General features: G+C 43.7%; 2 protein-coding genes across 2 annotated transcripts; both read right to left on the bottom strand.

The window, feature by feature from the left end:
- Window positions 1–3,834: 3,834 nt before the first annotated feature.
- Window positions 3,835–26,111, bottom strand: IBSP (integrin binding sialoprotein). The gene is made up of 7 exons (XM_079991149.1): window positions 26,043–26,111; window positions 21,989–22,054; window positions 19,768–19,818; window positions 19,596–19,667; window positions 14,755–14,832; window positions 7,031–7,150; window positions 3,835–4,808 (listed from the first exon to the last, which is right to left on the bottom strand). Exons 2-7 carry the CDS (start codon window positions 22,040–22,042, stop codon window positions 4,248–4,250), a joined length of 936 nt encoding a protein of 311 aa, XP_079847275.1. The 5' UTR covers window positions 22,043–22,054; window positions 26,043–26,111; the 3' UTR covers window positions 3,835–4,247.
- A 15,851-nt stretch (window positions 26,112–41,962) lies between these two features.
- LOC307224290 (uncharacterized protein) lies at window positions 41,963–51,932 on the bottom strand. Its single transcript, XM_079991038.1, has 3 exons — window positions 51,872–51,932; window positions 47,397–47,465; window positions 41,963–45,541 (listed from the first exon to the last, which is right to left on the bottom strand). The coding sequence occupies exons 2-3, from the start codon at window positions 47,448–47,450 to the stop codon at window positions 43,937–43,939; spliced, it is 1,659 nt and encodes a 552-aa protein (XP_079847164.1). The 5' UTR covers window positions 47,451–47,465; window positions 51,872–51,932; the 3' UTR covers window positions 41,963–43,936.
- Window positions 51,933–55,365: the final 3,433 nt, after the last annotated feature.

Here is a 55,365-nt window from a genome sequence, read left to right as displayed (position 1 = left end):
AACATTCTCCTTTCCCTTCCTCCCCCCACAACAAACACTCTGTGAGGTGAGTGGGGCTGAGAGACTTCAGAGAAGTGTAACTGGCCCAAGGTCACCCAGCAGCTGCATGTGGAGGAGCGGGGAAGCGAACCCAGTTCACCAGATTATGAGTCTACCACTCTTAACCACTACACTGCACTCTGGCCGGTATACAATGCAGTGCGCCCCCATAGGCGGCTTGCCCCACCCACATGGGCGGCTCGCCCCGCCCCCAGCTGCAGGACACGCATGCCACACTTGGAATCCGATGGCTAGCTACGCTGCATAACAGCTAGTTCAACTTTCCTTGCATAATTATGATGTAAGCTGCCATATCTGAACTCCTACTTCACATCAACTGCCTCTGGCCAGGGGCAGAGTAGACACATTGTCGCAACATCAGCACATGGAATAAGTTGATATTACAGAGGGGATGGAGGAACCTGGCATTGAGCCACCATTTTTATTGGAAGCTGTTCTATGTGATGCCAGGATGGGAGATCTGCAGCCTTGTAGATGATGTTGCTGGACCTCAACTCCCATCATCCACTGCTGGCTGGGGCTGATGGGAGTTAAAAGTACAGCAGTATCTGGAGGGATGTGTACGTCCCTGTTGTATGGCACAGTTCCAAACTCAGTGTGGTTTTGTAGGTTCCTTTCCATCTTATTTACCATCATGGGTGTTGAACTGAAAGCGATAAAGTTAAAAAGGAGGGCTACATCGAGTGAGTCAGAGCAATTATGTTCTGCTTTTTTGAGTACCGGGAATGCATTTTTGCCTAATTGGTTGTAATTGCAGCTTCTATTAAGTATACAAAAAAAAAATAGTTGCTGTGGAAAGTTTAGGGAGTAATTGGTCTATTTTGCTTGAGTATCTGTAGGCAGCAAGTCTCCTTAGCCAGATGCATCAAACAAATTTGAAGCATGGTAAGGAAATATACCTGTGGGCTGAGGTAAGTTAAAGGGTAAGGCAGCTCACAGGGTGAAGAAAGAGTAGGCAGGGAATAAAATAGCAAACACAGCTTGATTGCCAGACCAGTACCGTGCCAAGTCAGTACCCGTGAAAGCTTAAATATTTGCTGTGGTATTAAAATAAATGCAGAGCATGGGCAAATGGTAGATAAAATAGGGAGCTAATTGCTCATAATCCCCATTTAGATTTATTAATAGGTTCTGGTTTTCCAGTCTGTTGCTTTTATTAAAATAACGGCCATAATGCACAGTTGTTTTATTGGCATAAATCATTGCTATGGCAACAGCTAAGGAGTGAAATATTGTGGTTGTGATTGATGAGTAATTTCAAGTAACCTCCTCTGGATTAATCTATGTTAGAAAACCCCAGCTGGTGTACAGTGGTGCCCCACAAGACAAATGCCTCGCAAGACGAAAAACCTGCTAGACGAAAGGGTTTTCCGTTTTGGAAAAGTTTTTCCAACTTTTTTTTCCTTTCCCCCCTTTTTCTAAGCTGCTAAGCCGCTTATCTTCTTATCCGCTAAGCTGATAAGCCACTAAAAGCCACTAAAAGCCGCTAAGCCGCTAATAGCGCTAATCCGCTAAGCCATCAATGGGCTTGCTTCACAAGACGAAAAAAACGCTAGACGAAGAGAATCGCGGAATGGATTCTTTTCGTCTTGCGAGGCACCACTGAAGGTCCTGGGCTGGCTGGACAACAGGACCTCCCTCATGTGGGTCCAAAGGAAAGCAGAGCGATATGTTTGGCACCAACTTGGCTGCAGGAGTTGCTGGAAGGAGGTGCCATCCAACCATCTTTAAAGCCCTATGCGGCCTATGACCCTCGTACTTATGGGACCGCCTCTCCTGGTATGTCCCGCAGAGGACCCTAAGGTCCATGAATAATAATAGCTTAAAGGTCCCGGGCCCTAAGGAAGCCAGACTATCCTCCACCAGGGCCAGGGCTTTTTCAGTGACGGCTCCAAGCTGGTGGAATGCTCTGTCCCACGAGACTAGGGCCCTGCAGGACTTGATTTCCTTCTGTGGGGCCTGTAAGACAGAGCTATTCCACCTGACCTTCACTTTGAATTAGCCTGATCCTCTATTCTCTTTTCCCTTTCCTCTTCTATGAAGAAACCCTTTCTGGGACCCCACATTTAAATTCTTCCCTGGTCTCCTTGCTGGCCCTAGTAGGACCAACTTGGCCAGTTAGTCCTGGTGTTCATTTGATGTCTACTGACTGGGTTTTTTTCTTCTTCCTCAAAATGACCCCTGAATTTTTGAATTTTATTGATATTGATGCTGCATTTTATGTTGTATTTTATGCTGTTTCGAAGTCACATTTTAATCATTAGCCTCCCTGAGCCTGAGTTTTAAACTGGGAAGGCCGGGGTATGTATGTATGTATGTATGTATGTATGTATAAATAAATTATTATTATTATTATTATTATTATTATTATTATTATTATTATTATTATATCTTAGGGACTCCACACCAGATTTGTGGGTGTTTTCTCCCTAGCCTTTTCTTCTCCTGAAGATATCCCATGGGGCAGTGGAGGTTTAGGTTCAGAGTTTTCCTTCTCCTAGATGGGCTAATAACCAGAGTGTAGTTGTTGATAGAGTTTCCTTTCCTCTTCAGAGAAGGGGAACCTGTGGTCCTCCAGATGATGCTGAACTACAATTCCCATCATTCCTGACCACTGAACATGCTGCCTGGGACTGATGGGAGTCCAACAGCATCTAGTAGGCGACCGGTTCCCCATTCCTTCTCTGTCTGCTTACTGCTAAAGTATTATGGTGTGTGAGCATCAGCTCATACGTAATGTTAGTCAGGTAGAAAATACTGCATGCATGATGGTGAGACTTGTGTGCTGTTTACTTGGTTGAAGGGAAGTTATAATGTGGAAGAGGAAGCAGTCATCAAAGCTAGTTTACATTTTTACACATACATGACATACATGAATAGAAATTCACAAGGGAATGCGGAAGTTCTACTTTGTTTTGGTGGCTGTAACTTGAAAACTTATCTGCAGTGTTATCTGTGTTCAAACATGAAAAAAGTGTGTCAAGAGAAGTTTCTGGTTCCCATATATTTGTCAGGATTAGGAGTGCAGGAGAAATTCATTTAAAGCCTAATTATCAAATTTGCACCTTCTGAAACACTGTATGTGAACCAAAACACAGCAGTTCTTCAGAATTCGCACTTCTCTGAATTTTGCAATGTTGTTCTCCAACCAAATGTGTTTACAAAAATGCATATATCTGAGGAATGTGTGCATGAAAACGATGCTATTAGTGAAGATGACACAAGAAAAATGCATTGCTGTGGGAAACTGCTTGCAAAAATGTGTACATTAGTTAAAAAGTGCATATAAAATGTGTTTATTAGGAGAAATTTGCACTGAAATTCTGATTAATTTCCATCAGGATTCCCCCCCCCCATAAAAAATATTGCAAATTGCTGCAAGATGTGTGAACTGAACCTTACAGGTCCTTTCATTCCTAGTCAGGATCTGGATGTGAACGTTTTGCGGTTATGCCACATAATGTTGACAACAGTACTCGAATTATAAGGGGTCGTGGGGGCTCAGCCTTGTTACCTTTTATGATAAATCCCATAGTTCTTATTTTCAGAAGGCTATTGGGGACATAGTCTGGCTAAAGTTAGGGGATTCAGTAGATGGGATATGTATATTTCATAACAGAGTTACCTTTCTCTCATCCTATGTCTTCACCCATAATTGGAGTACTGGGTTTTACACTGTTCAAGCTAAGCAGATTTCAGCCTGGCTGGATAGGATGCCCCATGAAAACTGCTCTGCGCTTCCCAAAGGCAACGTGGAAAGAAATGAAAATGGCCTGACAATTTCATCATTCTTTATCTTTACTTAGAGCAAATCCAGCCTGCAGAATGTTTCAAAACTCATCTTGACTTTAACAGAAACACAAGGGCAGAGCATGTACAGCATACGACACACTTCAGTTTGACAAGAACTCCATTTGACACACTTCCGAACCATTCTAAAAAACAAAACTGCAAAAAGTCCACAACGGGTACATGAATACTGGTCAAAAGCGCAACAAAAACAGTTATTTAAAAAAAACAAACCAGACAAAAAGAATACATTTTCATAGTTAGCAGTAAAAACAGACAGCAACCTCCACTCTCACTTAAAAGGCACCATGTTATATTGTGATACATCTTCCTGAGTAGGCATTTGCAAAGAACTGCCATGCAAAACATTAAGCAGGCCAAGAGATGGCATCTTTTCTTCATTGGTTGTAGTAGTATTCTTGGCCATAGACATCGTACCCATGGCCTTTGTAGTAGCTATACTCGTCCTCATAGGCTCTGAAAGTATCCCCTCGGGGCTGCCCATTCTCACTCGCGTAGTATTCTGTTTGAACCTCATAGCCATTCTCATAACCGGTGGTGGTGGTATCGTACGGCCACGGCTCTTCAGAGGGCGTGTCATAGTGCCACTGGTCCTCTGTGGTGGTTTCGTATTGGTCCTGATACTCCGTGGTGGGGAGGACTGTGGGGAGCAGGGTGGTGGGAATGGCAGTGGTCGCTTCGTTTTCTTCCCCTTCTTCCTCTTCCTCTTCTCCATTGCCACCGTTTCCGTTCTCTTCCGCGGTGCTGTTGGTGCTTGTGCCGTTGACGCCGCTTCCGTTCTCGTCCACCGTCTCTGCTTCTTCCTCCTCTTCGTTTTCTTCTTCTTCGTCACTGTCTTCCTCTCCCTTCCCTCCTTTTTCGGGAGCTTTGTCCTTTTCACCCTTTTTAGCTGCTCCTCCATTTCCAGGTTTCTCCAGGGGCTCTTCCTTTATGGGGCCCTGCATGGACACAAAAATATTGGGGGAGGCAGGAAGGGGGAGAAAACCCAGAGTTAGAAAGGAGGTAGGGTGATCCAAGGCAATCAATCCAAAATATGAAAACTAGGAACATAGTATAACAACTTTTCCCACTCATCAACATACCATGTCCGCATGTGATCCCAAATAGCAGTGAATAGCAGTTGTCTAACCCTCTACATGATACAACTTTGACCGTGTATCTATTAGCAGCAGCGTTCGAAATTCACCAGGCGCATTTTGCACCTGGCTATTGGCCACTTAAGGGACGCGGGTGGCGTTGTGGGTTAAACCACAGAGCCTAGGGCTTGCTGATCAGAAGGTCGGTGGTTCGAATCCCCGCAACGGGGTGAGCTCCCGTTGCTCGGTCCCCACTCCTGCCAACCTAGCAGTTCGAAAGCACGTCAAAGTGCAAGTAGATAAATAGGTACCGCTCTGGCGGGAAGGTAAACGGCATTTTCGTGCGCTGCTCTGGTTCGCCAGAAGTGGCTTAGTCATGCTGGCCACATGACCTGGAAGCTGTACTCCGGCTCCCTCGGCCAGTAAAGCAAGATGAGCGCTGCAACCCCAGAGTCGGTCACGACTGGACCTAATGGTCAGGGGTCCCTTTACCTTTTACTATTGGCCACTTGCAACCAAGTGAAGATGCCTGGGTGCCAGGATGGTGCCTGACGTCTCCTCCATATGGAGGTGCATGCCTGGGGAATTCTTGCATCTTGACTGCTTTCACACATTAGCAACACACCCTGTAGAATTCTATCTGCTATATTCCATCTGTATTGTACAATAGGAATGAATTACAGGAACCAAAAAGTCATACTGAAAAATACGACTTTCGAACTATCTGCCCCTAAAATGGTAGCTAGGCATTCCGTTTTGGTGACCGTAACCCTGGTTTAAGGAGCCATTTGGAGCCTAGCATATATATCTGAGTTTCTAACTCTGATTAGTGCAGGCATAGGTAAACCCGGCCCTCCAGATGTTTTGAGACTACAATTTCCATCATCCCTGACCACTGGTCCTGTTAGCTAGGGATGATGGGAGTTGTAGTCCCAAAACATCTGGAGGGCCGAGTTTGCCTATGCCTGGATTAGCGGCTTAAAATGCAGCGAGGTTGTTTTTGCACCACTGTGTTTCATGTTGCATTTGCCCCATTGCTGTACATACTAGAGAGGGGCTGAGGATGCCTTTACCTGGTGCCCTTTACCTGTTTGGTTTCCCCGTACCTGCAACCCCTCCCAGACATCTATTGATGAAGCTGTCATGTGCACATACACTGTCATCTGTGCATGTGCCACAGCCTTCTCAAATGTACTCTTGGCTTCACTGCCAAGTGAGTGCAACTACCATTTTCATATTGGATGGAAGGTGATTTGGAGGAAAACGCAGAAAGCAGCAGCATTCCTCAAGAAGCTACAGAATAGATATGGACTGTGGCTAATGTCACATGTTCTGGGCAGCCTTCCAGAGGCCAGAAGCTACAGTGGGTGGAGAAATGAATATGAATTTTACTTTTATACAGGAGGTTAGCTTCTACACACGCCTCTCTCTATCCTCCTTGCGAGCAAGCAAGAGCCATTATTAGAGTTCAAGGGACACATTCCAGACAATCAGAATTAAGGTTGCCATATCTTGAAGAGCAAAAAAAGAGGACTCTCATTTTAAATATTTCTACTATATGTAGGCAATAAGAAGCTGTGATATATTGCTGAGGGTGGAAGGAGAAGAGAAGAGGGAAGCAAGTCTTCAGCCAACCGTTACATCTACGTCTCATCCAGAAAGTATAGCCAGAGACATTTTGGGGGCTGCACTTGCCATAGCACTCTATTTATGTTAGCTGTTTTAGGGTGCAAACCCATGTCCACATTCCACCTGCTGAAGGGCCATACGATGTGGTGAAAGTCCGGCTGTGTCCATAGAGGACCAGATTTGCTGCTGCCATGACAGATATGCCTCTGTCTGAGTTGGATGAGGACCATGGCATGGGAGAGGGTAGGAAACTTCAACCCTTTGCCCCCCACAGCAGTCCTGATCTGAATCATCTCCCCTCCACCTCACTATTTGCAATGGGAGGGGAACTTGCCTTAATGCTATTAAGAAGAAAGCACCCCATTATATGGGATGGTTTGAGGCAACAGGCTGGCAGTAGCAACCTGTACAGCTTTTCATTTATTGCAGGGGTATTAAAGGTCCACCAATCTTACCTGCTTAGGAGGTGTGGCTTTGCTAGTGCCCTTTTTATCTGCAGTCACTGCTGCAGTAGGAGCCTCTGTCGCCTCTTCATTCTCCTTTCCACCTTCATTGTTTTCTTCATTTGACTGTCCCTGGAGATGTATCAAAAACCAGGAATATCAGAATTAATTTCAACTTCAGTAGATGCAGTAAACACTGCCCTTCTGCGTTTATAGAATGGGCAACTCCCCTTCTCCTTCCATTTCTTATGTTTGCAATAACCATATATCTGTTTAGCTTCCCTGTTTAGGGAAGCTTTTAATGTTTAATAGGTTATTGTATTTTAGTGTTTTGTTGGAAGCCGCCCAGAGTGGCTGGGGAAACCCAGCCAGATGGTCAGGGTATAAATAAATTATTATTATTATTATTATTATTATTATTATTATTACATCAGATTATGACTGGTGCATAGAGAAGACATTAAACAGCTCTTTATGCACTATATGAAGAAGACCTTTGTGATGCTCAAAAGCCTTCATTGTCATCAGACAGTGACATAAATTATAGCACCTGTCTACCTCCCACTTTGAAATCGTCCCAGCTCAACAGAGTCCATGGTGTGTGTAAGAGAGATTGAGACAGAGGACTCAGCTATACAGCTGCAAATAAAACGTTTTGAATGTGTTTTAAAGTGTAACACAAGATGGCGGTTGTGAGCTATAACGAATTCAAAGCATTTTTCTTTTTTCTTTTTCTTTTTTTAAATAATATTTATTAAAGATTTTCAAATATAACAGAAAAAGAAAAACATCCAAATTTAAAACCTTATTTTCATTGGCATCTTTCCAGGACTTCCCCTCCCCTCCGCCTCTTGTATTCCAATTCTTTCAAATAGATTCAACAAATTCTTACCCCAAATTTTAAAATTATTATCATTGGCCCAATTTAAAAAAAATATTTTCCCATCCCCTAAAATCGACCTGTTCCCTTCCACGAGTTCCCGTCTTTAATATGCAATACAGATTAAGATAAACAGAAAGATAAAAAAAAAAGAATAAAATGTAATTTAACACCCTTTGGATTCCAAATTTCCCTCCCCCCTTTCCCGGTTGCGTTCCCAATGTCCATCAATGTCTACTGTCATCCTGGAGCTCCCACATCTAAACCACAGTCCTTCACCAGTCCGCTTTGCCGTCTTTTTATTAGTCTTTGCCATCTTTTGGTCATCTTTGGTTTCACATGTCCAATCTTGGAAGGAGTCTATCTTCCAACTTTGTCCAGTTCTTGTTATTCTTATTGTTCTTGTTGTTCTCTCTCCTCCTCTTATTTTTTTTCCCCCTGCTCTCCTGCACAAATGTTCTAATTCCAAAAAGCTTCTAATTCCTCTGCAGAGGCTTTGTTATTCAGGAACAAAACATTACGTCAAGTCCCTTCCATTCTTCAATAGATAAATCTATTGTCTCCTTTAGTGTGTAGACCTCTGCAGACAAAATAGTGTTCCATTTCTGCAGTTTCCCAGGCGATAAAAAGTCCTATTCAAATTCGATGCCAACAATACTTGTAGTGTCCCACAGCTCCTCTAGAGGGATTATAGTAACTCAGTTTCCTTCCCGATCACACCCAACAGTCAAAGTAACTTATTATTCCTTGTTTTAAACAATTTATATCCAATTTGTAACAAATGTGACCAGCAAAGTCCTCGTAACAAAGTTCTCTTTTTGTTCTTCCGCTTTGACAGCTCCTTTGACAGCTGTCAAAACCTCTATTTCTCCTCTCCCGGCGCTCTTTCAGATCGCTCCCGGGGTTTCCGGGGGGGGGGGGTTGCATTTTAATTCACATTCCACTTTTCTCCTCCAGCCCAGTCTTATAATTTTCCATTGCGAAGTTAATAACTTTATCAAAAAAAGGTTACACTCGATCTTAGTTGTCAAATCCTTTGCTTTAGCTCCTCTACAACAGGGGGGAGGCTGACTTCCTTTTTGCACCTCCCCCTCCTCCGAATTTAAATAGAATTTCCCCCCTTTTTTAATCCAAGTTCCAATTACTCACGGGTTATTCTTTTAAAGACCAAATTTTCAATGGAAGAAGTCAGCGCTCTCCGTCGAATGGCATGCGGCTTCGCTCGGCAGGGGAAGCGGAGGACTCACAGCACCACCACCCCCCTGTCACCCGCTCCGCAGCCTTTAAAAAGGCTCCTTTGCGGGTCGGGGGGGCGCAAACGGTGCCCGCCGAGTCACCATGCCCATGGGTTTCAGCGCCCATGGTTTTTGAGGGTCCCCGCGTCACCGGCGCGGTAGAACCCAGCCCCTGCCGAGCAGGCTTCCTCCGGAGCTCGGAGGGAGTCCGCCATTCGGCGATGGCGCCAACCCGGAAGTCCCAAAGCATTTTTCAAAATGATTTTATTTTTTTTAAAAAAAAAGCATTTTCACAACGTTTCTAACATGTGTGCAGATTCCACCAGACAGACAACGAGACGGCTGATAGATAGATCCACATGCCAGATCAAATGAAATGGAAACACTGCTTACCATATTTTATAAAAAAAAAACAAGAGACGAAGCTTGAAAAAAATGTTTCCTGGCTAATATTGGAATGATGATCCAAATGCACACATGTTGCATTGTGGAATCACAACTAGCATCTGGTATTTATTCTAGAGCAGGGGACAGCAAACTTTTTCAGGAGGGGGCCAGTCCACTGTCCCTCAGAACTTGTGGAGGGGGACTGTATTTTTTTTGGGGGGGGGGGAATGAACAAATTCCTATGCCCCACAAATAACCCAGAGATGCATTTTAAATGAAAGCGCACATTCTACCCATGTAAAAACACACTGATTCCCAGACCATTCGCGGGCCGCATTTAGAAGGCGATTGGGCCGGATGCACACACATTTTAAGATTTAAATTAGTTTGACTGAGAGATGGGGGATTAGGGCACTTTCTGCTACAGCTGTCATCAAGGCAACTACCTGATATTTGAAGGGCAAACTGGGAAAGTGAACCTCAGGTCCTGGATCAAACATTTGCACTGGCACCAGTTCCTCCAATGCTGGCACAACCTCACCGCAAACTGGCATAACGTCATGTTTTGCAGCATTGCTCTGGCATTGCTGTTGGTCAGAGCAAGCTAAGTACTTCTGTGCCGGGGCAGCAGTTCTTAGGATCAGGCGGTTAAAACACTTAAAATAAGATGTCGTGCAGTGCCAGTAAAAACCTACGTTATTTTCTTCTCTGTTGCGAGAACTTGCAAAATTTCATGGTGTGGCTGGCTATTTGGATAGCAATCTGAGAGCATCACAACCTCTATAAAAAGCAATTATAGTGTTCTTGTTTGTTTAAATGTTCCTGAGGTTCTGCTTTTGTCGAGGCTGGACATAGCCAGTAGCAAAACCATTGAGATGGATCCGAGAAATACAGTGGTGCTTTCTGAATGTTCGCAAGTGACAATTCTGCTTTTCTGCATACTGAGGCTTGTGAATAGAAGCCTCCAGCTGTCTGTCATGGCAGCTTGGAATCCCAAGAGCCCTCTCTCAACTGCAGTATTGCATTTCTACCACTTACATCCTTGTCAGCACCTGACAGAAGAGTGGAAGAACAAGGAAGTGCTGCCAGGATAGGTAAATAGGTGAGCAACAGCTCTGAAGGAAGGGATGTAATGAAGCACCCCACATCCCTGTAGCAGCTGTCAGCTACTACAGTCAACTAGAGGCTTCTATGTGATATTTTTCCATTGTTCCTTTGAACATACTTTCAAATGACTTAAAGTTTCTTAAGATTGCAATAAAAAAAATTGGGAAATATAATGCTTTCATTTAGTGAATTTCCATCCACCCCTGAAGGGCTGCTTGTAATGTAAGTCTTACCAGGATTGGTAAGATTTTGCAACCTAATTCAAAAGATCTAGAGGACCCTCACTGTCCCTTCCAACTCTACAATTCTATGATTCTATGACTGTGCTAACTACCTACTATTTCCCACTTGGAGCCCCACATGTCTTCAATTCCCCCTCCCCACTTTGTTCCTTTTAAAACCCCCAATTTACACCCCCACCTCTTTGAATATATATATATGTAATCCACATACATTCAGTAAATTGTGTTTTAGAGTACTTTTCTCCATACTGTTCTAGCTACTAATTGCTTCCCAACAAAATAGATTATGGACAGAGGGTACAGTGCAAACATTGGCCCTGATGTTCGGACCTCCTGCTCCCGCCCCCCCAAAAAGCATTGACACAGGATAATTGCCTCTCATGTGTGCAAATTACAGCCTAGCAGAGCTGGTAATAAATAGATCTTTACCTCTAAAGTCCTATTCTGTTGCAATTAGGGTTTGCCAACTGTGAGGGTTATTTGTTTGTTTGCTTCTTTGGAAAGACAGTCCCCACCTTTCCATTTTAAAGTCTATACTCAAGGCAGTTTACAGCAAGTATTAAACACACACACACTATATATATATATATATATATATATATATATATATATATATATATATAGTTTTAGTGTTTTGACCATCTTCTTCAAGAGAAGAATCAGAATCTCCATCCCATCCTGTTTTTGCATGAATCTGCCATTTTAAAAAAATCTGTGTGCAAATTTGTATTTAAATATATATTTCTGAATGTATTTTCTCACAAGAGATGCATTTATCAGTATCCTTTATCTCACTGTAAAAGGTAAAGGTAAAGGTACCCCTGCCCGTACGGGCCAGTCTTGACAGACTCTGGGGTTGTGCGCCCATCTCACTTAAGAGGCCAGGGGCCAGCGCTGTCCGGAGACACTTCCGGGTCACGTGGCCAGCGTGACATCGCTGCTCTGGCGAGCCAGAGCCGCACACGGAAACGCCGTTTACCTTCCCACTGGTAAGCGGTCCCTATTTATCTACTTGCACCCAGAGGTGCTTTCGAACTGCTAGGTTGGCAGGCGCTGGGACCGAGCAGCGGGAGCGCACCCCGCCGCAGGGATTCGAACCGCCGACCTTTCGATCGGCAAGTCCTAGGCGCTGAGGCTTTAACCCACAGAGCCACCTGCGTCCCTGTATCTCACTGTACACATTTATAAACATATTTTTATCCAAAAATACATATTCCTAAAGGTACTTTCGTACATTTTATGGTGTTCACACAATATATTCAATAAGTGTACAGTCTGTACCTGTGTACACAGATAGTTGAGCTGCATGCTGTGGAGTCATTCACATGTAAATTTCACTGGGTGTACAGTTTGTGTGCCTGTGTACACAACAGCTGACCTGTCCAAATCAACAAGTGTACACTCTTTCACACAAACCCTTGTACGTGTGTAGAGACTGCTTGTGACTTAGCACCACCAACAGCCAAGAGAGACAACTCCTTTCCTCAGAAAACTTGGGAACTGTAGTTAAAGGTGCTGGGAATTGTAGCTTTCTGGTGGGGGAAACTACAATTCCCAGAATTCTTTGGGGGAAGCCAAGTGCTTTAAGAGAGAAAGGGGGGGTTGCCTTATTAAAGACAGGAGGTTAACTTTTTATTAGGGACCTGTCCAACTCTCCTTCTATGACCAGAAGCTCCTTCCATTCACACAGCAAGAAGTTAGGATGCAAAACAAGGTGTTTGTCTCCCTAAAATAATTGTTTCTTATAACTCTTGCCACCAGGTTGCTTCACCTGGAAGCCCAATCTGGCACTTCTTCTGATCCACCAGGTACCATCCTTTGCCCTCAGTCACCAGGCACTGCTCTGCTCTGCCCCTATCCTACCAGGCTCCACTTTGTGATCCATCGAGTCTCATCCTCTAGTTTCCAGATTCTGCCCCTAAATCTCAGGGCCTGCGCCTCAGGAGAGCTGGCTAATTGTCATGGTGACAAGGAGAACCCTACTCAGAAGTAAATCCCCATTGCTGAAGTCACAGAGAACCTGTTGGGGGAAAGCCAACAAGGCTTTCTCTAGTAACCAGAGAAATAATAAAAGGTTGGGCGAGATGGTGAGGTCTACATTTAACTTAGACCCACCCCAATAACTGTTCATAAAAACAACACCCTAACAGAATGGGCCTAGAAGGCTCAAGGCTTGAGACAAATGTGTGTAAAGTTCTGATTCTCATGCAGGAACTTCATTTACATGGGAGAAAACATCTGCCCCCAAAGTACAATAGAACATAGTGGCACTCTTGTAGCTTTTGACATCCAACACAGGCCAAAAAAAAATCATTTTTTATAAATACTCTTGTGTCTAAGCACATATTGACCCAAGAGACCATAACGGTACTGAAATGAAGAAGCTATTCCAGGCTGTTCAGGTAAAATATGTGTTCCCCAAATAACATGTATACCAAGATACATATTTACCTAGGAGATTATATCGGCTCTCGGGGAGCTAACACGGTCCTGAGGTAAATACAAACATGGAGAAGATGCATAACAGCCAACACTGCAAATACGCCAGGGCCCAGACCTGTCCTTGTGGACACATTGTCCCTTTTTGTGTCGATGGGCTTGCTTTCTGTTTAACTGAGGTGGGTCTTGTTGTGGATGGCTCTTTGGGGACAATCCAAAGGAAATAAGACTAAAGTCCACTGGCTTAAGGAGACCTAAGTCCTACGGAGAGCAGTGGGGCTGAGCAGTAGTGGGAAAGCCCTTCCTGGAATCTGCCAGGTTGTGGATTGAGTAGACTTTGTACAGTTGAGGGAGCAGGCGGAGAAGCAGGGGAAAGGCTAGGCTGAACTTCCTCCTTAATATACCTATTTTCTTAATGTAGGAAGTGATATCTGGTTTTCAACATCATAATATATCACCAACTAAACATCTAATATACCAATACAGTCGTACTTTGGAAGTCAAATTGAATCTGTTCCGGAAGTCTATTCGACTTCCAAAATGTTTGGAAACCAAGGCACGGCTTCTGATTGGCTGCACAACCTTCCTGCAGTCAACCGGAAGCCAGGGAAACATTGTCAGACGTTCGAGTTCCAAAGAACATTCGCAAACTGGAGCACTCACTTCCTGGTTTGCAGCGTTCGGGAGCCAAAATGCTCAAGTTGCAAAGCGTTCGTCAACCAAGGTATGACTATATATCACAGTGTCTGAAATAAGGATAGAGCTATTGGCTGGCTTCATGGTTTTCTCCACATTGTGATTTTTGCATAACACCACCCACATACCCACTCACCCCCCCCACCATGATTCATGATATATTGCCAGGTCAAAAATTATGAAACCAATGTCACGATATGGACTTCAAACCTGCTTTGAACGATATATCGTCCAGTCCTCACACACATCATGATTTGCAATATATTGCCAGGTTAAAAATTATGAAACTGATATCACAAAATGCACTCCCAATTGGTTTTGGATGATATCTCGATCGTATATATACCACAAGGTGTTTCTTTAAATCATAATTCTTTAGTTATGTGATTATCCTTATAAAAGAATACCTGAGAGTGAATTAAAGCTGACCTGCCCAAGTACTGAAGAACAAAATATTATTGAATGGTTCACCTGAGGACCATAACAGCTGCATTGGTATAAATGGACAAAAGTCACATCTGTCTCTAAACCTTTGGCTCTCACAATCTCTCACTCACTGTGTCTTTAAGGGTTACTTCTCATTTAGATGACTTGAGACTTGAAAAATATTGCGAGGAACCAGAATGGAAACTTGTGGGCAGTTAGTAATCGTCACCACGGACACTCGCAGAGTACAGTCTATAAAAACAATCCTGGCTGTTTTCTTATGCTCCTTGGTTTGTTGTGACCAATGCCAAACATGTCTCTTACCCCTTCTTCTTCTTCCTCCTCCTCCTCCTCTTCTGAACTATCACCACCATAGCCTTCTTCGGATGAGTCACTGTTAAACTAAAAAGAGATACAATTGTGAGGCATTTCCCGTATTTCTATCACAAAACAGAATGCTGAATTATACACATGTAAACGGTCAGCTTCAGTTCTCAGAAAAACACCCGCCCCCCAAACAGCAACAATCCCATCTGCACTATACATTTAAAGCAGTATCACCCCACTTTAAATAGTCACGTCTTCACCCAAAGAATCTTGCGAACTGTAATTTGTTAAGGGTGATGAGAGTTGTTGGGAGACACACACGCACCCCATTCCCCTCACAAAACTACTATTCTCAGATTTCCTTGGGGAAAGGGATTGATTGTTAAACCAATCTGGGAATTACATATATAGTGCAGAAGGAGCTTGGTAGTTCACATGCTTGTTATGCATATATACATGAGGCTCCACATTCAAAGTTTAAAACCAGAAGGTCTCTGGTTTGTTCTGTGTCCTACTGATACTGTGAAAGTTATTTTTTAAAAAATTAGATTTACAGTGGTACCTCGGATTACAAACAGCTCGGGTTACAAACACTTTGGGTTACAGACTCCGCTAACCCAGAAGTAGTACCTCGGGTTAAGAACTTTGCTTCAGGATGAGAACAGAAATTGTGCACCAGTTTCAGGTTAAGAACGGACCTCTGGAACGAATTAAGTTTGTAACCAGAGGTACCACTGTATAGACAGCCCTTCATCATAAGATCTCAGGGCGGTTCACAGAATAAAACACAGGATAAAAACAAGTAATTATTAAAAACAAAACAGTAAAACAATAACCCATAGACACATTTAAAAGGTTGTAGAATATTAATCAGCCAAAGGGGGACATTTTTGACTGACGCCTATCTATCTTTCTATCTATCTATCTGTCTATCTATCTATCTATCTATCTATCTATCATCTATCTATCTATCTATCTATCTATCATCTATCTATCATCTACCTACCTACCTACCTACCTATCTAAAATTATGCGTCTAAACTTAAACAAAGAAGCAAGGATTATGAAAAATGGATGCTGCTCAGCATCTGACCTTCAGCCAAAGAGCTCAGAGGAGCTTATCATAGAATCATACATCTGATGCCCAGAGAGACTTCCATGCAGGCTTTTTATATGGCGACAAGCCCACTGAACTTCAACCACAGAGCTGCATATTATGCCTTCAGACCCCCTTTTAGTGCCATGGGCTGGATCACACTTCTCAGCTCACATAACAATCTGCACCTTGGCAATGCTCTCAAGGGGTGTGTGTGTCAGTTTCTTCCTGTCACCCATATAAAAATCAGGAATGTTGCAGAAGCATCCTGCATTTTAGGTTAGGAAATGTTATCCCATTACAAGCGTTAGGGGTCTGAACAGTGTACCTAGACATCCAAGTAGTCTACAGATGTTTGGGTTGTATGTCTATATTGGCCTTAACCTAAAAGCCACGCCTGTTTTTTATGAGGAGGCAAACAAGAAAGATATGAACAGGATTCATCTTCTACACAGCGAAGCACAAAAATATCTCTGTACTCAAGAGACATGCCAAACCACTATTCTGCCGGCACAACATTCCCAGAAGCAGGACCATTTTTAGGCTTCTTACATGAGCTATCCTTGAAAACATGTAATTAGCGTCCCCCTGCCCCAGCTGGAATCTCTCTCTTACATGCAAGAGTAGGGGTGGAAGGACAATGTCAATTCTGTTTGCGTTTCAAAGGGAACCTGAACTTACTTAGACAATATGAGACCTGAAACACAGCCATCCTTTGACATTCACAGTACAGTGGTGCCTCGCAAGACGAAATTAATTCATTCTGCGAGTTTTTCCGTCTTGTGATTTTTTCGTCTTGCGAAGCACGGACTTTGGAAAAGCTTCAAAAATCACCAAAGTCTCCAAAAACCTCAAAAAAGGCTACCACACCGCGTGCAATGAGTTGCTCCTCGAAGTGAATGCACGGTTTTAAGAAAAAGGAAACAAACTTGCAAGACAAAGGAAACAAACTTGCAAGACGTTTTCGTCTTGCAAAGCAAGCCCATAGGGAAATCCGTCTTGCGAAGCAACTCAAAAAACGAAAAACTCTTTCGTTTTGCGAGTTTTTTGTCTTACGAGGCATTCGTCTTGCGAGGTACCACTGTAATCCAAATTTTGCAATGCACATCTCCAACAAAGTAATGTCTACAAAAATGCATATTACTTAGGTGAAAGCATGCATAAATTAAATCCAGTTGTGAAAATAACATGCAAAAATGCTTTACCTTACGAGAAATGGCTTGCAAAAAAATGTGTACATTGGTCAAAACTACATACAAAAATCTGTTTATTAGGAAAATTCTTAAGGAAATTTCCTGAGGATTTTTTCCACACACAACTCCCCCCCCAAAAAAAAAAAGCTAAAGAAATGTGGAGAACTGAATAAGATTGGGGGGAAATGAGATACTGAAGAGAACCAAGATTGTCAGATCCTTCCATCCCTATTCAAGAGACAATGACTCCTCCATATGAAACTGCCATGTGAATAGCTGCAGGCAAAGGTTTTGTTTCCTTTTCTTATCTTTACAGTGGAAGTTGTTATTATAAGAAATATTGTGACTTGTATTCAGAGGAGTGAGGCAAATTATCTCATGCACTGCCTCCCTGGGCCATCAGCACTGATCTCACGGGGACCAGCTTAAAATTTCGAAATTCTAAACACACACACACACACACTCACACCTTTTTTGTGGTGTATGTGGCAAGGACCTGAAATTACAAAAGGGATTTCACATAGGGGTTGTGGGTTTCGTGGTTCTGTGACTTGTATGTCATTTCTGAGGGCTACACAAAGATGGAGATGGTCTATTAGGGTGAATGGCAGACCATATTTTCCAGGGATAGTCCTGGTTTCTGATTTGGTCCTGGAATGTCTTGCTTTTCCTTAGGACATCCTTATTTTCATCAGAAAAATGTTGGAGGGTATAGAGTTATTGTCAGAGCTGCCTCCAGGTCCCAGCTCACAGAGGACCAACGCTAGGCTGTAGTTATGTACAAAAGTCTTTATTGAGGTTCAGTTTCCATTTTAAAGCCGCAGCGCGCAGCTCTACGTCTCGACCTTAGACCGGCGAAGTCCCGTCTGAGTCTCCGCCCCCTCCACACCAGTTTAAGACTCTCGCTTTGCTCCACCTCTTCCTAAGTTCCTTTCTCCTCTGGGCCCTCCTGCCCGCTAGGGTTTCATCCTTCCTGGACTCCTCTGACGCTGACCCTGATGATTCTTCCCCCTCCTTCCGGCGGGCTTTAGGACCTGGTTCCCTATCCGGGCTACCTTCTGTGCCACTCGCCTGTACATTTGAACTTGGCACGCGCGCCCAGCCTGCAACTTTCCTCTTGACCATTCCCTCGCTCTCCGATGGAGGCGTGGCCAACCCTGACTCATCTTCTCTCGCTGGTGGTGCATATGTGGGCTCTGACACCTGGGACTCCTCCCCCCCACTACGCTCTGGTGGGGAAGCTGGTCCTGATTTCCAACTGCTGCTCTGGGAGTCCCCGCTGGCCCCTTGCTTCTGGGGTGTCCCCCTTGGGTCGCCCCTTGCCCTGCCCATCGGCGCCCCCTTCTGTGAATCTTCCGATTCGCTGGAGAGGCTCATGGAATCTATCGGGCTGCTGTCATCTTCTCCTACGCTGCCCTCGGATTGCTCCCCCTCGCTCTCCATCTCCTCTCCTCCCTGCGCTCCCGCTGAGTCCCTGACAGTTATGCAGTGCTTTTTTTCCTGGGGGTACGCATACCGCTAAACATTTTGTGAATTATTGTACTTTTGTCCATTTACTGTATTTATTTCCCCTGATTTGAACTATAAAAATGGTGATTTTCTTGAGTCAAAACGAGAGTACAGTCATACCTCTGGTTGCGAACATGATCTGTGCAGGAGGCACATTCGCAACCCGCAGCATTCACAGCCTGAAGCGCCGCATCTGCGCACGTGCATGACGTGATTTGGCGCTTCTGCGCATGCGTGTGATGTCATTTTGTGTTTCTGTGTGAGCGCCAAAACCTGGAAGTAACCCATTCCGGTTCTTCCGGGTTCGGTGCAGTCCGCAACCCGAAAACACACAACCCGCAGCGTTCGTAACTCGAGGTATGACTGTACCGCTAAACATTTTTTTAGAAAAAAAAGCACTGGAGTTATGTGACCCCCCGAACCAAGAAGATAAGCAATTATACAAGCTTTAGAAGACATCTGAAGTTAGCCCTGTATAGGGAAGATTTTAACGTTTGATGTTTTATTATGTTTTCATATGTGTTGGAAGCAGCCCAGAATCGTTGGGGCAATCCAATCAGATGGGTGGGGTGTATATATAATAAAATTATTATTATTATTATTATTATTATTATTATTATTACAAATGTTGAATGGTATGGAATGGTGCACTGTTCAAGCAACCTCATTCTGCCCTTAGCCAACTCCTACTTGTCTGCCTGCTTACCTACATCCAATCCAGAAGGTGGCAGTAGCTGTGACTTCCTCCTCCTTAATTTCAGGATTGCCATTATAGAACTCAGAAGGGAGGAGAACGACAGCAAAACAATAATTTCTTGTCTGTGCCTCTTATTGGCTCTGAAATCTCCTACCGTTGGCCTCCTGGCATTCCGCCACACCAATCCCAATTGACACCAGTCGCTACTACACAGAGGCAAAACACTAGAGCCATCATATAATAATTAATTAGGCTCAAAAGGGCCTCTAACTCAGCACCTGTATTTGCCTTTCTTTTGTGTCTCAGTAATGGTTCTTATATTTTGAAAAGGAATTGCATTTACCTGATATCTCTTTACAGGTGGGTAGAGGTAGGGGTACCTATAAAGAAAATACCTATATCTGTTCTTGAATACCTGTCAGAAAAAAAGATAGAAGAATTTCAGCTGTCGAATTTAAGGAAAGCATCAACACAATTCATTTTGAACCGAGAATTTGATTTAGTTGACAACATACTGCATTTTCTTCAGAATCCTCTGCTTTGAATCTTCTTCTGAAGTTTTTTACCTACAATAAAAGAAGAGATTATTTAAGTCAGTGGTGATTTTCCTTTTTTTCCTGTTTGCTTAGCTGGGTTTGGGAGTTTCCTAGGTGAAACACATATCCACAATAGAAAGGAAAGTGTTCTTTATTCCTTCCCCACTTTCAGGCTTCTGATCTAGGGTTGTGTTGTAGTAATTGTATTTTGTCCATACGTTGCACTAAAGTGCTGTTTGCTTCTACATTAGCTTCACCCCACCACCACCACCACCACATACACACCAAACAACAACGCTAGAGTGACACCTAGTGATGTATGCAGGATTGGCCTTCATAGATCAAAGCTATTTCTGCTGAGCAAAGAACCAAAACTGTTATCCTTCCTTCCTTCCTTCCTTCCTTCCTTCCTTCCTTCCTTCCTCCCTTCCTCCCTTCCTCCCTCCCTACCTATCTATCTATCTATCTATCTATCTATCATCTATCTATCTATCTATCTATCTATCTATCTATCTATCTGTAGTGTGATGGACCTCTCTTTATTTCTGTAGGATGGAGTTGGATGGGATATAGAAAAGAGCAGCAGTGTGATAAGAGAAAGAAATATATCATTCTAAACTGTACAATGTACTATGTGCAGGCATATAAGAAGCCAGAGATTTCCGCCCCATCCTGTGCTGTTGTGGTTGTTGTTGTTGTTGCCACCAGCGTTGCTTCCATTTTGCTGCAGTTCAGCTTCTTCTACAACCTACATTATTCACCTTGCTATTTGCTGCGGCCAAAAGCAATCAAATCAATTATGTAATTAATTTCAATGCAGTTCACTGGAAGGGAAACATCAGAAACATTTGCAGACTGAAAAAGACAGGGCGAATTTCACTTATATTCTGTTTCATGATTTCTGTTCCTAACCTCAGATGAACATGTGAATTGCAGCCATTTCTGGTGACATTTCCATTTCTGATGGAATTATCTTGCATTCCTAAAGGAGGCGATATTTTCACTTCTGTGAGTTAGCTGCAAATAATCAAAGCTCTAGGTGGGATACAAATTCACCCACCCACCCAAGGGCCACATTCCCTTGGGGGTTATTTGTCATGGGGGTGCAAACAGCAGCTCCCATCCATCTATTCAAATTGACACACAAGTGCATCCTATTCATCCATCACCCATTTATTCTCTCTGAGAGAGAGAGAGAGAGAGAGAGAGAGAGAGAGTTATGTACTGAGTTGAATAGGATCCAAAATGCAGCAGTCTGATTGGTCCTAGAACAATAGGATTCAGAATGCAGCAGTCTGATTGGTCCAAGAACAATAGGATTCAGAATGCAGCAGTCTGATTGGTCCTAGAACAATAAGATCCAGAATGCAGCAGTCTGATTGGTCCGCAGGAGCCACCCAATCCAACTCCAGGTGAAAGTGAATCCACAACCTGATTGGCCTACAGGAGAATCCCAGAATTAGCCAATCACATGGGGCCCATTGTGTAAATAATGTATATAAAGCAAAACAAAATAAAAAAATTCCTTCCAGTAGCACCTTAAAGACCAACTAAGTTAAGGTGCTACTGGAAGGAATTTTTTTATTTTGTTTTGACTATTGCAGACCAACACGGCTACCTATCTCTAACTGTATATAAAGCAGACATTTTGGGGGAACTTCCATTCCTCACTACTATGAGCTGGATAAAGAGCATGAAATCCACTCTTGACTCCGAGAATATTTCAGAAGTCAAGGAGAAGCGATGGAGCTGGATCAGGATTGGAAGGATCCTTGTACACATCTTCCTTGGATGCTAAGCGGCAGCTGTTTGATTTTGTCTCATGAATGATATTGGTATGTCTTTCTCCTCAACCATGACTTCTGTGGTTGTGGCTGTGGCTAGGCAACTCGGACATCAATCCATGACCAGTCCCCACTGGGGACCTCCTGCCAACGTATCCACACACACACCCATTCTGTTTGCATATGGCTGTGTGACCTGAGCAAGAGACAGGCATATTGCCAATATACACAGTGTTCTTGTAGCATTTCAACGGTCCACCAGCAGGCGGGGCCAGCTGGCAGGGAATTCAATTGCTAGATGCAAAAACACAGAATGGAAGGGTCAGTACCCTTCAGAAACAGTTGCAATAAGTGTCATTGAAGTAGATGTTCACAATGAATCCCGTGCTACGTAAATAATTGCTGATTTTACTCACCGAGAAGGCGCAAGCTATTCCCAAAATGCAGAGGAAGATTAGGGCTGCCTTCATTTTTTCTGATTTCTGAAAATAAAAAAAGAAAATATACTTCTAGGTTGGGAAACCAGGCATTTATACATGACAGGTGTTATTTTCATGGTCCTATTCACACAATAAATGTGTGTAGAGGAAACACATGGAAGAGGAAACAAGGCTGTGTCCACTGGGCCCACCAATGACTTCCACGTGTTCATCGAGAAATCCTGGTCAGTGTAGACAGAATTGAGCTAAGTGGACCAATGATCTGACTCTGTATAAAGCAATTTCCTAAGTTTCTAACAGAGCCTACGTGCCTGTTTCTTGGCAAACTTACAGAGCCTCTTGACTGAGAGCCAAAGACCAAGAAGGTGAGAGTATTAGACCCATCCTTCAAAAACTCAGATCCAGCCCAGCCCCCACCATCAGATGCCAAGGCGACAGATGCTGAGGGGATAGGGAGCTGAGGTAAGGTGTCAGAAGACAGAGTTGTTGTTGTTGTTGTTGTTAAAAAGGTAAAGGGACCCCTGACCATTAGGTCCAGTCGTGACCGACTCTGGGGTTGCAACTCTCATCTCGCTTTATTGGCCGAGGGAGCCAGCGTACAGCTTCCGGGTCATGTGGCCAGCATGACTAAGCCGCTTCTGGCGAACCAGAGCAGCGCATGGAAACGCTGTTTACCTTCCCACCAGAGCGGTACCTATTTATCTACTTGCACTTTGATGTGCTTTCGAACTGCTAGGTTGGCAGGAGCAGGGGCTGAGCAACGGGAGCTCACCCCGTTACGGGGATTTGAACTGCCAACCTTCTGATTGGCAAGTCCTAGGCTCTGTGGTTTAACCCACAGCACCACCCGCGTCCCTGTTGTTGTTGTTAATTGAATTTATATACCGCCCTATACCCGGAGGTCTCAGAGTGGTTCACCGAAAAGATCACAATATATAAAATCAAAGTAAAAACAATAACCCAATACCCCCCCCCAAAAGCAACATTTTAAAAGGGTACAGGATGTCAATCAGGTCAACCAAAGGCCTGGTTAAAAAGGAACATTTTTGCATTCCACAGAGGGGGAGCCACTGCAGAGAAGGCCCCGTTCTCATGTTGCCACCCTCTGGACCTCTCAAGGAGGAGGCACAAGAAGGAGGGCCTCAGAAGATGTTATGTAGGCCATGCACGCTTTGCCATGAACCCACTAAGCTAGCCTGCTGCCTTCAGATAGATGGAGGGTGCTGTGCTCTGGGCAGCGCTAAGAAGGCTACCAGTTCTGGCTGGTTGTGGTTTATGTCTGTGGAATTGGGGCAGGAACCGTCTTGTCCTCCTTTGCCTCAGGCAGCAATGTTCCTTGGACTGGTACGGCCTACCATGTTGATGGCCTCCCTTCCCGGTGTTGGTGAGTGGTCCCTCCTCTTATATATTTCTGCTTGGACATGGTAGAACCTCCGCAGGTGGAGGAGAGTGCAAGGGCAGTGCCCCACATTGCTCACAGTGCCCCACAGCGATGTGATGTTGCCCTGGGGCACTTTGAGCAGTCCCAGAGGCAGCCACCCTGCTGGAAAAGGAAATTTAGGCCATTGGCCTCAACAATGGTAGACCCTTGGCTGAGGATGCTGCCTGCTTGTGCCAGGTTTGAAACGGGCTGCTGCTATTGCATTGATATATGATCTGTTCCCTTCATCTGGTGCCCCTCCTCCTCTCTCCCTTGGTCATGTTTCAGTGTGACCAACACGCTTCATCACGTTTCAGCATTGCCAATATACCATCATGCGATGAGTATGGCTGTTTTGCACTGTGAAGTTGCTATTTCTTTGCAGCAGAGGAAACTTAAGCAAAACAGAGACATAAAAAATGTTGTACTTGACTTCACATTTGCTGTCAAGATGGAATTTTAAAAAGGGTTTTTTTCTCTGAAATATGGCTGCCAAACATGTCCTATACTCAAAAGCAACTCTTGATCATGTTATAATCACATGTAATAGTATAGGCATCTATTATGTTATCATCATCCTATCATGTAATGTAGACCATCATAGCCTCATGTGATATTATAGGCACCTCTTATTTCACTGTAGCTCCAACTACCCATTATTTTTGAGAATTTGGCAGTGATATTGTGAGGAACAGCTGTCCTGTAACAGCTCCATGGATCTCAGTGGGATAGGAAGTAATACAAAGTTAATTGAATGAGGCTGGTGCTCCTCAAACCTCAAAACACCAACCCTGGACTGATTCCATGGGCCAGCTGTGGGTAAGGTTGAGAGAAGGAGATATCTTTATCTCATTTCAGTCATCCAGCCCTGTTAACAGACTGATATGCCAATCCATTCCTTAACAACTTCACTGTTGATATAAGGCAGTGGGAGTGGCTATTTTTTGACCCAAAGGTCATCCTTGTCCAATTCTTGGAGACCTCATGTCAGTGGTAAAGGTAAAGGTAAAGGGACCCCTGACCATTAGGTCCAGTCATGGCCGACTCTGGGGTTGCGGCACTCATCTCGCTTTATTGGCCGAGGGAGCCGGCGTACAGCTTCTGGGTCATGTGGCCAGCATGACTAAGCCACTTCTGGTGAACCAGAGCAGTGCACAGAAACGCCGTTTACCTTCCCACTGGAGCGGTACCTATTTATCTACTTGCACTTTGACATGCTTTCAAACTGCTAGGTTGGCAGGAGCAGGGACCGAGCAATGGGAGCTTACCCCGTCGAGGGGATTCAAACCGCCAACCTTCTGATCGGCAAGTCCCAGGCTCTGTGGTTTAACCCACAGCGCCATCCGTGTCCCGCATGTCAGTGGTAGACATTGCCAATAATGGGTGTGGCTACCCACACGCTCTCTTGAACACAGCTCCTCCTCTTCCTCAGCTGATCAGGGCGGATTAACGCCTCCTCTTTGCTCAAATAATCAATATGATGACTGAAAGGGGATGTCTGCATCTCCATCAGGGCACTGGCCTCTGCCTATCCCAGTTCTGTGCCCCCCCTTTGCCACTACAGTCAAAACTGGTGGAGTCTTGGGGAGGCAGAAAACTTTCTTGTGGGGCTGGATCAGGCCTTGAATTTGTGAGTTAGCCACCCATGTTAGGTAAGTTCCTTGCCAGTAAGGATTGAAATCAAAGTACAAGGGCTGGATAAATGAGTCTTGAATATTCTGGAATAAATCACAATGGTTACAGCTTTATATGCATTCACTTCATTAACATAGACCAAGGCCCCTCAATAAACGGTCTAAAGTCGTTGATGGCACCCACATTCCTAGTCTGGTTTTCTCAGCATAAAATCTTCACAACTTGGTGCCTTCCACCTGTTGTTGGACTACAACTTCCATCAGCCCCAACCAGAAGGGGATGATAGGAGCTGTAGTCTAAAACATTGGGTGGGGGGGCACCTGGTTAGAGAAGGTTGATATAAAGATTGATCCAGGAAATCCCTTGTCATTTATTTTACTTCCTCCATACAGCAGATGAGTTCTCATAGACAGTGTGTTGCTTATGGCCTCCTAATGAGGTCATGGCTGATGTGATGTCTGAGGAACCCAAGTAGATATAAGCAAGACAGTTACCTGCTAGGCTCAGGCTTGTCTACAGATGGCAAAGAGAATGACAGTGACTTACTCAGTAATGTACGGATTGCTGAGTAAATGAATGGAGAATACTCTGAACATGCACAAAATGCTAAATAAATGCTAAGTATTAGCATAGGCCCGTTACATAGAGCTAGAGAAAACTATTGTGGTTGTTAATAATTTTGGACTTCCTGCCCTCCCTCCACCCACTAGCAATGATGTAAAATAAAGTTCAGCCAAGCATCTTTGAAGCCAAAGAGCTACAAAATACTACTAGCTTGTAAAATGTAAAACATTCCAGGTCTTATTCTGTTTAAGCAATTTCTGGCTAGCAAGAGAATGATTTAAGTAAGAGAAATTTTACTCTTGATAAATTTGCACCTACAAAACAAAACATAGGCTACCTCAAAACTAGAGTCAGAAATCCAGAAATCCGTGGTCTAAAGAGGAGAGAAAATTACAGTTGCCAGTCACTTACCAGCTTGCAGTCCTGAGAGTTTACAGGCTAGTCTCAAAGGAGTGAGGGGACAGAGATTTAACAGTTCGTCTGTTTGTTCTTGGCCATCCTAGTGGGATATAAGCACTATTTTTACCCTTCACCAGCCAATCACTGCTTCCCTTGAATGATGTCATTGAGTGGACTCTTACCAGAAATTCTCCAAACTTCAACATTTTTCTAGTCACAGATTTCGTTTATAAACACACAGTGCCATTTTAGTGCCCAGAGTTTTGGATCATTCTACTTAATTGAAGGTTTGAACCAGAGATGAATAGGTTTGGATGCCGAGCTGCATAATGATGGTCTGGGTTTAAATTAAACTAAATATCGTGAACATTAGTTGGGTGGTTTTTTTAAAAAAAGAACATGGTTTTTTTTTCTTTTTCTTTTGTGGGGGAGAGGCAGAAATTGCAAAGGGATGGAGTGAGAATTTCTCCATTTCCTCCTGTAATGCTCTCTACAAACAGAGTGAAGTCATTTGAATGTGAATTAGAAATAACTCTGACATCAAAAGGGCCACTTCACCTGTGATGTTATTTCTGCACGGAGCTGCTGTAAATAAGCATACATTGCATTAAAATAGACATCTGTACTATTTTCTCAGTTAACAGCAGTTAACTATTTTCAACACTTAACAGCATATTTTATTTAGCGTTTAGATGGCACTTTTAAAAGTGTTCAATGCACTTTGCATATGAGACCATTATGGTGATGCTAGACTACAAGTTCCATCATCCCTGACTATTGCCCATGTTGGCTGGAGCTGATGGGAATTGGTGTCCAACAGGATCTGGAAGACCATAGGCTCCCCACCCTCGATCTCATTGAACATCCTGTTTTCCACACTGTCCAATCAGATGCCTATGGGAAGCCCACAAGAAGAACATAAGGGCAACAATATCCTCCTGAGTTGCTCCCCAGTAAATATTATTCATTGGCAAACTATTTCTGAACCTTGAGGTTGCATAGAGCTTTCACAAATAATAACTATTGATAGACTTCTCCTCTGTGAATTTGTCTAATCCCCCTTTAAGTCCATCTGAACCAGCTGCCATCACCAAATCCTTTGGCAGGGGGACATCCGTAGATTAATTGTGCAGGCTGTGAAGAAGTCCTTCCTTTTGATAAGTACGCCTTCTCCTGAGAAATTTCAGTAGCCTGAAAAGAGTTTCCCCAGCTCCTCCATCAAAATACTTATCCAAAGTTTCTCCAACCTCCAAAATGCATTTCAAATTTCCACATTGCCCAAAATGACACTAGGTTGCGGCATTGCGGATGAAACAAAATGGTGGCTCGGTTGCCAACACAGTTCCAGCAGCAGCAAGGGGAAAACAGTACAACCTAGGTAAAAAAAAAGAAGGAAGCTATGCTGGGATCCTCAACTTTGAAAAACTGTTGGAGAACTTTTCCTTCTCCAGGAGAAAGTTGGTGAAATGTTCCCTCATATTTTTTCCTGCCCATTAAGAAGGTGGAAAATTTTTGATAGGTCATTTGCAGACAGCTCTAAAAGCAGTCAATGAAGACTGAAGATGCTAAATACTTCATATATGTGGAACAACGGTGTTGTCGTAAATTACTGAGCCAGAGCATAGACACTAAAGTTGGATTATGGTCAGGACCCCAGGGTCAGCTACCCTAATCCTGAAGAACTGCAACTGGCCACAAGTGATGTATGCAATGCTTTTTGGTTCCTTTGAAGACTGCCACCTTCTGAAGTTGTGACCTCCCAACACAATTCTAGGCTTGGGACTCCATGCTGACTCAGAGGGAAAATGGCCACCTACATTCAGGGCAACTTCCAGAAAACATGCTCCTTGGTGGTCTGGCACTTGGCTGGACAACCAGCAGAAGCAGTTGGCTGGGATTTGCGATGGACACAAGCTCCTAAACTGGAATTGCCTTGGCGAATATTTGCATGTTATGCACATTCCAAATTTGAGAGAAGCATGCTAGTTCTACATTTGAAACAGCATAATACGTGTCATTCTGATGCAAACATGGGAGAACTGCAAACCAGAAATGGATTCTAGCGTGCAACCTGTGTCCAAAATCCAGATGGGAAGGTCATTTCCTGCCGAAATAACCCCAGTTGACACTAGGTACATTTTTGTTGCGAACCCAACATGATGGAAAGTAATTGTAAGCCATGCTGAAAATAGGAATCTCTCTAGTTACTCCTGGGATCTAGTGTCTGGCTGGAATAAAAAGAATCTTTATAAGACGATGTTGCATAAAAGTTTCAGTACTGGATGTTCTGACTTGAACCAAGATTTAAGAATGAACAGAGGCCTGGAGAAAGGTCTGAAGGTAACTGATGTAGTGCCATCTCTGCATTTTTGCAGATTTTGACCCAGCCAGTACCAAGGTGGGTGATGTCTTGGGTGGAAGGAATCCCATGTATCTTGCTCTGAGGCCTAGGATACAAGTAATAATACTAAGGCTGCAATCCTATACCCACTTACCAAGGAGTAAGTCCCAGTAAACTCACATAGAAAAAAGTGGCATTCTTTTCTCTCTCTCTCTCTCACAAGACGACACATGCCAAAATGGCCGCTGCAATCTCATGCAATTTCAGGCTGCACTTTTTTCAGGCATAGTGTGCTAAAGCACATGTTTTGGGGTGTTTTGCCTGAAAAAAGTGCTTTATGGGGGCTCATGATCTTGCATGAGTCACTTGACTCACACAGGAGTGAGGACCTGTAAGCTGCGTTCTCCATTTCCTCCATTTCCATAGCAGTTTATGTTTTTTAAAAAAATTCACATGAACATTCACCAGCATTTTAGTGCGAATTTCCCATGCTATACACACACTTTTGTATGCAATTTCCCCCAAAACTCACATTTTTGCAAAGCAGTTTTCCCTAATACAAGACATGTTGTGTGCTATTGTCACCATTGTATGCATCTGTGTGCACATTTTGCCCTACTATGTGCATTTTTGTACACATCGTTCAGCTAGAGAATTGTACCGCAGAATTCGGAGAAGTGCAAATGTCAAAGGATGGCTTTGTTTCCTGTATTGTTTTGGGAAGCAAAAATGAGGAAGCTTTGGGCTGAATTTATCCTCTATCCTTACCACACACAGGGCTGAATGGGACGCTAACTGTCTCTGTTGGTCTTTGAAGGCAAAGGTAGACATTCTTCTCCTATGACTTTTTCATAGGAGCCACCAGAGATTTTGTCTAGCAAACATCCACAGTGGATGCTTCTTCTTCTCTGTCTTTTTTTGTTTTCAGTGATAGGAGAAGGTGCGGGGAGAATTAAACTACTTACCTGAGAGTAAGCCCTATTGAACTCAATGGGACTTACTTCTGAAGAGATGTGCATAAGATTTAACTGCCAATTGCTTGACCTGTGATCAGAAATATTTGTGTTTGGGAAAATGATTGTAAGATGTACAGAACCCACCAGCGGTATTTGACTCCTAGTAAGTTGGCAAAAACAAGTACAAATATCTGCTGGAAATGTAAAGAAAAAGAAGGTACCTATTATCATATGTGGCGGACTTGTAAGGTAATAAAAGCTTTCTGGGAGATGATATATAATGAAATGAAAAAAATGTTTAAAATAACCTTTGTTAAAAAACCAAAAGCATTTTTATTAGGAATTACAGGTACCGACATTCCAAAGGAGCAGAAAGGCCTTTGATGTATGGAACAACAGCTGCATGGATGTTACTAGCCCAGAGATGGAAAGAAGAAGAAGAAGAGTTTGGATTTGTTATCCTGCTTTATCACTACCCAAAGGAGTCTCAAAGTGGCTAACATTCTCCTTTCCCTTCCTCCCCCACAACAAACACTCTGTGAGGTGAGTGAGGCTGAGAGACTTCAAAGAAGTGTGACTAGCCCAAGGTCACCCAGCAGCTGCATGTGGAGGAGCGGAGACGCGAACCCGGTTCCCCAGATTATGAGACTACCGCTCTTAACCACTACACCACACTGACAAGGTCTCTACCAGAGAGGAATGGCAAACCAAGCTGATGGACTATGCCAAAATGGTAAAACTGACAAGAAAACTCAGAAACCAAGAGGACAAAAACTTTATGAAAGAATGGGAAAAATTTATAAGTTATTTAGGGGACCACTGCAAGCAGTTGGAAACATTGGCAGGATTTTGATTTCACTTGTAGTGTAACAAATACCATGGACAATATGGATATAAAAGTTAGAGTGTGGAAGAATATGCAGTTGTAAATGTTTAAAATGGGATCCCATGGAGGGGGGTGGGGGAAAGTCTTGAGATTCGGAGGAATCTCTGTAAATGGATATATATATTTGGATTTTTATAACTCTGTACAGTGGTACCTCGGGTTAAGAACTTAATTCATTCTGGAGGTCTGTTCTTAACATGAAGCTGTTCTTAACCTAAAGCTAATGGGGCCTCCTGCTGCTGCCGAAGCACGATTTCTGTTCTCACCCTGAAGCAAAGTTCTTAACCCGAGGTAATACTTCTGCGTTAGCGGAGGCTGTAACCTGAAGCGTCTGTAACCCGAGGTACCACTGTATTTGTAAAATCAAATAAAAATGTTTTTAAAAAGAAGAAGTAAGATGCACTGAACCCAGGGGACATATAAAACTAATAAATACATACATAAATAAAAGCAGTTTGCCTTGTAGTCATGGGGAGGAGATGATTAGAGGAACACAAGTTCAAAACCCCTTTTGGACATATGGGACCAGTTGCAGTGAATGATTTAAAAGCTGAGCAGGAAGCAACTAAATCAACCAAAGAGAGAGAAATGTTATAGCTTCTCCAGAATCTGAACAGCGGTTATGTCAACAAGCTCCAATTGATTAAGCACTTTCTCTGCAGGGACCTATAGAATTTTAACTAGTTTTTTTTCCAGCAGCTAGGTACGAGTATGCATCCCACAAGCATGATTTTAATAATTAGTGATTGCCCCGGTGAGGTTAGCGATGAAAGTGAGCCTTTCAATGCCTATGGGGTAAATCATGTCAGGAGCGTAAGAATCCCACAGAGACAAGTTTATGCTTGATATTCTTCAACCCAGCAAAGCAAACAGAAGAGAGTGAAAATTACCTATTGGTGTTTTTTTAAATTATTATTTTAAAAAAAGACAAACCCCAAGAGTAAGACCGTATGTCCTGTTTCCAAATCAAACTGGAAAACTCCGTAGGACAGGAAAACCAAGGTTATGTCACTTCAAATTCCTTACCCCTTGCGGATTTCCTTCACAGCAATGGCTTATAAACACCTGGCTACGAAACCCAAGTTTTTGGTAAAAAAAAAATTAATGTGGTTGCTTTGGGTTGGGACATTCTGGCAAAGATGGCCACTAGCCATGCAGCTCCCATTCAAAGTTTGCTGAGTTACTGAAGTTACGCCACAGATTATTAATCATGAGTTTTCAAAGGCACCCCTCAGGGATGGCATTATCAAACACAGCACTCTTCCTTCTTGCATGATAATGAGAACCAAGAGGTATAATCCCTTAGTGTTAGACCTGGGTGTAAGGAGAGCTGAGCTCAAGTCCTTACTCAGGTATGGAAGTCATTTTTTAAAGTGAGGGCCTTCTTGGTAGTGGCACCCGCCCAGTGGAACGCCCTCCCATCAGATGTCAAAGAATTAAACAACTATATGACATTTAGAGGACATCTGAAGGCAGCCCTGTTTAGGGAAGTTTTTAATGATTGATGTTTTATATTTAACCTTCTGTTGGAAGCCACCCAGAGTGGCTGGGGCAACCCAGTCAGATGGGCGGGGTAGAAATATTATTATTATTATTATTATTATTATTATTATTATTAAAAAATCTGGGTGCTGGCAAATGAGACAAATAAACAAGACCATGAATCCCTGTTCAGTTACCCAGATGCACACCTTAACATCCAGCCTAATTAGGAGTTCCGGAGAATTTGGAAGCTAACTCACTATTTTACGACATGTTAGTTGGTTCTAAGAAAGGTATTGTGTCTGTGTGTGGTATATTTAGGAGTTTTTTGTATGGACCCAGCATCCGGGGGGGGGGTGCCTTTCAATAGTTTACAGAGACAAAATAAATCTCTTTCACAAGCCTTCCATTATACTTTTCACTAAGAACTTCCCTGTTGCCTTTTCTGATAAAGAGACTTTGCATAATCTGATCTCATTAGCATGGTCTGTACCAGGCTGAAGAAAAATGGGGAAAGGCATTAAGTCCAGAGGACTTTAGCTCATGGGCTAACACAGCATTTTTGGTTCTTTTTCAAGGACAGCTTAGGAACCCTTAACGTCATCAGGAATATTTATGAGCCATTTTAGTTTTAACCCCTGCTTTCCAGGGAGTTTGATACATCCCCCCAACCCATCCCCCAATATATGGTGCTACACTCCACTTGATCCTCAAATCTGTGATAGGCTAAGGTTGAGAGGAAATTACTGGCCCAAGGAAATCCAGTAAGCATCATGAATAAGCCAGGATTTGAACTTATCGCAGCCCAGGTACAATATTTTAGATAGATTCATAAAGGTAAAGGGATCCCTGACCATTAGGTCCAGTCGTGGCCGACTCTGGGGTTGCGGCGCTCATCTCGCTTTATTGGCTGAGGGAGCCGGCGTACAGCTTTTGGGTCATGTGGCCAGCATGACTAAGCCGCTTCTGGCGAACCAGAGCAGCGCACGGAAATGCCGTTTACCTTCCTGCCAGAGCGGTACCTATTTATCTACTTGCACTTTGACGTGCTTTCGAACTGCTAGGTTGGCAGGAGCAGGGACCGAGCAGCGGGAGCTCACTCCGTCATGGGGATTCGAACCACCAACCTTCTGATTGGCAAGTCCTACGCTCTGTGGTTTAACCCACAGCGCCACCCACGTCCCTAGATAGATTCGTACATAATGGCAAAAACATGGTTTGTCATTTAGTGCACAAGAGAGTGCCACAGGCCTGAAGCTTCCTTTTCTCTCTTTAGCTCATGCGAGAGAAGGAATTTAAAGATTCTAGTCAAACGTTCTAACAAGCTGCAGTTTCCCATTTCTTCTGAATCCAGGAAACTGTGGTTTAGGTGGGGATAAGTAATAAAAAGAATACAGAAGAATGGAAGAAGACTGTGGAGTGGAGTGTAAGGAAGTCTAACAAAGTTCTGATTTCCCCCACAAAGACTGAAATATCAAGTGTCAATTTCTTTCCCAAAATATTTCTCGTTTCTTATGGTGCCCTTGCTTTGCTGGTGTCCTAAGCATGTCCTTAACCTGCCTACTGGCTAGTCCAGCACTGCCAGTTATTGGTGGGGAGGTCTTCATATCCTTTTGATTTCACATTCCATAAATCGCTAAATTTCAGGGAGAAGTTTCAGCTGGGAGGGCTGTTGTTTCCTTATCTTAATCAGCCATGGAGCCTCCCCTCAGATTGTATTCTTCTCTCCGTACGTCTACTGCATTGACAAATAATGTGCAGAGCCATTCCAGTGGCTGGGGTTGCCCCAAGGCTTTTGGAACCAAGTTGGCTGTGTCATGCTAGTGTTAACAGTTGCACAAACCACTTGGTTTATTGAGGCATTTACTTCAAAGCCTAGCTGAAGCCCATTGTGCTGTTGCAAGTGAGGCCTAATTATAAGGATCTGAAGCTCAGTTTGGGTTTCGATTGAAGCTCCAGGCCAAAAATATCCTACAAAATCAAAAGTAGACCTTGTCATCTGATGCCAGCTCAGCACACTTCAAGTGGAGAAAAGAAAGGACTGGTGTTCAGCGTTCTGCTTTTTTCATGGACCCTGAACAAGCATATTAGTCAAATGCCTGGACTGCTATGTTATTGTTGTTTTTGACTTTGACTGAAAACATGTATAGCTTTAGTTTGTGAAGTTGTGTGATATTCTTTTAGCTTTCCAAGCAGAAATATTGTGTATTTGTGATAAATCATGAGCTTGGTATTATGTACAGTGGTACCTTGGGTTACATGCGCTTCAGGTTACAGACTCTGCTAACCCAGAAATAGTACCTTGGGTTAAGAACTTTGCTTCAGGATGAGAACAGAAATTGCGCAGCAGTGGCGCAGCAGCAGCGGGAGGCCCCATTAGCTAAAGTGGTGCTTCAGGTTAAGAACAGTTTCAGGTTAAGAACAGACCTCCAGAACAAATTAAGTACGTAACCAGACGTACCACTGTAGTCTATTGAGAGTTGACTATTGATTTTTCTTTTAAAAATGTTGGTTGGTAGCTAAAGAACTTTATTAAATTGAATCCAAACTGAATCTTTATGGGACATTATTCTAATAATTCTATGATGAGATCCAAAAGGGAACTGAGCTGTGTGAAGACAACACCAATTAAGAGAAGACCGGGCCTCCTACAATAAATTTTGCTGCCACGAACAAAATACAAGATTCTCCCCTCCCTTTCCATGTACAAATGCTAACCCAACTGGCAATTAATTTTTATTTAAATACTGGTGGTGAGCCATTGTTTTCCATTGCATCTGAAGTGCAGAGTGCATTGGTTGGAACAAACTCTCTTTCTGTCTCCTAACAGAACATTAGGTTCCTTTTTGCCTAATGGTAGGAACAGCCCTGAGACAAGGTAACAGGATCAGGTAGAAAGTCGGGATAGAGGAATCCATCCATTTCTCTCAATTTCACATTTTCCTCATTTTAAATTCAGTTCTCCACATTTCTGCAGCAATTTTGATTTTTTTTTAAAAAAAATGCATTATAATTTATCTGCATCTTAGTACAAATTTCTTCTAACAAACCCATTTTTATATGCAGCTTTGACCAAAGTATACATTTTTGCAAGCAATCTTTGCTTATATAATGTACTTTGTATGCTATTTGCACTCTTGTATGCATTTTTGCACACCTTACTTTGTTAGAGAACTGCACCGCAAAATTCGGAGAAGTGCAAATTTCAAAGGGTGCCCTTCTTATAGTTCGTGTATTGTTTTGGGAAGTGTGAATTAGGATGTTTGGGGCTAATGTTCCTCTCCATCTTGAGCTCGCACAGTGCAGACTAAGACACGCCCTTTCTCTGCTGGTACTTAAAAGCAAAGGCAGGATTTGGTCTTCGCTTGTCTTCCTCGCAAAAGCCATCAGGGATTTTGGCTAGCAAATATCCCCACTGCATGTTTCTTCTTCTCTGCCTTCTTTGTCTTCAGTGAGGGGATGGGCAGAATTAAACTGCTGACCATTGTTCAGTCAGCCAACTGCCCTCAAAAAATTCAGATGAGCACAAATTTCAAAGGACAACTTCAGTTCACAGAAAGAGTGAATTTGCTAGATTTGCCTTTAAATGTGAACTGACAGTGATGTAAAGACACCTGCCCTGGAGAGTTTCAGCCAGTCAGATTGGACAACACTAGGTCAGAAAAGGATTCAGAGATTGCTATGAATGTTGATTAAGCTGAAATGCAAAGAGTCTTAGATTTGTAGCCTAATACTTCTGTTCTGGAAACAGGGTAAGTCCCATTGAAATCTATCATGCTTAAGTAAACATGCAGAGGATTGGCTGCCCATTGTATTAAACCCCTCCACTGTTTCTCTATGAAATGTCAACATATTTCTTTTGGTTAATGCTCACCAGTTTGCTTTAACTACAATGCTAATGCCAAAAATGTGGTAGAAAGGGGACACACAGACACCCAATTTTAAAGTATTCTCATCCTAACCACAATTACTCAGCCTGGTTGATTTCAATTGGGTTTACTTCCAAGTAAACATTGTGGCATAAAGCTCCCCTTCTAAACACGCCTGCTTTGAAGCCAGTTCCATTTGACTCCATGGGCTTACGCAGAAGTAAACTGCTTAATGAGGCATCTGTATTTATCCACGGAATGAAAGATGGAGCAAAGCTTGGACAAGAGACACATTAACAAAAATTCTACTTGGACGTGTTTTTATTTTTATTTTCAATAATAGCTGAAGACACGGTGCAGCAAAAAATATCCCTGTACTCACAGAAGACGCCAAACCACCATGCTACTGCTGAGACATCATTCCCAGAAGACAGACCACATTTAGCTTCTAAGGAGCCTTCCTTTAAAACACCAGCCAGTTGTTTGTCCTACCCCCTCCATGCAAGTGCATTCCAGTGTGGGGAAATGCAACCTCTGGGGCAGCATGACCCACGGGTGCTCAGTATTGTGTACCCCAGGGGTCAGCAAATTTTTTAAGCAGTGGGCTGGTCCACTGTCCCTCAGACCTTGTGATGGGCCAAGGAAGCGGCACCAGGGGGGAGCTGGAAGAAGAGGCAAGGGGGGCAAGTAGTCCTGCTCCCCACCCCCCAGCCCCCAGCCGCTGCGCTTACCTTCCCGGGGCCTGCCACCACCACCACCATCATTGCTGCTTCTTGTGGGTAGGCAAAGCGAGCTTGTCTGCTCCACTCACTGGCCCACAGGAGCACCAGGGCAGCAACGGTGACGGCGACGAGAGGAAGAGGCTGCGCCTCGAAGCCAGAACCCGCCGCGAAGCTGAGACTCCCAGTGATGGTGATGGGAGGAAGAGGCCAAGCAGCGGCAGCTCTGCCAGTGACAGGAGGAAGAGGACGAGTGGCGGTGGCTCTGCTGGCAGCAGGAGGAAGAGGCCAAGCAGCGGCTATACCAATCAAACGCTGTGCCTGGTTTACCTCAGCGCGGCGCATGGACATCTCTGCCAATCAAACGCCGCTGAGGTAAACCAGGCGTTTGAGTGGCAGAGCCACCGCCACTCGGCCTCTTCCTCCTGTCGCCGTCACTGGGAGTCTCTGCTTCGTGGCAGGCCAGATTTACGAGCCTGTGGGGCCACATCCGGCCCCCCAGGCCTTAGTTTGCTGATCCCTGGTCTATCCTGGCTGGCAGAATTTCAGACATGGAGCATTCTCAGCACTACCTGAAGATGCTAGGGACTGAAGATGCTAGGGACCTTCTGCATGAAAAACAGGTAGACTAAGCTACAGGTGCCTTACAGATGCCCAACTTCACCACCCTCAAGAGCAGTAAGAAAGCCCACAGACATCTGTCTTTTTCTTCAGCGGACGTTAAAAGTACATATTTTCTCTTGAAAATAAGGGTGCTGAGCATTCATTGAGAATATTTCTTATTGTTTATGGAATTGGGAGTTAAAGTTCACAGCATGTTACACACTGAAAGAAAATTATATGAAAATGATGTACCGGTGGTGGCGCTGTGGGTTAAAGCCTCAGCGCCTAGGACTTGCCGATTGAAAGGTCGGCGGTTCGAATCCCTGCGGCGGGGTGCGCTCCCGCTGCTCGGTCCCAGTGCCTGCCAACCTAGCAGTTCGAAAGCACCTCCGGGTGCAAGTAGATAAATAGGGACCGCTTACCAGCGGGAAGGTAAACGGCGTTTCCGTGTGCGGCTCTGGCTCGCCAGATGCAGCTTTGTCACGCTGGCCACGTGACCCGGAAGTGTCTCCGGACAGCGCTGGCCCCTGGCCTCTTAAGTGAGATGGGCGCACAACCCCAGAGTCTGTCAAGACTGGCCCGTATGGGCAGGGGTACCTTTACCTTTACCTTTAAATTAGCAATAAAATGTATAAAACATGCTTAAATGTACTCTGGGAATGTAAAGAAAAAGAAGGCACCTTTTATCACATGTGATGGTAGTAAAAGGATTTTGGGAAATGATATCTAATGAGTTGAAATAACTTTTGTTAAAAAGCCTGAAGCCTTCCTCTTAGGAATTCTAGGTGTCAAAATCCCAAAGGAGCAGAAAAGACTACAGTAGTACCTCCGGTTACATAACCCTCTGGTTACGTAAACTTCAGGATGCGAAACCTGGAAGTATTTGACTGGATTTCGCCGCACGCTCATGAGCAGAAGTTTGCAGAAACCTTGGGATTCGACTGGACCTCTGGAACAGATCCTGTCCACAACCGGAGGTATCACTGTATTTATGTATGCAACCACAGGTTCATGGATGCTACTGGCCCAGAGATGGAAAGAAGATAAAATTCCTACCAGAAAAAAATGGCAGATGAAGTTAATGGACTATGCTGAAATGGCTAAAATGACCGGAAGAGTCAGAAATCAGGAAGGCCAATATTTTAACAAGGAATGGGGAAAATTTATAACTTACCTTAAAGACCATTGTAAACAGTTAAAATCATGAATAGGATTGGAATATCACTTGTAGTTTAAGGTTGAATTCTGGACATAACAGAAGAAGTAAAGGATTTGGATTATCATAAAAGATGCGGGAGGAAAGAATTAATAATAGGATCACAAAGGGGGAGGATGGAAGTCCAGGAGATTCCTTGGGATCTTGTTTTTATGATTTATGTTATGTAAAATTTTAATTTGAAATACCAAATAAATAAATTTTATATATAAAAAGAGAGAATATTTCTTATTGTTATCATCAGACTGTTTAATTCATTTTTCAGATAATGAAAGCTCACCCCCCACACAGCAGCGGTGCATATCCCAATAATGGATATCAAAGTAAGTATTGGGCATAGAAAATGAATAAAACTTGATATAATAATAATAATAATAATAATAATAATAATAATAATAACAACAACATATGAGAAGAACTCGAAGAAGCCAGATGTTGCTGAACACTGGGGTGATTGTCTTTACTGTGTTCGCAATGGCAATGAATCTTCACCATTCTATTGCAAAAGAGCCCCTTTTCTTCTGACCTCTAACTATTCGTAAATGTTGAGGAAGCTTTTCAATCAAAGCAATTTCCCAAACTTTGCTATGCCATTGTTTCAAACTGAGTCCTTTTTAAGCCTTCCCAATGACTTAAGAATATGAATGCTGGAGGTTATTTCTTTTTGGAGGGGGGGTAAGCTGAAGAGTAATAAAAGAAGCAGTGACCAAGTGTACCAGGCCTTCAGTCCATTTCCTATGATGCCCACAACCTAGCGTTGCTCAGTGCATTGTGGGACATTAAAAAATGGGCTAGGCCCGGGAGTGAAGCGCTGCATAGAGCAGCCTTCGCTGTGCTTCCTGGGGTCGATGGAAATTGTAGTCCAGTAAATCTGGAAGGGGACACGGGTGGCACTGTGGGTTAAACCACAGAGCCTAGGGCTTGCTGATCAGAAGGTCGGCGGTTCGAATCCCCGCGACGGGGTAAGCTCCTGTTGTTTGGTCCCTGCTCCTGCCAACCTAGCAGTTCGAAAGCACGTCAAAGTGCAAGTAGATAAATAGGTACCGCTCCGGCGGGAAGGTAAACGGTGTTTCCGTGCACTGCTTTGGTTCTCCAGAAGCGGCTTAGTCATGCTGGCCACATGACCCGGAAGCTGTACGCTGGCTCCCTTGGCCAATAAAGTGAGATGAGCGCCGCAACCTCAGAATCGTCTGCGACTGGACCTAACGGTCAGGGGTCCTTTTACCTTTACCTAAATCTGGAAGGTAGCAGACTGGTAGAAACTGCCACAAAGCACAGCCACCACAGCAACGAAAACTGACCATAACAGAGTATGGGGTTCACCAGAAGACACTTTGCCCAGTTTGTCCTCAAACCTGAAGCCAGCCCAGAATACACGAGTCAATTGTCCCTTCCAGTAAGCTCTGGAACCTGTATATTGAAGCCATGTTCAGTGCTGGTGATTCACCTGAAGTCAATATGGCACCACGCTGGAAAACATTACCAAGTATCCATGATCACTTTGACGACTCCTGCAAAGTAAAGGGACAGCTCTCCAAATTATATACGGCTCTATGGAAGGATCAGCTTGTATACTTAAACTGCACTTTCAGCTTTCTCTTGATCCCTACCCCTTGTCTATAAATACTCCATTTTTTTCTGAAAGTAAGCATTTCAGTGAGAAAATTAGGGAGGGAAAGGAAAGGGGAATGTGGGCTGGGTTCCACTCTCGTGGAATCAAACGCCTGTGAGGTGGAATCAAACGCTTTCTGAAACCAAGTCTTTTGCATGGAGGGAAAAGAGTCGACATTACTCAGGGCAGAACCATGTATTATAAAGAAGGCAAGATGCGCACTGGTGTGGAAGCTGCAGAACCAGTGTCCTGTTGGATCAGAACAAATCTCCACCTAACCATCTAACTTTCTCTACATTGGGCATAACTTCGCAATTTTAAATACCCATACCATAACCCTTCCTCAGCCGTGTTTTTTTAAAAAATAAACTCTGCCCACCTCCCGAGAATCGGAGGACATGTCAATCTTGTCTTTTCTCTCTGTTTCTCATTTTTTAAACCAAACGTCCTGTCTTTCACATTTCCACATCATTTTGAAATTATTGTGTGTGTTTTTAAAGAAAACACTGGCCAGCATTTGGGTGAGAATTTCTCTTGCACGTTTTTGTATGCAATTTCACCTAATACAAATGCATTTTCCAAAGTAATTCCCCCCCAATTCATGCATTTCCGCATCTTATTTTCCACCAATATACGCATTTATTTGCACACTTTAATCAAGCGTATGCATTTTTTGTGCACATTATTTGGATGGACTGCAAAATTCAGAAAAGTGCAGATTTCCAAGGATGGCTGGTCCATGTATTCTTCAGAGATTTGCAAATTAGGTAGATTTGCCTTTCAATGTGAACAGACTGCCTTTCAATGTAAAATTCCTTCCCCATTTTATTACTGCTCCCCCCCCCCCCAGTAACAGCTAGGTCAACCTACCTGATGCCCAGACCTGATAACTACATATACTTTCCCAGCTTCTTGTTTTTTGTAAAATGTAGCTCCATCCTCAGAGGGTTTTCCTCGCCACCATTTTCTTCCTTTCCAGTGTTTGTATTATTTATTTATTGGCATCTCATCTGTTCAGGACCTCACTGGTTTTTTTTTGTTTTTTTCAGTTATATTTTATTAAATTTCAAAAGTTTCACATATACACTCCAATACATAACACAGTTTTCTTTTGTTTCATCAACTTCCCACCCCGTTTTCCATGGTGCTTTTTTCCCCATTTCTCCCCCTTTGCTGAACCCTAGCTTCTATCTTCTATGCCATAACAACAATACAATAATCTCTAATTCCTTCTGTTGCTCGTGGTTCAAATCCTGCCCGTGAATTCATCATACTATAGTATTTCTTTAAGTAATCCAAGAAAGGCTTTCATTCTTCCACAAGATTATCATCATTAGGCTCTCTTATTTTGGCTGGTAATTTTGCCAATTACCAGCCCACCACCTTACTTATTCATTCTTCTTTGGTGGGAACTTCTTCTTGCTTCCTGAAGATTATGACCCAGTCTGTAACTGGACTGGTTAAACCATGAATGTGGGCCAAATACACAATAGGTACTATTTTGTTTAATAGCAGAAGCTTTGAATAAAGCAGCCACTGAGGCTTACAAAAGACCTTTGTTCGAGGCACAGTTTGCAATCTGGACATTTAATTTTTTATTATTACTTTTCCGAAGCATGTTGGAAGCTGGGTTTTTTTTTGTTGTTGTTCCTTTTCTGCCAGGATATTTACAGCACAGCCTGGGCTTGTCCTTCTGACAGCTTCAGCACACTAGCTTTGTTGTGTTGTCAAGTTTCCACGCCCTAGCTCAAAAAAGGAAGCCACAATCCCCAAAATAAGTAAAAAGAAAACAAATGCCCCAGAAAACCACAGAGAATACAAGAGTAAGGGATTTGTCTGCTGTACCATTCCAGTAGGTCCCTTTCCCTCTCTCTGTAGTATTTGGAGGAAATCTCTCTGTGTGTGTGTCCAAAGCTTGTTTGAAGGATAGCTACCCTGATAATAGAAATCCGCCTGAACTGGTGGTGGTATCAATGTGCAGGGATATATGTCCACAGGGTTTGGTGGGTATGCATGGCAGGACAAACTTATGAGCAACATCCATTCTGCACTAAGGGGTACTGTCAGGAACTGGACCTCAGAGGAGGTATGGTGGAGACATCCCACCCTCCTTCTCCTGAACCTTCTCGAGAAGAGGAGGCTAGTACAGTGGTAACCTCGGGTTACATATGCTTCAGGTTACATACGCTTCTTGTTACAGACTCCGCTAACCCAGAAATAGTACCCAGGGTTAAGAACTTTGCTTCAGGATGAGAACAGAAATCGTGCTCCAGCGGTGCGGAGGCAGCAGGAGGCCCCATTAGCTAAAGTGGTGCTTCAGGTTAAGAACAGTTTCAGGTTAAGAACGGACTTCTGGAATGAATTAAGTACTTAACCCGAGGTACCACTGTATAGATTTACAACAGTGGTTTGCAGAAGGTCATGACTCTGAGACAGAAGAGGGGAAAAGCTGGGAGATAACGGAAGAGAAAGGCAGAAAGCAGCAGAGCTGGAGCAGCTGGCTGACACGTTATCATTAGAAAGCATTCCTGACCCTGCTCCTTCTAGGACCCAGCGTGCATCAAGAGTAGTAGAAGAGAAAACTCAGAGGCAGAAAGCACTGAACAGCCAGCTCAGGGATGACGCACAATAGGAGAGATGGAGGGGGTGGGACTTTACTCAGAGAAACGCCATTACTGGGATGGAGAGGCATATTGAATAAAGGACTTGGTAAGATCTCTTCCTGTTATCTGCTTCTTGGCTGCCCACCGGAGGAGGGATCAGATTCCCTGAAGCCTGACAGGTACCTGCAGATGAACCACTCACTGAGCATGTGTCCTAATTTGTTTGCAAAAGGCTTCTGCATTCAATGCTCACTTTTTATTTGTTTACTGAGCATTCATTCTGACTTGTCTGCATGGAGGTTATATGGCCTGACCACCACTCCCTAGTTCTCCCACACTTTCTGGTGGATTTCCCTATCACTTTCATTTCCACAAGAAGTCTGGTGATTTTCAAAGCTGGCTTGTTGCACAAGAGGACCGGAGCGCTTTGAGCCCTAAACTTGCCAAGATGCCGAAACCACATAACACCAGTCCTGAAAGACCTACATTGGCTCCCAGTATGTTTCCGGGAATAATTCAAAGTGTTGGTGCTGAGCTTTAAAGCCCTAAATGGCCTCAGCCCAGTATACCTGAAGGAGCGTCTCCACCCTCATCGTTCAGCCCAGACACTGAGGTCCAGCTCCAAAGGCCTTCTGGCGGTTCCTTCACTGCAAGAACTGAGGTTACAGGAAACCAGGCAGAGGGCCTTCTCAGTAGTGGCCCCCGCCCTGTGGAATGCCCTCCCGCCAGATGTCAAGGAAATAAACAACTATCTGACTTTTAGAAGACATCTAAAGGCAGCCCTGTTTGGAGAAGCTTTTAATATTTGATGAATTATTGTATTTTAATATTTTGCTGGAAGTCACCCATAGTGGCTGTGGAAACCCAGCCTGCTGTATAAAAGGGAAATCATCATTCGTTGCTCCACCTACTTTTGCCTCTGGACACGCCCACCAATGACATGTGGCTCCTGGAAGGTTGCTCAGAAAGGTAGGTGGAGATGCTTCTCCCTCCTGCCCTAGAGAAATGTAGTTTCATAATGATGGCAAATGCTTCTTCTTTAGAGGTTGCCCTCCATTTTGCTGTGGCCAAGTCAAGAGAACAATCACGATAGAAGACATTCAAAATCCGCTCATGGATATGTGAAGGGGATATGCGAGTCCAATGTGGCTGTGAGGTCCACCACGGTTGTCACATGTCACTTCCAGCTCCTCTCATGCACGGTCCCTGCACAATCAAGGTTCTAAATTGTGCAAGGAGACCCCCTGAGTACAGCAGGCTCCATGCTGCAAACGTTGGCACCGAATGTGTGGGAAGCTGGAAGAAGCCACGTGACAACAATGACAAAGCTCCTTTACTGCTCCTTCATACAACTGGGCAGGGTTCATGCGTCATTTGAAATGGTTGGAAATTCATCTTTAGACAGAATCATCACATTCGCCTTCCGTGCCTCGTGGAGCAAGGCAGCCATTTCAATTGTTAAAGGCGCTTTGGAACTCCACAAAATATTGCCTCAGTACTACAGGACCTGCTGTCCTCATTCACTCCCCCTATTGCAAGTTTGTCCCAAATTCTACCATTTTGCCTTATTAGTACTGATATCTATGGGTGGCACCAGTACTATCTGAGCAACTTCTCACTTATTTGGAAGTGCTAGAATTATTGGAATCACTAGAGTCACTGGAGGTGCTGCTATCATTGGAACTATCAGAATCAGTGGAATCAGTGGAGCTGCTAGAATCACTTTGCCCACTGGAGTCACTGGAGTCAGAAGAGTTGCTAGAATCACTAGAGTCACTGGAATCACTAGACTCAGAAGTATTACTTGAGTCACTGGAGCTGCTGGAGTCACTGGAGTCACTAGAGTCACTACAACTGCTAGAGTCACTGGAATCACTAGAGTCACTGGAACTGCTAGAGTCACTAGAGTCACTGGAACTGCTGGAGTCACTAGAGTCGCTGGAACTGCTGGAGTCACTAGAGTCACTGGAACTGCTAGAGCCACTAGAGTCACTGGAACTGCTGGAGTCACTGGAATCACTGGAACTGCTGGAGTCACTGGAGGTGCTAGAATCACTGGAGTCACTAGAATCACTGGAACTGCTGGAGTCACTAGAGTCACTAGAATCACTGGAACTGCTGGAGTCACTGGAGGTGCTAGAATCACTGGAGTCACTAGAATCGCTGGAACTGCTGGAGTCACTGGAGGTGCTAGAATCACTGGAGTCACTAGAGTCACTAGAATCACTGGAACTTCTGGAGTCACTAGAGTCACTAGAATCACTGGAACTGCTGGAGTCACTGGAGGTGCTAGAATCACTGGAGTCACTAGAATCGCTGGAACTGCTGGAGTCACTGGAGGTGCTAGAATCACTGGAGTCACTAGAGTCACTAGAATCACTGGAACTGCTGGAGTCACTGGAGGTGCTAGAATCACTGGAGTCACTAGAATCGCTGGAACTGCTGGAGTCAGGGGACCCATTGGAGTACTCTGGGCTTCCAGAGTTCCCTGAAGTGCTGGCCTGTTTCACCTCTTCCTCGTTTGAACTACTTGAACTATTTGGTTCTCCAGGCTGCTGACTGAAATTGCTCTGGCTCTCCACCTGCTGACTAGACTCAGAGTCATCAGTCCAACCTGGGTCATCTCCTTGCATTCCTTCATCACTGAAATGGTAGCCGTTCAGATGATAAGGGACATTTTTTCTCACATCAAACTCACGGCTGGCCTGGAAATCCTTGATGTGCTGTTTGCCAGCAAACAGATCTGCTTCCGAAACGATGGACTCCCCTGTGGTCAACACTGGGCCATGAACTGCATTCTTCTCTCTCAAATGCTGCGAGCCATTTTGTTCTGCATTGCTAATCGTTTTAAGAAGCGCTACATCCTGGCCGCCAACCTCTTTCTCTGTTGGATATTCAACATAGGTCTCCTTGGTTTTTTCCGTGTTGGGCTGACTGTTGCCTTTGGCCTGCACAAAGCTGTTGTCCTCATGGAACAGCAGGCTCTCAGTTTCGTGCAGATAGCCTCCTTGGGAATGGATAGGATCAACTGTAGAAACTTCTTCAGCAATGGCATATTCTTTGGTGAGATCCAGAAATATTTCTTCTTCCTGGTGACCCTCATCTCCATGCTGCTGGTTCCCATTCACAACGGCAGAGCTGGTCTCTAAGACTCCTTTATCTGCACTGATGGAATTAATATTGCCTTCATAGCCTCTCCTGAATAGAATTCCACTTCTTTGGATCTGCCACACGGAAGTAAAATAAAACATCAGTGTGTTAAGTCAATTCAAAGGTATATATGGAATCTCCAGGAAAAGGAGGAGATAGTTAGTTTAAATCTTGCCATATTGACACTAATTGACTCACTAATTGCTCCTAAGTACCAGGACATTTAGGGACACGGGTGGCGCTGTGGGTTAAACCACAGAGCCTAGGACTTGCCGATCAGAAGGTCGGCGGTTCGAATCCCCGTGACGGGGTGAGCTCCCGTTGCTCGGTCCCTGCTCCTGCCAACCTAGCAGTTCAGAAGCACATCAAAGTGCAAGTAGACAAATAGGTACTGCTCCAGCAGGAAGGTAAACGGCTTTTCCGTGCGTTGCTCTGGTTCGCCAGAAGCGGCTTAGTCATGCTGGCCACATGACCCGGAAGCTGTACGCCGGCTCCCTCAGCCAGTAAAGCGAGATGAGCACCACAACCCCAGAGTCGGCCATGACTGGGCCTAATGGTCAGGGGTCCCTTTACCAGGACATTTATGAAACTCACCAGGGCCAACATTTACTACCTTTCCAGCACTAGGCAAAGGTGTGCCGCCGCCCCAGCTTTTAACGGCTTTATTAAACTTGTTGCTGCTGTTTTAGGCTTCTTTATATTTGTCGTTATTGGTTGTATTTTGTATACTGCCCTTGTCTCTTTTTGTAAAGCGCTATTGATGCTGAGCAGAAAGGCAGTATATGGCCTCATCTGCATTGTACTTTTAAAGCAACATCATACCACTTTAGCCAAAGAATCCTAGGAATTGTAGTTTGTTAAGGGTGCTAAGAGTTGTTAGGGGGCCCCTATTCCCCTCAGAAAGCTACGATTCCCAGAGTTCCCTGGGAAGGAATTGGTTGTTAAATCACTCCGAGGAATGTAGCTCTGGGAGGGGAATAACAACTCTCAGCAACTTTAACAAGCTACAGTTCCCTGTATTCTTAGGGACAGGGAAACTATGACTGTTTGATACCGCTTTAAATATACACTGCAGAAGGGCCAGGAAGTCCATTAGTCAGCTATTGTTTATATCCTGCTGTTCTGCAGTCACACTCCAAGTAGCAGTCAACAACAACAACATACCTAGAAACCAATCTATAAGATTTAAACAATTTGAATGCAATATATGATACACAGCTAAAAAAAAAACACTGAAGAAATTGAGATGACTCAGACAGTAGAGTGTGACACACTTAATCTCCCAGTACGTTTCCGAGCACAAGTCAAAGTGTTGGTGCTGACCTTTAAAGCCCTAAATGGCCTCGGTCCAGTATATCTGAAGGAGCGTCTCCACCCCCATCGTCCAGCCTGAACACTGAGGTCCAGTTCCAAGGGCCTTCTGGTGGTTTCCCCGCTGCGAGAAGTGAGGTTACAAGGAACCAGGCAGAGGACCTTCTCGGTAGTGGCACCTGCCCTGTGGAACGCCCTCCCAGCAGTTGTCAAGGCAATAAACAACTATCTGACTTTTACAAGACATCTGAAGGCAGCCCTGTTTAGGGAAGTTTTCAATGTCTGACACTGTATTGTTTTTAATATTTGGTTGGAAGCTGCCCAGAGTGGCTGGGGAAACCCAGCCAGATGGGCGGGGTATAAATAATACATTATTATTATTATTATTATTATTATTATTATTATTATTTCAGGTTCATGTGTTCGAGCCACACATTAGGTAGAAGATTGAAGCATTTTGGATTGCATCCAACAGAGCTAAGCTGCGAAAGGAAGCAAGGTGGAAGACACTGGTCAGTCATGAAAGACCTGCTCTTGTAAGCTAAGCAGAAGCTCAGAACATTCCTTAAATCTTTTTATTTATCTGCTGTTAGGACTTTTCATATTTTGTATACTTACCGGGGAAGCAATGGTTATACCAATGATATATATCAGCAAAAGCAGAGTCTTCATGCTTGAGATTGCTTTCTGTGAGGAAATGGAAAGTGTATTATATATTTCACTACTAACACTGAGTATTTAATTACATAGCAGAGATATACAAGGAAGGCTCATATAGCTTGAATTGGGGCAGGGGGGCTATACCAGAAGAACCAACAAGTGAACCATTAGGGGGAATAACTAAATAACGAAAACATATTATTCATATTGACCAGCAATCAAAACTGACATTATAATATTGCCATAGAATGCAAATAGCACCCTCAGTTGAAGTATATAAAAAATCCCAACAGAACAACTATGCAGCAAGTATAGAAGTGGATGTGTTATATAAGATTAGTTTTGAGGATCTGGTCAAAGCCTCTGAAATTAGAAAAAGTAGGATAATTTTTTCAAATATAAATAAAGTGGACGTATACAAAAATGAACATTATTTTCCATCTTACTGTAGGCTTCGTTTCATTTCGAAAAATAAAATTTTATTTTATGGTTTATTATTGTTTATATTTTGATTTTTTTGCCAACTTAGCAGTTGGAAAGCACACCAGTGCAAGTAGATAAATAGGCACCGCTGCAGCGGGAAGGTAAATGGCGTTTCCGTGCAGTCTGGTTTCTGTCATGGTGTTCCGTTGCGTCAGAAGCAGTTTAGTCCACATGACCCGGAAAGCTGTCTGTGGACAAACGCTGGCTCCCTTGGCCTGAAATGTGAGATGAGCGCGACAATCTCATAGTCACCTTTAACTGGACTTAACCGTCCAGGGGTCCTTTACCTTTACTATTTTTTCCCTTTTACCTTATATTTTGAATCAGAGACAACGAAGGACAGAGTTTGGCACATCATTTGTGTAACACAGACTCCCAGGGCTCACTGAAAGGTAGCAGTACTATTCTGAGACAAGCCACCACCCGTCTGAAAATATACCAGCCTCTCCAAAAAGGGGCAGAATTCCTGGAAATGTCGAAGTCTGCTAAATGCAAAATGTAGCCCTCACAATTACATTAAGTCCTTGCTTCTACCATGTCGTTTATATATAGGACAGAGCCCCCTGGGTGGCTGAAACTGAGCTCTGACTGTGAGGGCTCCTAATCTGTTATTTCCTCTCTCTAGAATATTTGACAGGAATTAGGGTGAGAACTGTATGTTGCAAGTGCAGGGTATTTGCATGCAATCCTATAAAATCCTCTTTGTTGCTCACCTGCCAGTCTCAATAAGCCTATTGAGACTACTTAATATGATACTGCCTGAGTAATAATACATTTTCCTTGCAAAGTCCAGGATCTGGGTTTCCTTTCTTGTGTTGAGAGAGTGACACGGTGACAAACAAACCTAGTCACTTTTTAGACTGATTAATGTTCACTACCCATTTCTTCAAAAGTGTAAATTACACTGAAAACATCTGGCAGGGGTAACAATAAACACTGCTGCAGCTGGCAGAGGTTTCTTGCTTTACTTTTTTTTTTTTTTGTTCTCAAGCAGCAGAGCACTAAATGTACACATCTAGGCCTCAATTATTGACACCAGGCCTGGGGCTTGATGTGCCACCCAAGGCCAGGGAAGCCACATCAGCTGGTTAATCATAACGTCTATGGCTGACTAGAGGATTCTGCATGAAGCAAAGGGCAATCTTAGCTGGGCATTTTCCAGCTAGCACAGGGTTCTAGGCGTTGCAAAACCACAGGGGAGGCAGAAAACTCATAATAATGGGTTTCCTTCGGTCATGAGTGTGACATTCCCATTTAGGTGGAGAAAATGCTCTCCTTCTGTGGCTGGAAAGAAAGCAAGCAAGCTGCAGGGGAAATCTCCAGACACAAGAGAAAATCCACTATTCCACACGGTAAAAAAGGAGGGCTGGGAGAAACCAACGTTCTCTTTTGAAAGTAGCTAAGAGTTAATTATTGTGCATGGTTTAAACCAATGTACCTATTGAGAAATTCTTTTCAAACCATTTTTGGCTTTTACAGTTTCCACAGACGGGTGGGTGATTCACAAGCAATCGCCAAGGGAGTCAAGTGGGTTTTGTTGGTAAGCATTACCCAAAGGGCCACAGTTCAGTGGTTGAACATCTGCATCCCAAATTTCCATCGCCAGCATCTTCATGCAGGGCAGGGAGAGACCCTGGTCCAAAGTCTTATAGTTATGGCTAGTCAGTGTGGACCATACTGAGCTAGATGGACCAAGGATCAGATTCCATATAATGTAGCTCCCTATGTCCATATGTTCCAAATGGAAATGTAAGCAGATGCTTCAGAGGAACCTTTAGAAAGGGGAACCCGAGATGAACTAAGTTTTAATGAAATCTAAAGTTTGCATTCTTTGTAGTATCAATCACTGAATCAGATGGCCACATCTTAATGTGGTAAGCTTCCTGCCACTAAACCTGGGTAACTCCCCCACTCAAAACCTATTAGAGAGCCAGTGTGGTGTTGTGGTTAAGAGCAGTAGACTCATAATCTGGTGAACCGGGTTCGCGTCTACGCTCCTCCACATGCAGCTGCTGGGTGACCTTGGGCTAGTCACACTTCTTTGAAGTCTCTCAGCCCCACTCACCTCACAGAGTGTTTGTTGTGGGGGAGGAAGGGAAAAGGAGATTGTTAGCCGCTTTGAGGCTCCTTCGGGTAGTGACAAAGTGGGATATCAAATCAAACTCAAAAAACAAATGGGGGGGGGAATTCTGGAGGGCACAGCAGGAGCAAAGTATATTTCTAGGTGGACAAAAAAACAAAACAACAAATAAGGCAATCTTGTAGGTAAACTGGTCCAAGTAGTTAAGGGCTTCGTATACTAATGGTAATAAGGGACACGGGTGGCGCTGTGGGATAAACCACAGAGCCTAGGACTTGCCGATCAGAAGGTCGGCGGTTCGAATCCCCATGACGGGGTGAGCTCCTGTTGCTCGGTCCCTGCTCCTGCCAACCTAGCAGTTTGAAAGCATGTCAAAGTGCAAGTAGATAAATGGGTACCGCTCCGGCGGTAAGGTAAACGGCATTTCCGTGCACTGCTCTGGTTTGCCAGAAGCAGCTTAGTCATGCTGGCCACATGACCCAGAAAGTGTACGCCGGCTCCCTCGGTCAATAAAGTGAGATGAGCACCTCAACCTCAGAGTCGGTCACAACTGGACCTAATGGTCAGTGGTCCCTTTACCTTTACCTTTATACTAATGGTAACACATTGAACCAGAACTGGTAGGAATTCAGAAATGGAGGGCATGTGGGGGATTAGCTCATTGCTTGTGGGGGCTGCATGCCCCCTGTCTAGCACCACCAATGCAATCTAGACATGGATTTCATGTGCAGAGACTTTGTGTGTGTGTGTGTGTTTACTTTTAAAGTCAAATAGCATCATGGGGAGCCTGATAATTATCAACATTGCAGCATGTACAGTGGGAAAAGTTAACATTTTCCTCCCCTGCTCTGGTCATGAAAAGAATCCTGCCCCTGAAGCCAGCATTTGCTTTGGAGGGGAAGTCCCTGAGTGATGTCAATGAGCAGCATCCAAAGGGGGGATTTTCCTCAAGACTACAGCGAGGGAGAAAAGAGTTACATTTCCCCTCTGTCCCAATGTCGGCACCACCAGCTGATGCTATTTGCATTTTTATTAAAACAACAACAACCCAGAGACATTTTAGATGCAATGATGCATTTGATATCATGCATATCATGCATGAGTTTGACCAAACTGCAGGAGGCAGTGGAAGACAGGAGTGCCTGGCGTGCTCTGGTCCATGGGGTCACGAAGAGTTGGACACGACTAAACGATGAAACAACAACAACATATTGTAGACCTAAGTACGACCATTGCTTCTTCTGATCCGGAATTGCTTGCTCTGGTGGTGTCCGCACTAAGCAGGTATCTCTCCCAGTTCTGCTACTTGAGAAAGTTTATTTTTCAATGGCGATGCCAGCGATGGAACCTGGAACCTTCTGAATGGACAATAGCACAGGGGCTGCTATTGCCATAGTGATGATCTCCTACCAACCTGTCCTTATCCGAGGATGCCACATTTTTTAAAAAAATATGGCTCCTGTGCCTTTATCTGCATTTACAGCAAACAGGAATTCAACAGGGAGCATCCCTCTTCACAACGTCTCCCTGCTGGAAAAAGCTGAAGCTGTTGAGATTTCTGCCTGCTGAGTAGAAATGATCATGTAAACTGATGACACATATAATTGTGTGATAAATTTGCAAAGTACCTCTACCTCCTTCCAGTAAACCACAGAATGCTAATTGCTGTTAACCTTCCTATGCAAAATGGTTGTTTTTTTAAATAAAAAAACTAGCTTTGCTACCTGCTAAATGTCAATGCACTCATGCAAATGATCACTGTATTGGTTGTAGGAAATATTCCATATGTATACATTGTTTGTCCTTTTACCAAATTAAATAAATTCAGCAAGAAACCGGTCTGTTTCAAAGTAAAGCATGTTCCACTTACCTTCTTTGCTGTGCTGCAGTGAACAATCTTAAAATCATTAGTGATGTTTTTTTGATGCCTCTGTGCCTCAGTTCTCTGAGGTAAGGACCCACGGAAGTACCCTGCAAGAATTTAAATAGTGTTTTAGCTTCTAGGCAACCAATCAAAGCCTAGCAACTTAACTGTGACTTCACACAGGGTCTTAAGCGAAAACCCACTAATCCCCCCCTTTTGTCCTTGAAATGATTATGTGCCTTGTGCACTAAATTGAAATTCTCCACTTCTTCCCCACTCAGGCAGAATGCTAGATAAGTATATTCCATGGCTTGTTTTTGCAAGATAATATATATTATGAATGCCAGGCAAATCCCCGCTTCTGTGATTACTATATTCCTTTACCTACGTTTTTCCTTTTGAGATATTCAGGTGCATTCTAACTGAAAGGTAAAATTTTAGTGGCACTCCTGATCTGGTTAACTTATACATCAGCCTACCCTTTAATAGCTATTTTTTGTGATGCCCCATAATCAAATCTTCTAGCCTGGCTATTGTCACAAGCCTTCCACTTGTTCAGACAACCAGGTTTCCAACTGCAATGTCCCTTGATTTTTGCAGTCATCAAAGCCTTCTCGGCAGCTACTATTTTTACACATCACTTAGCATCCCATCTCTGAATAGATGATAGACTTTAGCCACGCTAGGTTTTCGCACATGCAGTCAAACAAACTGTGCTTTCACTACACACCTGGTCCTGGTTTTTCAATGCATGCTGACATTTTGCGATGTCACAGCTGACAAACCGCTGGAAACCTTTGTGGTGGCACAGCAAACTTTCAATATTCACCAAACAATTGGAATGTGGAAGGGCTTTGAAGCAGCCCTGTTAATGAAGCCATGTTTCACTAAAGTCTCACGTATTTAGGGCCTCAAAATCTCTGAAAGTAAGAAGGTACTGTAGAAAAGAATTTCCCCCAGAAGAACAATGTCCAAAACTCAATGGGAGTCAGCTTGTCAATAAAGCTTTCTCTCTTTTTTGCACCAAATAGTTTTCACTTACTTTAAAAAAAAAGTGTTTGTTATATATTTAACTGTACAAACTCTAACCTATAATAGAGGGTTGTTTTTTAATGTAAAAGATCTAATCATTTAATGTTCAGGTAAAAAATCTAAACAGAGTCTTCATGCTCACAACATTACAAAACAGTACTGAATATGTAGTCGATGATCTCTCCCTCAATTTTGGGCATAAAGATAAAGGTAAAGGGACCCCTGACCATTAGGTCCAGTCGTGACCAACTCTGGGGTTATGGCGTTCATCTCGCTTTATTGGCCGAGGGAGCTGGCGTACAACTTCCAGGTCATGTGGTCAGCATGACTAAGCCACTTCTGGCGAACCAGAGCAGTGCATGAAAACGCCGTTTACCTTCCCGCTGGAGCGGTACCTATTTATCTACTTGCACTTTGAGGTGCTTTCGAACTGCTAGGTTGGCAGGAGCAGGGACCGAGCAACGGGAGCTCACCCTGTCACGGGGATTCAAACCACCGACCTTCTGATCGACAAGCCCTAGGCTCTATGGTTTAACCCACAGCGCCACCTGTGTCCCTTCAATTTTGGGCATACGTCCATGAATTTTGTCCATGAATTTGCCTTATACACTTTTGAATCCACTTAATGCTAAGGGCAAGCAAATTCCATAAACCGGTCATTTAAATAAGTGCTTCCTGAGGTTTCCCCAGACATAACTGAATTTCCTGGACATAACCAAAAATCGGCAAAAATCCGGACGTATGGCAACCCAAAAATTTTGGTCAGTAGAGAAAGATCTCTGATTGCTGGGCAGAGCAATCACAGAAGGCCACAGACCTAGTTACAGCGTGAACAGCATCCATTCTTTACAAGCCTAGATGACCCTCATAGTTTCTTCCAATCTACAATTCTATGATTCTATTAATTTTTTTGTATGTTGTTTGCTCTATGAGCTGCCCAGGGAACTCTTTTTGTGGGGCAGCTATAAAAATATAAAAACATAAGCACAGGGTTGTGTGAAACTGTTCTAACATATTTATTGCTCATTTCTGACTTCACATTAATATTCAACCTCTCCCTTTCGTTTTAATAAAAAAAATCATACTAACGAAATATACAATATAAAGCCCTTTTTTCTAGCAAAGTAGCTCCTGGCCCTGCTTTCTTTTTTTTTTAAAAAAAAAAGCCACTGAAGTGTTTGTTCAAAATAGTTATTATATACTATATTGCAGATTTCGCAGGTATGTGATATATATACCTAATGGGCACCCTTGAGGGAACAGTAGTCATTACACTATTGAAAAGCAAAGCCCTGGAGGCTCTGTTGAAATTATAGATTTGCATTCTCAGGAAGCCAGGGCTTCAAATAGGAAGGGAAGTCTGCCACCATTCAGCACATAGACAAAGTGCTTGTTTGTAGGAGTCCCTTCTGCTAACAAACAGCCAGTTCCCAGGTTTTATTGAAGGGATATAAGACAAGCCACCCTCAGCTGCTCAGATATTTCTGCTCTCTTAAATCAGTGGCGCTCAGTGAGTAGGAAGAGATGGAATTGCCATATTTGTTCATCTACCCCAGTGCCTCTCACAACCTAGTGTCCTACAGGTGCTGGCTAGAGCTGATGGGAACTGTGGTCCAAAACATCTAGACAGTAATAGTTTGGGGGAGGCTGACTGAGCTCATATTATCCCCTCCAGCCTCCCCAGCTGCCCTCTAGATGTCTAGGCCTTTAGTGTGGTAGCTGCCATGTGTCTGGAATTTCCTGGACATATATGAGATTCGTGAGCCGAAAATAGTGTCTGGGCAGAATTTACAGTAACCAGTTGAAATGTCCAGGCGTATGGCATCGGAAGTGTTGTTTTTTGGTGAATTTCCTTTAAAAATAGCTTAAAAACGGAATTTTCACTTTTTGAAATATGGCAGCCCTATGATATTTCGCAGTCTGTATCGGAGTTGTTTTGAATATGTTTTTGTTGGTTACAGGGGCGGGGTGGGGGGTAGAAAGGAGAATTCCCAGGATGCCACAATCCAGGTTTGGGGCAAGTACTCTCTTGTGAGATAAGCCCAGCAGAGATTTAAAAGCACAAAATATGCAGCAAAGTAAAGCATGGGAATATAGGCTGTTAGACCTTCCAAATACACCCTTCCAAGCTCCTCTGAATGTTTCTCACTTCCCCTAGCATCAAAAAAGACTACACATTTAGTAAAATGGTTTACTTACAAATTCTTCAAAGGTCTGGTTCATGTGCTTTTTCTATACCTCAGTCAGAAAAGTTGCACAGGCAGTAAAACCTGATTTAGTTAACAAAGTGGTGAAAGTTCCTAAATTATTGGCATAGGAACACAAGAATGGCTGTTGAGAACCATACCAGCTTAGCCTCTTCACATGCTGAGTTCATCAGGTAGACTGGGGAGGGAACAAAGGCTTGATTACCTAGTTCTTTGCAATGTGAGAGGAAGTGAAGATCGCTAAGCCTAGCTGCTCAGATT

This window comes from Podarcis cretensis, assembly GCF_951804945.1.
Source record: "Podarcis cretensis genome assembly, chromosome: 9".
Classification (NCBI taxonomy): domain Eukaryota; kingdom Metazoa; phylum Chordata; class Lepidosauria; order Squamata; family Lacertidae; genus Podarcis; species Podarcis cretensis.
The sequence above is the reverse complement of the archived record's forward strand: the minus strand, read 5'-3'. Positions and strand labels throughout refer to the sequence as shown.

Coding starts and splice junctions, on each gene's coding strand:
- LOC307224290 (XM_079991038.1), bottom strand. CDS start 47,450: ATGAAGACTCTGCTTTTGCTGATATATATCATTGGTATAACCATTGCT. Junction 45,542..47,396: donor GTATAACCATTGCTTCCCCG/GTAAGTATACAA, acceptor TCCGTGTGGCAG/ATCCAAAGAAGTGGAATTCT.
- IBSP (XM_079991149.1), bottom strand. CDS start 22,042: ATGAAGGCAGCCCTAATCTTCCTCTGCATTTTGGGAATAGCTTGCGCC. Junction 14,833..19,595: donor CACCTGTAAAGAGATATCAG/GTAAATGCAATT, acceptor ATCTCTTTTTAG/TTTAACAGTGACTCATCCGA. Junction 4,809..7,030: donor AAGCCACACCTCCTAAGCAG/GTAAGATTGGTG, acceptor GTGTCCATGCAG/GGCCCCATAAAGGAAGAGCC.